Source organism: Uloborus diversus, chromosome 6, assembly GCF_026930045.1.
Source record: "Uloborus diversus isolate 005 chromosome 6, Udiv.v.3.1, whole genome shotgun sequence".
Lineage (NCBI taxonomy): Eukaryota > Metazoa > Arthropoda > Arachnida > Araneae > Uloboridae > Uloborus > Uloborus diversus.
Genome location: NC_072736.1, coordinates 41,642,352 through 41,714,440, shown reverse-complemented (window position 1 = coordinate 41,714,440; position 72,089 = coordinate 41,642,352). Strand labels below are relative to the sequence as shown.

The window sequence follows — 72,089 nt, the reverse complement described above, 5'->3', positions numbered from 1 at the left end:
GTGTCTGGCTGCGCAAGGCCAGCGTGCGAAGTGTCTGGCATTGTAAGGCGTAACTCCAAGTAGCACCCCTTACAAAATATAAAAAAATCACGCTTTATACTATGATGTTTTTGGACACGATTTTTCCCAACTTTGAAGTGTCTGGCTGCGCAAGGCCAGCGTGCGAAGTGTCTGGCATTGTAAGGCGTAACTCCTAGTAGCACCCCTTACAAAATATAAAAAAATCACGCTTTATACTATGATGTTTTTGGACACGATTTTTCCCAACTTTGAAGTGTCTGGCTGCGTAAGGCCAGCGTGCGAAGTGTCTGGCATTGTAAGGCGTAACTCCTAGTAGCACCCCTTACAATATATAAAAAAATCACGCTTTATACTATGATGTTTTTGGACACGATTTTTCCCAACTTTGAAGTGTCTGGCTGCGCAAGGCCAGCAAGCGAAGTGTCTGGCATTGTAAGGCATAACTCCTAGTAGCACCCCTTACAAAATATAAAAAAATCACGCTTTATACTATGATGTTTTTGGACACGATTTTTTCCAACTTTGAAGTGTCTGGCTGCGCAAGGCCAGCGTGCGAAGTGTCTGGCATTGTAAGGCGTAACTCCTAGTAGCACCTCTTACAAAATATAAAAAATTATGCTTTATACTATGATGTTTTTGGACACGATTTTTCCCAACTTTGAAGTGTCTGGCTGCGCAAGGCCAGCGTGCGAAGTGTCTGGCATTGTAAGGCGTAACTCCTAGTAGCACCCCTTACAAAATATAAAAAAATCACGCTTTATACTATGATGTTTTTGGACACGATTTTTCCCAACTTTGAAGTGTCTGGCTGCGGAAGGCCAGCGTGCGAAGTGTCTGGCATTGTAAGGTGTAACTCCTAGTAGCACCCCTTACAAAATATAAAAAAATCACGCTTTATACTATGATGTTTTTGGACACGATTTTGTTGGCCAGCGTGCGAAGTGTGTGGCATTGTAAGGCGTAACTCCCAGTAGCACTCCTTACAAAATATAAAAAAATCACGCTTTATATTATGATGTTTTTAGACACCATTTATTTTGTGTCTGGCTGCGCAAGGCCAGCGTGCGAAGTGTCTGGCATTGTAAGGCGTAACTCCCAGTAGCACCCCTTACAAAATATAAAAAAATCACGCTTTATACTATGATGTTTTTGGACACGATTTTTCCCAACTTTGAAGTGTCTGGCTGCGGAAGGCCAGCGTGCGAAGTGTCTGGCATTGTAAGGCGTAACTCCTAGTAGCACCCCTTACAAAATATAAAAAAAATCACGCTTTATACTATGATGTTTTTGGACACGATTTTTCCCAAATTTGAAGTGTCTGGCTGCGTATGGCCAGAGTGCGAAGTGTCTGGCATTGTAAGGCGTAACTCCTAGTAGCACCCCTTACAATATATAAAATATCACGCTTTATACTATGATGTTTTTGGACACGATTTTTTCCAACTTTGAAGTGTCTGGCTGCGCAAGGCCAGCGTGCGAAGTGTCTGGCATTGTAAGGCGTAACTCCTAGTAGCACCCCTTACAAAATATAAAAAATTATGCTTTATACTATGATGTTTTTGGACACGATTTTTCCCAACTTTGAAGTGTCTGGCTGCGCAAGGCCAGCGTGCGAAGTGTCTGGCATTGTAAGGCGTAACTCCTAGTAGCACCCCTTACAAAATATAAAAAAATCACGCTTTATACTATGATGTTTTTGGACACGATTTTTCCCAACTTTGAAGTGTCTGGCTGCGCAAGGCCAGCGTGCGAAGTGTCTGGCATTGTAAGGCGTAACTCCTAGTAGCACCCCTCACAAAATATTAAAAAATCACGCTTTATACTATGATGTTTTTGGGCACGATTTTCCCCAACTTTGAAGTGTCTGGCTGCGCAAGGCCAGCGTGCGAAGTGTCTGGCATTGTAAGGCGTAACTCCTAGTAGCACCCCTTACAAAATATAAAGAAATCACGCTTTATACTATGATGTTTTTGGACACGATTTTTCCCAACTTTGAAGCGTCTGGCTGCGCAAGGCCAGCGTGCGAAGTGTCTGGCATTGTAAGGCGTAACTCCTAGTAGCACCCCTTACAATATATAAAAAAATCACGCTTTATACTATGATGTTTTTGGACACGATTTTTCCTAACTTTGAAGTGTCTGGCTGCGCAAGGCCAGCGTGCGAAGTGTCTGGCATTGTAAGGCGTAACTCCTAGTAGCACCCCTTACAAAATATAAAAAAATCACGCTTTATACTATGATGTTTTTGGACACGATTTTTCCCAAATTTGAAGTGTCTGGCTGCGGAAGGCCAGCGTGCGAAGTGTCTGGCATTGTAAGGCGTAACTCCTAGTAGCACCCCTTACAAAATATAAAAAAATCACGCTTTATACTATGATGTTTTTGGACACGATTTTTCCCAACTTTGAAGTGTCTGGCTGCGCAAGGCCAGCTTGCGAAGTGTCTGGCATTGTAAGGCGTAACTCCTAGTAGCACCCCTTACAAAATATAAAAAAAATCACGCTTTATACTATGATGTTTTTGGACACGATTTTGTTGGCCAGCGTGCGAAGTGTCTGGCATTGTAAGGCTTAACTCCCAGTAGCACTCCTTACAAAATATAAAAAAATCACGCTTTATATTATGATGTTTTTAGACACCATTTATTTTGTGTCTGGCTGCGTAAGGCCAGCGTGCGAAGTGTCTGGCATTGTAAGGCGTAACTCCCAGTAGCACCCCTTACAAAACATAAAAAAATCACGCTTTATATTATGATGTTTTTGGACACGATTATTCCCAACTTTGAAGTGTCTGGCTGCGCAAGGCCAGCGTGCGAAGTGTCTGGCATTGTAAGGCGTAACTCCTAGTAGCACCCCTTACAAAATATAAAAAAATCACGCTTTATACTATGATGTTTTTGGACACGATTTTTCCCCACTTTGAAGTGTCTGGCTGCGCAAGCCAGCGTGCGAAGTGTCTGGCATTGTAAGGCGTAACTCCTAGTAGCACCCCTTACAAAATATAAAAAAATCACGCTTTATACTATGATGTTTTTGGACACGATTTTTCCCAAATTTGAAGTGTCTGGCTGCGGAAGGCCAGCGTGCGAAGTGTCTGGCATTGTAAGGCGTAACTCCTAGTAGCACCCCTTACAAAATATAAAAAAATCACGCTTTATACTATGATGTTTTTGGACACGATTTTTCCCAACTTTGAAGTGTCTGGCTGCGCAAGGCCAGCTTGCGAAGTGTCTGGCATTGTAAGGCGTAACTCCTAGTAGCACCCCTTACAAAATATAAAAAAATCACGCTTTATACTATGATGTTTTTGGGCACGATTTTCCCCAACTTTGAAGTGTCTGGCTGCGCAAGGCCAGCGTGCGAAGTGTCTGGCATTGTAAGGCGTAACTCCTAGTAGCACCCCTTACAAAATATAAAAAAATCACGCTTTATACTATGATGTTTTTGGACACGATTTTTCCCAACTTTGAAGTGTCTGGCTGCGCAAGGCCAGCGTGCGGAGTGTCTGGCATTGTAAGCCGTAACTCCTAGTAGCACCCCTTACAATATATAAAAAAATCGCGCTTTATACTATAATGTTTTTGTGCACCATTTTTTCCCTGCTTTGAAGTGTCTGGCTGCACAAAGCCAGCGTGCTAAGTGTCTGGCTTTGTAAGGTTTAACTCGTAATAGTACCCCTAATAAAATATTAAAAAGTCACGCGTTATACTATGATGTTTTTGTTCACCATTTTTTCGCGCCTTTGCTACCTCTTGCCCGCCAAAGCCAGCGCGAGTCAGCTTAACTAATAGCGAACCCTTCATACCTGCTCCAGTGCGCTTACGCAGTAAAATTTTGGGCCTTTATACTATGACGTATGTCTGGCACCCATGGGTTCTTACTCTATTTGTTTAATGAGTTTGTTGACTATCCCATGACTGAAAAGTAGCTTTATTTCTTAAAATATGCAAATATGCCTCTGAAACATTTTCTCCCAAAAATTTGAGTTCTCTTAAATTTATCTCCGTTTTTTCACTCTCCTTTCTTTTACATAAATGTTCAGATTTTCGTTCGTAATTACTGCCCCCCAAACTATAATTTTGTTTTAAAAAAGTGAATCTGTTAGCTTGTGCAAATCCCCCCCCCCTTCCAAACTCTGACCGTCTTGAATTAGTTTTCTTGAAGCTTGTTTTAAGGGTTTTTTTAAATATTTTTATTTCAAAAACTATTAATTTATGTGCTAATTCTTTCTCAATCTATTAGTAATAGATTGAGAATAATTTCAAAAAATATTTTTTTATTGAAATTTTCAACGTATAATTAAATGACTATCAATATAAATTAAAATTCATGCAAAAATTACATATATTTACTACATATTTATATTATATTACTCTTATAAATTATACAGCTAATGTATCATTCTCATTAAGTATACAAATTTGTAATATTTGTCAGATCTGTAACATTCGGATCAGATCTGCAGCAGTCAACTACAAATCAATCTAAAATGGGGTTAAATGCAGTGTTGCCAGATTGGGGAAAATTTCCCCATTTTGGGGAAATCTGGTGTTCTCTGGGGAAATTTTGGGGAAATAAGTTTTGAGGGGAATTCTTTGGGGAAAATTTTTTTTCTTGTGGAAAACCTGGGGAAAGAAAAAACCTCGGGGAAAAAAGAATTTTTTTCCTGTTTAGATTCACGAAAAGAAGTAGTAGTTACATTGTTTGTATCAAATAGCGTTGGTTTAGCTTTGCTCAACTTTATGGAATTCGCATTTCGCATTATGTGGAATATTATGCTACGGAATTCGAATTATTGTTCTGTGTGAGTAACTAGTTGATAAGTGAAACAGATAAAAATATGATATGAATAAAGTGATGAAGAACGTTCTTGGATAAATATATACAAAAATCATAGTTTAAATGTACATAACAGAAGCAGAGTAGTAAATGCAAGTAGAAAAAAAAAAACATTAGGCTATTTCTTAACTTTCAGTCAGGCGCTTGTATTTTTGACTAGCGGCACCCGCACGGCTTTGCCCGCAGTAGAAAATTAAAAGGTGTTTTGGTTCCCCTGTATATTTACATACAATTCATGATGAATTTCTCGCCAATTGGCTTGCCCACGTTACGGTTCCACGTTATGATAGCTTGGTAATTTACTCGTCCATCTTATGATAATTTTGCTCGGGAAAATGTTCTTAAAATTGGAGTAGAAAAACAACGAAGTCGAATTTTTGAAAAATCGCTTCGAGGTGCACACCCCTATGCTACAAACTAATTTTGTACCAAATTTCATGAAAATCGGCGGAACGGTCTAGGCACTATGCGCGTCACAGAGATCCTGACAGACAGAGAGATATCCAGACAGAGAGACTTTCAGCTTTATTATTAGTAAAGATAAAGATAAAGACAAAAAAAAAAAAAAAAAAAAAGCGAAAATGGGAGAAAAAAAAAGTTGGGGAATTTTATAAGAAAATTTGGCTATTTGGGGAAAAAAATTTTTTCAAGAGACAAAAGTATTAAAGGAAGTCAATTCATTTTAAGAAAATATTAGTGGAAAAATAATTTTTGAATTTGGGGAATTTTGATAGAAAACATCGCTTTTCGGGGAAAAGTTGGAAGGGAATTGGGGAAATCTGGATTTGACCATCTGGCAACACTGGTTAAATGTCACTTTTACCTTACTCCTAATATTTTTTAATAAAAATCTGTTACTGATGTGTAGTTAAACGACCCTATTAACTTTAATTTCTGAGTATCTTTAAAAATCGAAAATTTCCATTGTCAAATTGGCACTTTTCCTGATATTCACCCATAAACTAATACTTTCCAATTTACTTGCAGATTTACTAGAATAAACGGTATTCCGTTTTAACCTTGCAAGACTTTATTTTCGCAACCGATAGTCCTAGATGCATACTTCCACTTGCAAAAATGTTCAAAATCAGATGCAGAGTTAAGATATTAAAAGTTTGAAGTGATAACAAAAATGAGTCAAAAAATACAAAATTTAACTTTTTATATGGGCCCCATATTCCCTAAGTAGTGTTTAGAGAAATAATCTCCATTGAAAACTATTACTGATAGAGACGTACCGAGTAGCACATTGGCCGGGTAGCCGAGTACCGAGTACTCGGCCTTTCACTACTCGGCCGAGTACCGAGTTGCCCAGTACTCAGCCTTTCACTACTCGGCCGAGTTAGCAAGTACCAATTATGTTTTAAGAAGAACCACCGACACACATGTGATGAATTTTGAACTTATTGGAATTGTAGTATAGACCTCCTTGTCCATATAATAGTTTTTAAAACTAAATTCCTGCTGAAATTTAATTACGCATTACATAAACAATTTTGTTTGTGTCAAAAATTTTGCAAAAAAATTATTTTTAAAATTAAAAATAAATAAGTAAAAGGTATGATTAATCAAGTTGGAATTAAAACAAATTACAACCAATCAATTATAGTTCTAGTCTGCCAAACCTAAATAATTTTTAAAAGCAGATAAAACAAATGTGCAGGAACACTGCAGACACGTGTTTCTGCCCCCCCCCCCCGTTACAAGGAACGTCTTTTTCAGTGCATAACATGTGAGCTAAAGAATGTCAAAACATTCGACAAAAAAATCCGACTTTTGTCGGATGCCTTTAAATCCACAAGCTCCCATTTTGTGCATTGAAAAAGGAATTCCTTGTAACGCCAAAACACGTGTCTGCAGTGTTCCAGCACTGTGCTTTTAACGTTGTTTTATTTCCTTTTATTTTTTAAGCAAAGGTATTTTTATATTTTTTTATTACTAATTTTTGTTTGTAGAAAAAATCCATTTTTAATATAAAAATTCCATATTTTCTATACTTACCTTTTTTTGCATAATTTTTAATAAATAAGTTTTATTAACTTTGGGGACATTAAAATAAAGATTTATTCCATTGAAGCATTACAAACTTCATTATTCTCAAAATTTAAATTTGACTCATAAATTTTAATTGTAAATGATTGCAGATATAATGCTTGCTCTTTTTTTTTTTTTTAAATAAATTTCAGTATCTGTCTTGGACGATATTCAGTTTTTTGCAACTACTCGGTATTGGCCGAGTATCTGATCAGAATTTGGCCGAGTACCGTATACTCGGCAAATTGACCGAGTAGACCGAGTACCGAGTTGTTACCGAGTACTCGGTACGTCTCTAATTACTGACACAAAAAACTTGACATTTTTACAACCAAAATTCAAGGAGATATTCCAGTTTAAAGTTTTAAGGGACCCTACAGAAAATGAGATTGGAACTTATCACTCTTTTAGAAGAATGACAAATCGTCGAAGTAAGAAAAACAAGGTACAGTGCCCGCCGCTTATTAAAATCACATTCGTTCATAGGACATTTGATTTTATAAAGCGGCTGATTTTATAAACCGGCACTCATGCACTGAAAAAATAAAAGGTTTTTAAGTATAAACACTAAAAAAGAAATAAATTACGATTAGTTGTATTTTATTTTAGTCTAGTTGTATTGTATTATTTTAGTTCAGTTGCAAAATGCAGTTGACATTTTAACTTGCATAAGATACATTTTTAAAATGTCTCAAGGGTCTTAAAATATTGACTTATTGTTGTTTGAATAAGAGAATTTGAAAGTAAATATTGAGAAATCCCTAATTTAATTGCAGCATCACACTAACTACATTTTGAAAGCTTGTCATACTAATTCAAAATTTCGAATTAATCTTTCACACTCAAGTCGTCACGACTTAAAAGTTAACAATTTTAACTCAATTGTAAAAATGAACTGTCAACCCCTGTAGATAACTGAATGAGGACGAACTGATTGACTCGCAGTGGTCAGTGAGCAGGGCTGCATGTCGAAACAGTTCTGCGAAGTGGAAACAGGCAGCACCAACTAAATATATGGCTCGGAAACAATTCTCTTGAGACTGCTTCATTCTTCTCCTTTTTTTTCCCTTCAACTCTACCGCCCCTCCCCCCCCAAAAAAACATACACCCTTCACCTTTTTTTTCTTTTTCTTTTTTCGTTTTTGTTTATGTGGAATTTGTTATTTTATTAGTGCTGCAATGTTATAAATCCTTAAAAGAAAAAATAAAATCCTGGTTCTATTCAGAGAAGAATTAACATATGCTCTCCAAAAGTTTGATTTTATAAAACGGCGAGGATGATTTTATTAAAGGATAAACCTAACATGTTTTGATATAGAAATGATTCTGTTCTTCTAGGATTGATTCTATAAAGCGGCTGATTTTATAATCCAGTGATTTTATTAGTGGCGGGCACTGTATTCATATTTTTCATTGCTATTCAAAAACAAATGCTAATGTTATGCCGTGATTCGCAACCAGGGCTGTGGAGTCGGAGTCGAAGAGTCGGAGTCGGACTGATTTTGGCGTAAAGGAGTTGGAGTCGGAGTCGGTAGAAAATATGACGACTCCTGTACTGTCGAAACGTACAGTACGCGAAACACCAAAACACATACCCAAGATCACATTAATTACAATTCTTTAAAGAAAGAAACAGCTTTATTCTTACTAGGTGGCATGGTTAAGATGCAGCATTATAACACAAATACAATTGCAAGAATAGTGCTTTTAAAAGAATTTAAAACTACTCCTTGATCAAATACTAACTCTAAAATTAACCCCCAATAAAAATTAAAATACATTAGTTATTACACGGCCAGAGTTTCCGCCTATACATATTTACAAAAGCACCAAGCCCAAATAACTCTCTGCTTAAAATTAACCAACATGAAATTTGCATTTTTACACACATTAAAATAACATTAGCCTATAACAACATAATACCACAATTTGCACAAATTAAAAAGTTCTCATGTAATACATTAAAACATTACTTCACAGGGGTTGAATTCTACGACGAGGCATCAAACACTAGAAATCTCACACGCTGTACAAAAGGCACCAATTCGACCTTGCTTCAAAGATCTAGCGTAGGCTGAATGATTTGAGGATTCGCCCGCTGCCGGTAGCTCCGAACTCCAATTCCTGCTATTCATTTTCACGGGCCACAAGACTTATGATTTCCAACCATCCGATGCGTTCATTAGCTCCCAGGTCTGGTCCATGGGGCCTCCACTTCCGACACAGCGATGAATTTAGTCTGGCAGAAGACTGATAGATTCTTGGTTCACTTATGTGATGCCGAGACTTCACATCTTAGCGAGGAACATTTATCTGCACTTAACCTTGCAAAGGGCCATCCCCACATTCATCATTTTAACGAAACTCGAGAGGCTGTTTCAGCCACGCACGCAAGGCGAGATGATATGCGTAAAAAAGGAAACTTTAGCTCTTTCGTACTGCCTTATATCCATTGCGTCATTTCCAACTGTTGCCACTACGCTTTTGGGCAGTACACTCCGACTCCGACTCCGGTCTACTTTTTTTTCTTTAATTTTCGCTGACTCTCCTGGCATTTTTTGAAAAACTGACTACCAGTTGATTCGATTACATGTATAAAAGCCTACTAATGAGAAAACAACTGTCATTAATAACCAGCTGGCTTGATTGTTCATCGAATTTTCTGTTATAGCCACCTACGCTGTTCCCTAGTTTGCTTGTTTTTCAACATTCTTGAAATAATAGCAACTGTGAGCACGGTTTTCTTACCTAACATTTTATATATTTTTAATCACTTTAAAACAACAATAATAAAATTTTTTAAAATCACTTTAAAACAACAATAATAACATTTTTTTTACTTCGACCTCAGTTATAAAATTGTAAAAGGAATGTACCCCTTGAGCAAGTTGGAGCCCGTAGTTCGAGAGGTATCTTACGGTGTTCTGTAATTCAACTTAGTGTTGGCGTGCAAAGGCGCAAATCTAAAAGACATGATAAAATATATCTGTCTTTTCAATTTAAGGACAACATCTACAAGCTTGATTCTCAACAAAAGTATGAAATAGAACAAATATCTTGGTTACAACATTCAAATAATTGCAGTTAATCTTAAAATCTTCATTTCAAGATTAATTCTAAAGCAGCCAGTAAAATTAAAATTAAAAATTGAGGGAATAATTATAGGAAAAAGAAAAGCTATTTGTACAAAGCTGTATATTGCCGCATTTTCTGTAAAATTTTCTCCAAGCGTACATGTACCCTATATTTTCCCTCAATACAAGTATAGTGCCTTATTTTCGTTGAAATTTTATAGATGAAATATAATTTCAAATTTATTGGGGATTTTTTTTTTCAGAATTAAAGTATGTGTATTGTTTTTATAAACTCTGAAATATACTTGAGGTGTCACCCACCAGATGGATCTCGGCCGGAGCGGACCGCCCTCGCTCTAGAAAGGTTTTTTGACTTAGCAAAAAAAGCGTTTTTGAAAATCACACGATTTGATCAATATCTTTTTGTTAAACATTAATGGGGAGCAAGTTAAACCTTTTCAATTTTTTTTAACAATAGGATGATTATGTGATTTCAATTTTAAAATCGTAATTATTGGAACAACTTGATTTTCAAATTCAATTTCTGACGTTGTATGCTTCTTAATTTTACAAAAAAAAAATACAGCGCTTAAATTTCATAAGAAACAAATTAATATTTCAATCTCTGTATAGAGGTTTTCCTCCCTTCTCATGAGGGGGATAGGGGTTGAATTGAAAAATAAATAAATAAAAAAAGCCGGAGTCGGAGTTGGAGTCGGAGTCGGGTGTTTCGAAACCCCGGAGTCGGGTCGGAGTCGGCTATTTTCCTTCCGACTCCGCAGCCCTGGCAAAAACACACTACAAAACCTCGAACAATTTGAAAAACCACTCTCTATGCACGCATATCATTTTAAACACTTGTTAACCGCTATATTTTCCCCCAAAAGATGTTATTGACGCGAGTGAAAAGTGGTCTAAATCACAAAACGCTGCGTTTCATATGTCGGTGAATATTGGTCGTACTAATTTCAAACCTTTTGTGTTGGAATCATTTTTCAATGGAGATCATTTCCCTAAACAAAGGGTAGAGTATCTGGGGCCCATATAAAAAGTTAAGTTTTCTATTTTTTGACTCATTTTTATTTTTACTTCAAACTTTTAATATCTTAACTCTGCATCTGATTTTGAACATTTTTGCAATTGGAAGTATACATCTAGGACAAACGGTTGCAAAAATAAATTTCTTGCAGGTTAAAACGGTACACCCTGTATATGTTATATAAGGTCCAAATAGAAGTAAATAACTTACACATACCAAAAAATAATTATTAATAGCTCTTTAAAACTGACTTGTAACTTGCTAAGGTTCAGTTTTTAAATTTAACCGTTCTTTTTTGCTTTCTTTCTTTCTTTTTAGCCTACTTTCCCAGCAAAAGTCAGAAAAAGAAGAAAAAAGCATGAAAGAAGGCTTAATGCATCTTAAAAATATCGCGAAAAACAAAAAAAAGTCAAAAATGAATAAAATAATTAAATAAATATCGAAAAATTAAAAATTGGAAAGTAGGGTATTGAGATGGGGAAAAATGTCTGTCGGTCTGTCTGTCTGTCCCTCCCTAATAACTTTTGAGTGAATAGTCCGATTCGAATATTTTTTTTTTTGTCCGAAAGAATTGTTGCTCCAAATTGATGCAAAATTTAAATTTTTGCAGCTGCAAGCTGCTCCGATTTTGCAAATTTACTGCCCCAGACTGCTCCAAATTCACCGTTTTACTGCTGCAAACTCGCCAGGTCGGCACATCCCTGAGTATACCCTGTGGGAACACCATTGCTTACTTCAAAACATACTTTTTGTCGCTCCAAATACACATGTTCGTGCTCCAAGTATACAAAACAAACTTTTTGGTGAGCCAAAATGCTCCTAGTTCACTATTTTCCTGAGCGAAGCTGCTCCTAAGTCACTATTTTCCTGAGCCAAGCTGCTTCAAAGTCACTATCTTCCTTAGCCAAGCTGCTCCAAAGTCATTATTTTCCTGCGCCTGAGATTGCTCGAAAAGTGGGGTTTCAACTCGCACATGCCTGAAGGTCTTGCAGGTTAAAACGGAACACTCTATATTGCCTGTATATGATCTGGTTTTACTGCATAAAAGCATGGTCTGGATGCTTTATCTTTAAAATTAGCACGCGCTGTTTACAGAATGCTTTATAAAAACTTCTCAATGAAAGCCTACCTAGGAAATTATCTTTAAACGCGTTTTATTCAAAACTTGAAAATGTCCACTTACATGCCTTTGCTTCTCACTGACTCATATGTGATTCAGAGCTAATGAAACTGAATACTGAACTTGAAGCAAAGAGGTTTTATTCTTTACAAAATATATCTAGACCTGCTCATTTTTTGATCGAGATTTTTCGTATAGAAAACATGTCCGGATGCGTACAATTATGGTCACTCTTGCTTAGTATAGTATTTCTTTAATAGCGCAAATTATCATTCACGTGATTGAATAACTCAATTTAATAGAATTATACCCCTCCTTCTCCTTGAGAGTAAGTACCATTTGCAAAGCCATAAAATTGATCAAATAAAAAATTTTTTTTACAGAATAAGGCATTTGTTCCACTAATTTTATTACGGTTTTTATTTCAAAAATCTATTACAAATACACTCCTGTTTGTGAAAATTGCAACACCTCGAAGGACTTATGCAAGTGAGCTGAAAATTGCAAGGAAATGTAAAGTAGGGCATGATATGCAAATGATTAGAACTGTAGACCGGTAGCGCATGCGAATGCTGAACAGCGCCCTTTGAACGGCGGATCGAACCGAATATAAAGAGACGGTTGTAGCGAGGCGTGTATGATTATCGGTGGTTATATGCTAGAGTAAACGTAAACTGAATCTTTACTATGCCTCTTCGACGAAAGAAAGCGAAATTTGAGCAAATTTTGGAGTTTAAAAAGGGCAGAATCGTCGGCTTTCGTGAAGTTGGATTGTCTTATCGTGCAGTAGCCGCTCGTGTGCAGCGTAACAGCAGCACAATCATGCGTGTTTGCAAGCAGTGGACGGACGAGGGTCGGACAGCTTGGAAATCCGGAAGTGGACCCCGAAATGTGACGCCAGCTCGCGATGACAGACACCTGGTGCGTATGGCGCTGGCGGACCGAACAGTGGTCAACAGCTGCAAGTGTTTCATTGTGTGCTTCATCAATTCGGAGACGTCTGCTGCAGCATGGGCTGCGCGCAAGGATTCCTTTATACAGGATTCCTCTCACGCAAAACCATCGCCACTTGCGGCTACAATTGGCCAATGTGCATAGGAGCTGGCGTGCTGAATGGCAGCTGGTCGTCTTTTCTGAGGAATCCCGCTTCAATTTGTGGCACCATGATGGCCGAATTCGTGTCAGGCGCTATGCCGGTGAACGGCACATTCCGGAGTGCATTATCGAACGCCACAGTGGATGAGCACCCGGAGTTATAGTCTGGGGTGCCATAGCATATCATGAACGATCACAATTGCTTCGAATTGCGGGCAATTTGAATAGTACCCGATACATAAACGAAGTTTTACAGCCCCAAGCCATTCCTTTCCTGCAAGGATTGCAAGGGGCTGTATTCCAGCAGGATACTGCCCGTCCACATGACTGTCAAATCCTACCTTGATTCGCAGCAGGTACAGCTTCTTCCTTAGCCTGCATATTCCCCAGATATGTCACCGGGGAGCATATTCCCCAGATATGTCACCGGGGATCCTCGTCCTGTTGCTTCGACAGACGAACTTTGGTAGCGCATACAAACAATATGGAATACTCTTCCGCAGGCAGATATTCAAACTTCGTTTCACTCCATGCCGAGTCGTGCAACAGCTCTTATTGCGGCGCGTGGTAGCCATACAAAATACTAATTTCTATCCCTTTTTATTGTTTGTTTGGTTTGAAAATGTAATCATTTATTTGCACCATTACCACTCAAATGTGTATTAAAATTCTATGATGTTTCTTTTAATGTGTTGCAATTTTCACAAACAGGAGTGTAGATATAAAATATTAAAATATTAAGACATTCTACTTTCAAACTTTCTCCCAAATTTATCAAAACTATATGACAAATTAAAAAACACTAAATTTCAGAAAAATATTAAATAAAATCCCCCCTCCCCCCGTCACAAACACACAGAAGAACTCCAAACAAGGAAACACTCTTTCAATCAATTACTTGACACTATCCAACTTCAGAATTAATTTCATGCTTTGGATAAATCTCTTTCTCTACTTAAAACATGCTGTATTACGTGATGATAGTGTTTTATAGCCCACGATGCTACATTCAGTGAAATATTTCAGCATGAACTCATAGTGATCCCATCTTGAAACTTCTACAGCCCTTTGAGTAACGTATAAACATTTTCCAAAAAAACTGTGAAGAAAATTAAGGTGGCGCATCTTGAGAAATTTAAAATTTAAATTTTAATTTAAATTTAATTAAAATAAATTATTTTGAAATCTATTGATGTTGCATGTTGTTGGACCGGTCATTAAAAAGGTTGTCAAATGGCACTTGTTTCAGCTCTCTGTTTTAATTAAAAAAGATTCTAGATTATTTTGAAAATTATGTCAATCACGTGTTTTGACCTATTTTTTGGTACTTTTACAGCGCTTTATTTTCAAAACCGTTTCGTATTTAAAAAAAAAAAAAAAGCATTTTTCTATGTCTATATAAGCACTACCTCTGTACCAAATTTCATCAAAATCTGAGAGGACGAGGTAAAATGTTACCGAAAATTGTGTTGATTTGACGTGGAATGGACCCACATATGTATTTTTCCTTGAATGTTCACATTGAATAAATATTCAAAAGAAATATAACTTTGATACATTTTGTTCTGTTTTTGATATTTTCTCATAAAATATAGTTTCTCAAAAAATGTAGTTTTGGACAGTTTTAGACACAAGGCTTTTAAACAGAATGGTAGAAACCTTGCTAACCTTGCTTTCATTTGTACGCATGCATAAATATAGGGAAATTTGGTTACAATTAAATAAATAAATAAAGAAGTTTAAAAAGAATAAACTCGGGCTTACAAATTGAAAATTTTAATCAAAGATTCAAATTCTATATGACTAGATTAAAATCAGCTGCATAATTAAGTTGAATGTTTACATCAGGGATGGCCGGATTGGACCCAATTGGGTTGGACCCAATGGGTTTTGTTTGAAAAAACCCACTTAAAAAAAACCCATTATTTTACCCACTTTTGGTTTTTTTTTTAAATTTTCTGAGAATTTTTTAAAAAAATTAATTTAAATACTTTCACAATTTAAACTCCTTTTTTATTTGTTCTTCACCAGACTATGGACATAAAAATGAATTTTGAACTTTAATAACATTTCTTAACTTTTAACGGCATTAAAAAATACTTCAAAGATTTTAAATAAATATATTTAACTTTTTTCTTTAACTGGACAAAAATAACTCAAATTATCTTGACTAAGTTCTGTTACCTCTGATTTTCTCAATATTTGTAGATTGTACCTACTCTAGCTAAAAGGCTTTCATGTGAATTATTATCTGCAAACCAACACATCCCAAATCTCGAATAAACAAGGCTTATTTTTTTAGAAATTAACAGGTTTTACAAACTGTCGGACAGAAAACAGAATAGGATCAACAGCATTTTCATTATCTTACGAAAAACTTTAACATTTCTTACTCTGTACATAGAAATAGAAAAACGGGCAACATAAAATTCAAAGAAATGTCTTGATCTTGGAATTCAGTAAAAAGGGATTTAAACTACTTGAGGTTCTACAGTAGTTTTGCATAATAAAATGAAACACAATAAAGTAAAATGCAAAAAAAAAAAAAAAAAAAAGTGTAGTAATTATAAACGAACAATAGATTTATTACTCGAGAAGTAACTTTGCCCTAACTGTTGGTAATCATGGAAATTAAAAAATCTGAAACTTCACCATATTTGGACTTTGTCGTCTTTTTTACTTTTCTTCAGAAAACGCTGAATTTTCCAGCTTTTTTTTACCTCAAGACATTTTTGTGCTTTGTCCATATACTTACGCTACAATATGCTACAAGTACCCCACATTTTCCCTAAAAAAAGACAAAAAAACCCACATTTCTTTTAAAAACCCAGCTTTAGTTGTTTTTTTTTGGGTTTTATTTTAAAAAACCCGAAAAACCCTGGGTCCAAGGGCTTTGTTAAAAAAACCCGGGGTTTTGCCAACCCTGGTTTACATTGAATAAATGTTCAATACACAACATTACTTTGATACATTTTATTCTGATTTTGATCTTTTCTCACAAAATACAATTTCTCTAAAAATATAGTTTTGGACACAAGGGTTTTGGACTGGATGGTAAATCCCAGAGTTTTTTCCGTGGTTTGTACCGTAGTGTCCAAAACCTTGCCAACCCTGCTTGTAGGTAATCCTATTTTTAAGGTCTTGAATGGTTGGATTATTGAAGTACGCTGCTCAGCTGATCAGTAGCAGAAACTTCAGGCTCATATTCTCAACGAATGATTGTATGAAATGCAACAATATCCAAAAAATAATCTTTCTTCTTCCTCTCTTCACCTTCTTAATGTTCTTCAATGAGTTCAGTTCAGTAAATTTCAGTTTCCACAATTTGAATAATAGGAATTTCCGAGTACCCTGATTGTGAACGTATTCCGCATATAGAGAGGTAATAATCGTACGGGGTTATAAAAAAGCGTTTAAACCCTGTCTACAACGATACTGTTGGGACCTAAAAAAATATCGTAACAGACAGGTTATCGTTATAGACAGTTTGATTATTCATGCTGACATTTTGCTGGGGCCAAAATAATAATATTGTTATAGACAGTATCGTTATACACAGGTTTCACTGTAGTGGAGTGTTCAGAGAGGTCAGTCTATGTTAAGTTTATGGAGCTTCGCCAAGACCATTAAAATGTGTTCAGAATATCGGGGTGTTTACATTAGGGAGTGTTCAGGTAGAGTCTACTGTAGTTAAATCTGTCTTCAGCCATGTTAATTCTATTTCAACAAAGCCGAGAAATCAACTAAATGTAGAGCTGCCATGCGACAAGCATTTATAATCTTGTAAACATCATGAAGGATCTGCTTCTTATTGATTTATGTAAAAATTTGATGTTTTCAAACTAAAGTAAATCACGTAAGTAACATTTAAGGTTTATTTTGTATGACGGTTATTATTACAATTTATACGAAATAGTAGTTAACGTTTTCTATATAAACGCGACTTTAGTGCTAAATATAACGTTGATTTAATACGGAAGGACCCTACAATTCTGCCTTTTTTGGTATGAAGCTAATACTTTTTTCTTCCTTTTTTTTAGGTTCAACTTTTACAATGGACGAATCCAACGTAGAACTTGCCAGAATTATTGAACGCTTAGAAAGAAAAGATTTTGAAGCTGTTTCCGGTGCACTCGAAACTATCAAAGAACTCTTCGTAAAAAATAGCATTTCGGTAGAGCTCTTGCAACAGTTTTCTGTCTTCAAATTAATTATTTCACTTTTAGAAAATCCTGAGTATACAAGCATATGTTTGAGTATTATCTCTGCTGCTTGCATTCAAAAAGCTTTTGCATTAGAAGTTATCAAACACGGTGGAATAGAATGCTTAATTCGCATAATGAAGAGCAACCCAGAGATAAATATCAGAAATCGTGCATGTCACGCTATAAGTACTATAGCAAAAAATGATTTGGATTTAAAAGATATTCCACTAGAAAAACCAGTCGTAGTAATATTAGAATTCCTATCCGAAACAAACGACGTGAATTGTCAGCTAACTGCTATCGAAACTTTGATAAATGTAGGGAAAAATTCGGAAGTTCCAAGTCTTGTTTCAGATGAAGGTGGGTTGCTTTTATTATGTAAACTAATGGAGTCATGTGATGAAACCGTTATGTTTTCCAGTCTTGAAGCTCTTGCCAAACTGACAGAAAATGGCACAAAAAACTGCACTAGCCAGCTTTTAGAAAGGAAATGTTTGAAAAATCTAATCAGTTTGTACTCTCGCTATGAGGAGCCAGCCCAGAAGAATATCATAACTATATTTAGTCATTTGTCTTTCAACGAAGATAACAGTTTGAAAATAAACCTGATAGAAGCTGGTGCTATTGAAGTATGTTGTGATGTGATTCTTAAAAGGGAATGTCAGAAAATGAGGTGTTTAGCTGCTTTGACATTAAGCAACTGTTTAGAAATTTTTGACTTGTGGAACAAAAATCGGTGCAATCTGCAGTACACTGTATTGAAGTCTTTAATTAAAATATTAAACTCGTGCCCATTTAAAAATTTTCGTCATTATATGCTGAAATTAATGGAACCGCTTTTTAAGACTGATAAATACCACACTATAATGTATGAATTAAATTTTTTAAATGTTTTGATAAACCATTTAAAGGAATTCATTGATTATAAAAATGCATCAAATTTGATGAAAATTCCCCTTCAAAATTTATCTAAAGAAATAAAAATGGAAGGAAATGTCCCTAAAGGAAGCATTTCCTACGATTCGGAAAAATGCGGACGAAAAAATACTTCAGACCCATGTAAAAATGAGCTTCATGGGTCTACATGTGATGGTGGAATACCAAGGGCAGTCCCACTTCAAGAGGCTGAACCATTCATTTTTAATGAACTAGAAATGCATACAGTGATGGCCGAAATATCGAAGAAGTTCAATAAGAAACTGTCTGCAGCAAGATATTGCACTAAGTATTTGGGTATTGGTAGTGATATGAATGCATGTCATAGCTCTAGGATTAGCTGCACAAAATTTGATAGGATAGAACTGTGTAAATCATTTAATGGTATTGCTTCTAATTTTGATGACATCGCCCGTGAAAAAGACGTAATGGCTATAGATAGCAAGTCTTACAAGGTTCTAAATGATTACTTTAATATTTGTACTTCCCATAGCGATTATGAAATTACTGGATTTAATGATGCCTGTATTGACAAATTTAGAACCACAGGCAATGTAAAGTCTGACAATTTTCAGCAACACTTAGAAAATAATTTGTTGCAAAATGAAATCGCACCTAATTTTTTCCCTAAATGCTTACAATATGTTGTTCATGATGACATTGATGAATCTATTTTGTTTATGATCTTGCAATTGATTCATTTCGGATCAAAAAATCTGCGATTATCCTTTGCTGACCAAGAACTTTTTTCTACTGTAATGGATTATGTAAAAAGTACAAAAAAGTCATCCCCAAAAGCAACACATGTTTTGCTGTCGATCTTTAATAACCTCCTTTTGTTTGAAAAGATAGTTATAAATGGTTTTATTGATGTTCTTGAAGAGAAGCTCTCTCCTCCTTTTCAAAGTGTTGATATTGAAATCAACCGTCATCTTATTATAAATGCTGCCAGAGACCTAGGAAAAACAATGTTTGCTCAAGCTGTTCTATGCTACATTTTAACCACTTATGATGACTCCATTAAAATTCGCGCAATTTATGCTGCTTCAAAGATGATATCTAGTAAACGTGTACTTTTTAAGATATTATTCCAGAAAGGAGGACTGTCATTGATTATGAAACTCTTAATTGGTAAATCCGAATGCTTAGTAGAAAAATGTATATTTTCTCTTCGTGATATTTGTCGGAGTATTAAACTGCAGTATAACAGGAATGCTGGGAAACTATACCAAAAATCATCGCACGAGAAAAACCAGTCTTCTGAAAAATCAGGAGAATGCTTTAAAAATTATAATTTAGATGTAAATTTTTCGCTGGAGGACGGAACTCAAGTGTTAGGATGCCGTGAAAAATTATGTAATGGGTCAGATTATTTTAAAGCTTTGTTGACAGGAAAGAAAGAACCCATATATCTACCCAATATAGCACCAAATACGTTTCTAATGATTGTGCATTACATTCATGGCTGCCGAAAAGAGAAGTGCTCTTACTTAAATCAAGTATCTCTCTCTGGAATGTTGGAATTATTGGGAAAATGTAATGAATTTAACTTCTTTGAATGGGGAAAGAGTATTGAAGAAGACCTAGTTTTGTATTTGGCTCCAGAAACTGTGGCTAAAATATATCGCTGTTCAAAATTATATAATTGTGAGAAAATTTGTTTGGAAGCTACTAAATATATTCTGGCTAGTTATTTTCATAACGAAAATGTCCTTTTGAATTCCTTTAAAGAAATGCTGTGCAAAGAGTTTTTGGAAGATTTGCATCGCGTTTTGGAAAAAGAGTTCACAAGTCCTAGACGAGGTTTTTGGTAAAGTTTCCCACCCCTACTTTAATTAAAGATCTTTTCGTGGAAAAGTAGAATTGTCAGAGAAGTTTAATTGTTCACAATTATGCTCCAGAAGACCTAACTTTTGATCCATGATGAGCTATAGCTACATTTGCCTTAGTTTGATATGTTTTATTTTGAAACTAAATATTTCATTATGATTCTTTGAAGTTTGTAGTTTACATTGTTGACTAAGTTTCTTTTTCAGTATGTATGTATGAGAAAGGAATTTGCCTTAACGACTACTTTACATTTGCATTATTTGCAAACAAGAAATTGCTGTTGTAAATGCATTAAAAGTTGGAAGTTTTAATAAAAAATTATCTTCATCAAGTTTGATGCTCTTAATTATTGATTAGTAAATACTTAAACATAAAAACTGAATACTGCTTAGCTTAAAGTGGAGATTAGTGGTTCAATGACGTCGTTTTCGAAACATCCTAGTTTTTTTTTTTTTTATAAGTCTATATTTTTTACCATCAATGTTATTTCGATGCCAGTGCCGCCATTGCACCGAATTTAAAACTTAATTTAAGCCTCCAGCCTAAAGATTAGTCGGAATGGATGTGGATTCATTCTAATGTTTTTTAATCTGTTGGTAAACAAAAAAACTGGTAAGCATTTTTTAAATTTATTTTCTCATGTTTTCCTTTTAATGTAATGTATTGTTAAGTAATTTCATATCCCCCCTTTTTTATTTTACAATGATTCCACATCATCCCAATATTTTAAATAACTATTTTAAATCATTTTTAAGGTCAGATATGTTCTTTGACTGAAAATCTTGTTTGAAAATACATTATTATAATTACATGTGAGTGAGAAAGCTTAATGCTACTAAAGAAGTCAACTACAGTTATGAAGTTGGCGATGCTATTTGTGGAAAAATGTTGAAGTTGTCTAAGTAACTAAGTTATTGAGCAGCGGCTCTAAAACTAAATAGAGATTCGCAGATGAGTCGTTTTTTAAATCCCTTTTTTGTCACTGCTTTCTAAAGAGTTGTTTTAATTGCGTTTTTAGAGTTTCTATTTCGAAAAATTGTTGGTCCTCTAAACGTGTCTAAAGATGGCCTACAAAAGCGTTTTCAGAGTTACATTTCAAAAATTCTCGGGATTGGGCCCCTGAATCTCTTAACATTCACTAGACCAAAGATAGGACCAAGCGGTTCCTCAATTGGCCGCCCTTTTGATGGGAAATAGTTAATACATTAAAAGGTCAAAAGTATTTTGATAAGATTTTAATGGAAAAAAAAAGAAACTTATCTTTTTTCCTTTGTATTTTTCTCGCAGAAGAAAAGAAAAAAGGAATTCAGATCCCCACCGAAATGTTCCAAAAGTTAACTCAAAATTCGGAATTTTAAGCAATTTTGAGTAATTCTTTTATAAAAGATATTTGGAGCTCCCTCCAGATTTTTTTAAAATTAAAATCAATTTTGTGCTTTCTTGGGTGACGTTACGGAGTCGGGACTTCTCAAGCAAATTTTCCGAAATTGAAGTGTTAAAAAGGCAATTTTAGGATATTTTTGGATACTGGGGACGGTTCGGGGGCGCTGTGCGGAAAACTTTTCAACTAAACTGAAAAACACGTAACTGTAGGCTTTATCTAGTGGTGTAAGGGCCTCCCCTAACTCCAACAAAGACTGGATTTTCCTCCCGAAATATTTTCAAACTTGAAATCAATTTTAGTCGTATCTTTGATGGCTTTAAAGAGAATAGGGAACGTTCGGGAGCTCTCTGGAATTTTCCGATGCCGAAGTTTCAAAAACGCAATTGTACGCTATCTTTGACGGCATAAGTTCCCAAATGTTTACAAAATTTTTGGGAACTCAAATGGTTTTCCCCGTCTCCCCTTGAAACTTTTTGAAAAGGACGTCCTAAAAACGTGATTTTAGCCGGTTGTTTGGTGAACAACGTTATAAGAGAGTTTGCAGGGGGTTTGCCACCTAAAATCTTTTTCGAAACTTGTTCATTTTAAACTCTTCATCACTGAGGGAAAAAAAGCTTTGTGGTCTCTCCTCAGAAATTTCTAAAAACGAAATTTGGAACCAACTGTGATGACGTTAATTGATTTCGTGCACATTTGGTGTACCTACCTTCAAAAACCTTACTTTAAGCTATTTTTGGAGATATTGAATGAGATGGGAAGGGATGGGGTGGGCGTAATACTTTGGAAATGTTTCGAGACTCAAGGCCTAAAACTGCACTTTTGGGCTGTTTGATGACGTTAAGAGAGAGGAAGGTTCGATTGCTCTTCTCGAAAAATGTAACATTTTTTGAGGGTTTAAGAACGCAATTTTAAGCTGTTTTCGGTGGGTCAAAACTCTCTGGCCTTAAAACACATTTTAAAGCTTTCTTTTGCAACATTAGACAGAGAGAAAGAGGGAGGATTGAAAATGAAGCCCCCAGGGCATAAAACTGGTCAGTTAAAGTCACTATTTTAAAAATTGGTTAGTATAAGTCAGTATTTACCGAATTTAGTCAGTAAAGTCAGTTTTTTTGTGAATTTACGAAATAATTTAATTTTATGATAATATTCACAATCAGTTTTGTTTTAATTTTCTGATAAACTTCAAAAAATGCCAAAAAAGCAATAAGTTGCTAATATAGCAGCCCAACTTCGCTAACCTGGAAGTCTGTTTTACTCGATAAAATTTTTTGCTATTCTTTTATTGGATTGGGATGATTTAGTCTAGTTTAATGAAAAACCTAGTCTCTCCCCCCCCCCTTTGATATTGTATATATTCTTTGAAACCCCTTTTCCTGTTTTTGCCTAAAGTACAAGGTAAGATGAAGATTTTTTTGAGCAATAAGATCTGCATGACAGCTACATTTGTGTAAGTAAAAGAGTATGAATAAAAATGCGTTGTATTTAAATTCTTATTTTAATTTGTTGCTTTTAACTTTCATCATAAGTTCTTGCAGTATAAGTAAACTTACACCTTGTCCCAAAAATTTAGACACAAACATAAAATACAATTCTTAGTAAAAATATGAATGGTAGGATATTTAGTTTCATATGTGTATACTAATTAATAATAAACAGTGTGACAACCCTGTTCGTCACACCTTTCTCCAAAGACGTTTCGACCTCCATGCGAAATACACCTCCAGTTACAAGCCTCGCATTTCGCTTCTCTACGGTTGCAAGTCGCCAACAATAATTTGAAGAACTTAGTTTATGTTTACAAAAAGTTTTTGAAAGTTTAATAAAGTTTAATTTAACACTTGATCCTGCAAAATTACAGCTTTGCAAACAGGAAATAACCTATCTGGGATTCAGTGTTCATAAAAATGGCTTTTCACCATCTTCTGATAACGTGACTAAATTATTGGAATTTCCTATTCTTAAAAATGTAAAGCAGGTCCAAGCTTTTCTTGGAATGATCAACTATTTTCGTCATATGATTTATGACTTTGCTAAAATTGTCCATTCAATTGTAAGATTAACAAAAAAAAAAAAAAAAAATCTACATTCGTATGGGATGATGAGTGTCAAGAAGCTTTTAATACCATTCAGCATGCTCTGCTTATGAAACCCACTTTGAAAAATATTGTTGAATCAGAAACACTTTATCTTGTTACTGATGCTAGTCAGATTGCTCTTTGCGGTATCCTTATGCAAAAGCACGACAACAAATTTTTCCCTGTAGAATTCCATTCTAGACAACTTTTACCCTCAGAATCTAGATATCCTTCAATAATAAGAGAATTGTTGGGTATTTATGATTCAGTTAAGCATTTTCAACAACACCTTCTTGGGGGGAAATATTTTGTAATATTAACTGATGCAAAACCTTTAACATATCATTTGAAATTGGATAAGCAACCTGAGATTGTTGCAAGGTGGTTTATGTATTTACAGCAATTTAACTACAGATTAGAGCTCATAATAGGCATAAAAAATCCCGCAGATTATCTTTTCAGAGTAATTGGATCTAGCGAATGATGAGTTTATTTGCAAATTTTTTTTTATAAATAAAGACAATCTACTTATGATCATTAACCCAAAAAACAGACCACATAGGACTTTGATCAGGATTTTCATGCCAAATACTTTAATCATTGAATACCTTAAACGTGCACATGCCTCACATTTCGCCACTTCTAAAACCTATGATATTCTTAAGAAAAGCTACTCTTGGTATGAGCTGCTAAAAGACACAAAAAACTTTTGTAACAATTGTAGGGCCTGTATGGAAAATAAACCTAAAGCAAAATTGACAACGACAAAATTTATTCAGAAGGGAAATCTCACCTGTGGTGAAATAATTGCAATCGATGTTGTGGGAAAACTACCTAGGTCACACGATCAAAAATTTTATATTTTAACAATCATTGATCATTTTTCCAGGTATTTAGAAGCTGTACCCTTAAACAACATTAAATCTTCCACCATAATTACCACTTTGAATCAGTATTTCTCACGTTTCCAAAGACTCTGCTGTCTGACAATGCTCCTAATTTCAAGTCTTTGGAGTTAGAGCATTTTTTGAAATCACTCAATATTGAGCAAAGAAAGTCATCTATATACTATCCGCAGAGTAACGGAGTTGTTGAAAGGACTCACAGAATAATGAAAGAAAGCCTGTCAGCTATGTCTAACTCTGTTTGTGAGTGATCTGATAGGTTACTTTTCTTTAAGCTTCATTATAATAATTCCAAACATTCTGTCACAAAATTTACAATTGCTGAAATATTCTTTGGTAGGAATCTGAACTTACCTTCTATACTGAATACTCAATCTAATGAGGTAGAAAACCCATCAAAATACTTAAAATCACTCAAAGAGCACATCCTAGAAACTAGGGAAATGGTGAATTTCAATGAAAATGAATATTTCTCAAAACATCAGAAATACATCAAGGGTGGCACCATTCCAAATTTTAAATTAGGGGATAAAGTATTTGTTGTAATACCTTCTAACACTAATACCTTTGGTGCAAAATATGATGGTCTTCATACTGTGACTAAAAAATTGAGAAATGATAATTATCTCATTCAAGTTCAGGATGAGAATAGGGATTTAATAAAGAAATATCATGTGAGCAAACTTTTTTTCTACAAGCACCACGAAATGCAAATCTAAGAAATGCTCAAAGTGAAAGTATCACTGAAATAAGTGTTGAAAATGATGTAAACAATGATGTCACATAAATGACAACTTCCGTAAATTTTTTTTGTTGCTTAGAGAAATTTGCATTTTCTGTTTTGTCAACACGTAGGTGGTAGGTGCAATTTTTTTTTTGTTTGTTTCCTCTTGGGTATATTTTTGAGAATCGTGTTTTCTAATATTTTGAGAGCTCGCAAAATAGATAATTGTTTTTTGTCTGGCTGGTCCGAATATTCGATTGTTTTTGAAAATATTGTTGGTCAAAAATATCCAACATTTTTTTTAATTTCAACTTACGTTCACATTTCCTTAGTCGGAATCTTGCTTTCATAGATCAACAGACTAATTTTTTTTGTGAACCGCATTAATCCATCCAATATGAATATTGACATACATGTGAAAATGTATATTTGTTTTTTCTCTCTTATGCATGGAATTTAGTTACATAATGAACTTTCGAACATCTTGAGTTTTAGTTTATGCGCATAAACAAACTAAAAATAAAAAGACATAAGCAAAAACTAGCTTTAATGTTTCTTAATTATTCCTCTCTGGCATCATTTTTGTGATATGCGGATATTACTTATATTATGCGGATAAAACTTTGGCATTTACCAGAACTCATGATACTTCTTTCCATTTCATTAACATTCCTTAACATCAGTCAAATTCTTTAACAAACAGTATGTAAATAACAAGGTTAGGTTAATTAAAAAAAAAAAAAACATCATCCTTTGCATAGAAATTTTTAGGGGGGGGGGGTGTATTTTTCTCATTTGGGAGAGAAGATCCTTTGCGATATTTAGAGGGTACGGCCTTAGGAGATGGGCTCCCTGCATCATGTGTTGAATTTATTTAGAAAAATAGAAAATAGGGTATCCCATAATTCTGACACTTTTTAGCATAGGCAAGTGGTGCACCAAAAAACTGGAGGGTCAAAGGTAAGGGTTGTAAGGGTGCGGCATCCCTAAAGCTTTCAAAATTACGTTTCAAAATAAAGCTTGTAAAATTAGGCTTCAGTTTTCGATGTTAGTGTTACTTTACTGATTGAAAAAACAGTTGTGCTGAAAAGTTCGTAGGCTAGCATAGTAAAACATATTTTTTTGGTAAAATTCGATGATATTATTTAATATTGTTGCCTCTGAGGGGGATGCAGCGATTACAGCGACTATACAGTTTTTCAATACCAGTTTTATTGTATCATTTCTCTTAAGCCTCAGTTTCGGCTATTCCCTCTGCAGAAGTGCTTAATTCTTTCCAGCGAGCATTCTTTTGGAGATCTACAAAGAGCAGGAAGTCACTGGGGGGGGGGGGGTTAGATCTGGAGAATACAGTGTTTGGGGAAGCAATTCGTAGCCTAATTCATGCAGTTTTTTCTAGTTATTATTGATTTGTGACATGGTGCAATGTCTTGATGAAACATAACTTTTTTCTTCTTCAGATGAGGCCGTTGTTTCGTGATTTCATCGTTCAAACTCTCCAACAACGTTATATAATAAATGCTGTTGATGGTCTAACTATTTTCGAGGTAATATTTACTAATAATAAAGCTGAAAGTCTCTCTGTCCGGAGGATGTCTGTAGGATGTCTGTGACGCGCATAGCGCCTAGACCGTTCGGCCGATTTTCATGAAATTTGGCACAAAGTTAGTTTGTAGCATGGGGGTGTGCACCTCGAAGCGATTTTTCGAAAATTCGATGTGGTTCTTTTTCTGTTCCAATTTTAAGAGCAAAAATATTATAAAATGGACGAGTAATTTACGAAATTATCATAACGTGGAACCGTAACATATGTAAAATATGTAATACATTTGTAAATATACAGGCAATCAAAAAGACCTCTTAATTTTTCTATAACGGGCGAAGCCGTGCGGGTACCACTAGTCTATTAATATAATGCCATGTGCACCCCAGAATACTGATGTCTTAACCTTGCCATCCGACTGTTGCTTCTTTCCACGCTTTAGATTCGATTCATCACGTTCAGCCCATTCGGCTGACAGTCAGTTGGACTCTGGAGTGTAGTGATGGAGCCATGTTTCATCCATAGTGATATATCGATGGAAAAATTAGACTTTATTACGGCTGAATATCGATAAAGACTGTTCCGAATCATCAAAACGTTGTTGCTTTTGCTCGATTGAGAGCACGAGCGGCACCCACTTTGCACACAGCTTTCGCATGTGAAGTTTCGTGATGGTAACATTATTCTATTTCTGAAATACATTACACTAAAAAAATAAATAAACAGAATTTTTTATTTAAATACTAAACACTTTTCATAACGCACTCAAAAGGACAAGATAACTTTTCTGGGTCAGAAAAGACAATTTAAGTATTCCTGTAGTTTTCAAAAATTCCAAGAAAATTCCAATTTTATGGGGCTGTAGAACAGTGAATCTATTTGACCAGTCGTCACATAAAAACGAGTTTTTCTTAAGAAACTATAGAACTCTGCGATTTTTAAGCAATCACGATTGCTTATTTTTTTACTTGATCGTCGTTGATATTTCTTTGCTTTTATTTTTCTAAGTCTATAAAGCCTCCTCTGGTTCACCGCCTCCCGCCCTCACTTGCAAACACTTTTTAAACAAAAACAGTACACAGCGCCTAACATCCATCCCCTATCATTAACTTGAATTTTGACTTCTTGAATGAAAATTGTGTTTTTCCGCAATTATGATTGCGATAAGAGTCTTTTGTAGAAGCAAAAAACCCTAACGAGCAGGGTCCTATCCCAATTCGGGATAGCAAAATTGAAATTAATTCATTTTTATCAATCATACAATATAAGCCGGTTTCCCTCCATTATATGCGTCCATTTGCCATTTTTTTTTAATAAAGCGCTTAATTTGTGGTTATTGCTATGAATCGATCAACATTGTCAACTAATAATTTTAAATAGTGAATTTTGCAGGAGATACAAAAATTATCCTGTAAAAGAAAACAAATGTACACTTTGAATATAATAGTTTTTTAATTAAAAATTTATTCTAGAAAGAAAATGAAAATTGAACAGTCTACGTTAATTTATGTATAATTTATTAAATGAATTAAATTCTAGTCATTACGAATTTTCTGACAAATAATTAATTCATAGAATTATCTTTGTTGAATATATTTCAAAGCCTTTTTTTCATCATAACAAAGCAGTGCAAATTTTATGGGATTTCAAAACATAAAAGATCATAAAAACCAAATGTAAAAAAGGAGACTAATTAAAAAAAACATCATATAAAAGAAAATATGAGTTTCGAGAAGATTTGTTATTTTTTTCCTCAACTGCCTTCGCCACTTGTTTAGTAAGAATAAATTAGCTGGAAGTTCTTTTGTAAATGTGAAAATAAAGGTGGAAATCCCAACTTGAAAAGGATGTGGATTTTTTACTTTTTCTTTCAAACGAAACAAAGGAACTACGAAGACACTCTCTAACAGCGTAGGCGTTTTAAATATTGTTTGCAAGAGAACTGTTTCGATTCATTCTTTCTTTTGTCAATGTTACCACTCTTTCAGACGGATGAAAGATATTGACTATGTTGCGATTTATTAATGCGTTAACTTTTTCCGTACTAATATTGGCGAATTGTTTTGAAGTTCATTTTGGATATGTTTATTATAAAGTAACCGACACTGAAAGGGGTAAGTTTTAATTTATCTGATTTATCATCTTGAAAGTTCTGTAAGAAAACGTTTGAAAAAGAAATAGTACTACATCGTAAGAGAATGCCTAGGGTTTAATTTAATACTAGCGGGGGTTCCAGCTGTTTAAAAAAATGTAGTCGCCCGTAAACGTCTCATACTTGCATTAATTAGTTTGGGAAACTTCAGTTATTGTTGTGGGTTCTTCGTGCGATTTAAAATGTTAACTAAATTTGTGGTAATTATTTTGGGATACCTTGGGTAATGCTTCCCCTCCCTAGGAAAAACGGTCTGTCTCTTTGTTTCGTCAAAGGGATATTGTAGCCAGAGGCGCCGACTTGCAAAAATTATTGAGGGGGTCGGGCATCACCAGGATCTCGGGCATGTTATCCCACGGAGCCCCCCTCCCCCCAAAAAAAGTTTAGATTTTTGTGCCTTGAAAATGCCTACTTAAGTATTTTCTTGTGTGTATAATTTATACAAACAAACAATATGTGACATGACGTTTTCAAAGTAAAACAGTCTAAAAATTGGTACACAAATTTTCTGCTTCAATTAGATCATGTCACTTGTCTTAAGTCAGGGACAATTTTACAGTTCTATTTTGTAGGGAGCCGTGCAGTGCCGTAGCTAGGCTACGGCACTATATAAAGTAGTGCACTTGACTTGCATGGAAAGGCACTCCCAGTGGCACCGTTTTATAAGAAATGTGGGGGCAGATGGCATAACGGGGGCCTTGCCAAGGGAAATTTTTGAAATTTGAGAAAAAAAAATAGTGAGTTTTAAAGTTTTTTTTAAAAAAGCATTTTAGGTTTATATGATCGACATTGGAACCTCGAAAACTCGACTCTCGGTAATCCGACATTCTGAGAAACTCTACAAGTCGACAAATTTTTTGGCTTTGAAGAAAAAAAAAATAACCTGCATGGTGTTTTCGTAAAAAGCTAATTTAATTTACAGTAATAATTATACTTTCAGGCTATTACAGAGCAGTGAATATATAGCTCTGAAAAGATAGAAATGATATTTAAATAAATCTAAATTATCATTAAAAGAATAAAACATAAAAGATTGCTGTTGCACTTTGATTACTATTAGTGAAATAACTAATTTAAGCTTGCTATGAATGAGGCACAGAGTTCATTAAATAAAAATAATATCTCAAAGTTAATGCTTTAATAGAGTTAATAAAGTTAATACAGATTACTTTATTAACTCTTAATAATTGAAGAAAACTATTACGCCTTCCATTTAATATACAAATCAAACCCTGATATATTTTTTCAGATTAGCAACACTTAAATGAGAGCGCCGTCACGGGGCCGCACAGTTGGGTAAAAATGCCAAAAAGTGCTTATAAATGTTTTTTTCCCCCTATATTAAACCAATTGAGGATTAATAAATTTGCACAGGCGCACCTCTAAGGCAATCAAAACTGGAATTTTAGAGTGCTGCTTGCCGGCTACAGACTTGACATGAAGGTTTGCGCCCTGGGACAAATTCTATGAGTGCTCTCAGCACAGTAACACTATCATCATTCATACCACTCATTTTCAATTAACCTGCTTACTACGGTAATAGTTATTTGATTTAATTCATTACTGAATGTATTTTACAAGGTAACTATCTTCAAACAAGGAAAGTAAAAAATACCAACATAATTTTGTGATTTTAGAAACCATAATATGACGAATTATGTTCTTAAATTATTGAGGGGGCTCTGCCCCCAAAACAAATTTTTGAGGGGGCTCTGGCCCCCTCGAGCCCTATGGAGTCGGCGCCACTGATTGTCGCCAAATATTGAGATACTTCTGGTGTCCATAAAATGGCGCTAAATATTTTCATCCGAAATATTTCCAAAATTAGTGAGTGGTACAATATGATTTCTTTTTGAAATTTTGCGAAAAGACAAATTAAAATTGGAGTTTTTGCGCTGTTTAAGGATTTGCCAAATTCAGGTGGTGGATTATTGTACATATTAATAAAAGTTTTAAAGATTCTTTAATGGCAATATTTAGATTATTGTGAAGTAGTCTTGTTTTAACTTCAAAGGTGGCGACACTTGAAAAAATTGCCAAGAATTGAAATTTTTCTGCAAAAAGTTTGGCGAGGCTCGTGGGCGAATGGAAAATAAGTACTTGTCCAATTAGCACAAATAAATAAAAAAGACATTAAATTGTATTAAAGTTCTATTAAAATAGAAAATAATCAGCCAAATCCATTAATTATTTCCCAATCTCCTCAAAAGTGTTTGATGCAATATTCCGTTTCAAGGAGCTTGGAAACGATAGTCGACGTCCAGGACGTGTAAAAAACGTATAGTTCAGAAAGCGAGTTCAATGAAATCCTCCGGTTTCCATGAAAGGGGTCGTTGGTGAAACGGGAATATGTGGCCCATCAGTGCGGCTAAGGGCAAAAACAGAGCTCATACAAACATTTGCAATTTCCAAAAGGTTCAGCTTTTTTCTGAAGGAAACGAAATCGTGCTGCTCCAAAGATGCCAAAAACTTTTAGGCCTTAAGTTAAAGCTGGGTCATTCCATGTCAAATCATCCAGGGGTGGACACCCGAGGTTCACAGATCTCGATGAAACTTCGTGAGGCTGTTCTATACATGGATATAAGTATAACTGGAAATTTTTATCTTAATATGACAGTTACTTTTTGAAAGGCAGCACTTTAAATTTTCCCCAAAAACTTGTCATTTAGCAAAAATCGCAAATCCAGCAACCGTACATACACATACAGTTTTCACTATAAAAGATTTATTTTTCGAGATAGAAAGTTATTATTATTATTTTTTTTTGCATTTGTTTTGGTATTGTACTTGTAAAGTCAAATTTATAATTAGATTTAAGATTTAAATCAGTAAAAATACTAAAAAACCTTTAAACAGCAAAATTGAGTTCAGTTTCGGACAGTGACATGTGCTCAGAAAATGCTAAATAGCATTTTTAGCCCTCCAAAACTTCTAAAGCCCAACATACTCTCGGAAACTAGATTAAAAATGGTACAAACTCAAGTTAGTGATGATCAAAAGTGTACTTTTGAAATGCAGAAAAATCAACCAAAATAGATCAAAGAATAAACTTATAAATAAAATAAGGCATTCAGCACCACCAGGGCATATTAATTAGATAAAATAAATTGAAAAAAATATATTAGTATTAATATATGAGCTTTTTTCTGATAATATTTAGAACGATTGCTGAAGTTGAGAACTCTCAACTTTTGACGTTGGGCTCTTCTATCACTCATCAGGTATACATGGAAATACCAGTTTCTAGGGGGAAGTATATGCATTCATTAGGTCAGTGCTTCCCAACCTTTTTCACGTCGCGACCCCGTTTTCACCAACTAAAAAACCCGCGATCCCCTAAGTGTCCCCCCCAAATATATATATATATATATATATATATATATATATATATATATATATATATATATATATATATATATATATATATATATATATATATATATATATATATATATATATATATATATATATATATATGTATGTATGTTTGTGTTTGTGCACAGATACAGCGAATATTTAATAACTCAAGGTGCTTGTTATATTTTATTCAAGATTAATGTTTTTTTTTTTTTTTGTTTTTACAATGATTGCAAAAATTAAACGAGCTGAAGTGTGAATCACATGACGTCCTTTAACACCAATTTAATGTTATTTCCCCAGTATTGGCAATTTTAATGTGATTCAATAGTTAACTCTCTAATTATCGCCAACAGTGGCCAAATTAAAACCAGATTTTAAAAAAAAAAGAAAAAAAAAGTTGCCAAAATGGCTACAAAACTTGGCGACCAAAAAACTGTCCAAGTGTCACCAAATTATAACACCACTTGAGTTTGCATCGAAATTAACAATGATTTCCAACCTTAAAAACATCCGATTGCAACCAAAAGGGGAGGGACATACCGTTCTTGAGTTATGCGACATACATACGCACATACATACGTACATATAGACGTCACGAGAAAATGTAATCAGATTTTTAAAAAAATCGCCAAATTTGTCGCCAACTCGGCAACAAAACTTGGCGACCAAAAGACTGGTGATATATCGCTAAGTCTGTCTAAGTGTCCGCAAAGTTATGAAACCACTTGAGTTTGGATCGAATTTAACCATGGTTTCCCCAAAAAGGTGCAAAAGGCCCCTTTAGAAACATCCGAATGCAACCAAAAGATGAAGTGCACAACAAGATCCCAGTAGAAGTCTACGTGGGACATTTCAACTTTCTAAGACATACCGTTCTTGAGTTATGCGACATACATACGCTCATACATACGTACACACAGACATCACGAGAAAGCTCGTTGTAATTGACTCGGGAAACGTCAAAATGGATATTTCGGGCGTCTATAGGTTCTTAGGTATATATGCACGTGTTGTCGGGTCGAAAAAAAAAACTGAACATTCATTTGGGGGTGAGCAAAAAGGAAATTAAGGTCGATTTTTGAATGGAAAATTTTTCGCGAATACAATGCTTCCTTTTTACTTCCTTTTACAAAAAAGGAAGTGTTGAATTTGCAAAAGAATTTTTACTCAAAAATCGGTCTTAATTTCCATTTTTCTCACCTCCGAATGAATGATGAGTTTTTTTTTCTACCCGACCACACGTGGATATATGCCTAGGAACCTACAGACTCCCAAAATATCCATTTTGACGACCCCCGAGTTAATTTCAACGAATTTTCTCGTGACGTCCGTATCTACGTATGTATGTGCGTATGTATCTCGCATAACTCAAAAACGGTATATCCTAGAAAGTTGAAATTTGGTACGTAGACTCCTAGTGGGGCCTAGTTGTGCACCTTCCCTTTTGGTTGCATTCGGATGTTCCTAAGTGGTCTTTTGCACCTTTTGGGGGGAAACCATTGTTAATTTCGATGTAAACACAAGTTGTGTTATAGTTTGTCGGACTCTTGGCGATATATCGCCAGTATTTTGGTCACCAAGTTTTTTCGGGAGGAAGAGGTGTCATTACTAGCATATATTAGAAATCAAAATATGAGAATTGCCTTATAGAAGCGGAGAAAGAGAATTAACAATCGTAAATTGTTCGAAATTATAGTTCTAAAATTGCAGTTTACATGATCTCTGGCGATGTTCGAAAGAGGGGAGGTACTTCCAGGAACGGTTCAAGCTCGGAGACTGCCTTTAAAATATCTTGAAGTTAAAGCCCTAAAAGTGAAGTTTTAGACGATTTTTAAGGTTGGAGAAGGAGGAGATGGATCGGAGATGCTCTCCAATTTTGCTAAAATGATAGTCCTAAATAAGCTCAGTTGTAGACTATCTTTATTGAAGTTTAGGGAAGAGAAGGGGGTTTTGGGCGAGCTTTCCCCGAAAATTCTTCATTTTGAGGTTCTAAAACGCAATTATAGGTCATCTTTGTAAACGTTAGGGAAAAGGTTTGGATTCGGAGCCTCTCTCTCTCTCCCTCCCCCCCCCCAAGAGTTTTTTTCGGAATTAAAGTTCCAAAAACGAAATTTTAGACCAGTTTTAATGATGTGGGAAAAGAGAGAGGATTTCGAGTACTCCCAAAAGAATTTTTCGAATTTTAAGTCTAAAAAAACAGAATAGAAAGTTATATTTAATGAAAAGGGGAAATGTTCGGAAACCCGCTCCCGGAAATTAAGGGAAAGAGTGAGTACAGTGAGCCACGAAATTCGAATTGCATTTTTCTCATTAAAAACACAGAAATTATTTTTTTTCAAATGGTACAATATTTGTCACTGAAAACAGGTGTTATAAAATTTGTCTCACTGTTCCCCTGGTCAGTGGGAACACTGACACACATGTTTTTAATTAGCGAATTTCAAAAGACTCTAAATTTACCTAGAAAAATATGAACCACTCTTGCCACTTGGTTTTTGTATGAGCTATCGGCAAGGTAAATTTCATGTCATCTTGACACACAGTAGTGACATCTACCACGTATTTGTTTGGGACTGAGGTTGAAAGATTTAGATTATTCTGTATCAGTAAATTTGCTTAAAGTGCCATTTTGTTGATATAGCATTTAATAAGGAAGGAATGCTTATTTCCAATCTGTATCAGAAAGTCTCCGAAAAATTTTATATGGCTTCCTTTTTTCTAGGCATGTTGAAGTTCTTAATCGTGGATAAATATTATTACATTTAGCATATTCTAATGAGACTTGAAAAAAAATAATTTAAATGGAATAAGTACGTAGTGAAAATATCTATCTGATATTATACAGCAATAAAAACCGTAATTCCATTGAAGAATCCTTATTTTATTGATGCAGGGCTTTCAAATTTATGTAATTATTATTTATATCAGCAGGCTAGTTCCAATTAAATTTAATTAAATACATAATTTCTCCAATTTAATGTAAAAAGGCTATGGGAGCAGTGAGCAACGAATGAATGGTGTCTCACTCTTCCTGTCTGACTGTTCCCTCATTGAAAAATATAAACTCAATGGCTGCCATTCTCAGACAAGAAAACGACATCATTCTACTGCTAAAATGAATGTTAGTTAATAAGTTAATATTAGATTAATAACACCAGTTTGTAAAGTTTATCTAACAGTTGAGAAACAGTGCAACAAACAGTGGAGATATTTGATGGGTACTATGAAAACAGTTATTTTTCTTACATGATACTTGAAATCAATTTTTGTTTCTATAATATTGTTCACTTTTCCTGACTTTTCAAAAAGTTTACCAGGCTGAAAATATTCAAACAGAGAATATATTGCTTTTGTCTCACAGTTCCCACTTTTTCCCTACGCCCTAAAAACGAAATTTTATATCATCCTTAATTATGTAAAGGGGGACAGCATGCACTTCCCTGATTTTTTTTTTTTTTAAATTAAAATCCTAAAAACCCATTTCTTGATTGTTTTTGATGAAATATGGAGGGGGAATAATGGAGGGAGGGGTTTGGGGCTCTTTCCCGGAATATTTGCAAAATTCAGTCTTAAAATCGCAACCACAGGACAGCTTTCAGGATAAGGGTTGGGATTTAGAGAATTTCTCAAAGAAATTATTCGAAATAGATTTTTCCAAAAGCAAAATTTTACACGATTTTGGATGATGTTATTGGGAATAAATTCGGGACTATTTCACGGAAATTTGTAGAGACTGAAGTCCCTAAACAAAAGCTCTTAGAGATGCCAGCTTCATCTTCACAAGTTTTAATAATGTTATAAATTAAATTCTTACAATGTTTTCACAACGGTTTTTGTTAGTCCCAACTACTTCCTTTTTTTTAGAAATTTATTGTCATAAAACTAACTCACTTTCAGAACCATATTTTATCTTATGAACTAAGAACATTTTCTTCCTCTACTACTGGACTCTGTCACTTGTTTTTGTCTTCACTAATTGCTTGCCAATTGTCTACGAGAATGGTGGCCAGACTAAAGCTGTATCTTTATCACTTTTTTCATCGACCCTTGTTTTCTTCTATTATATATATTTTTTGGAAAAAGTTTTCTATAGTTACACCACAAAATGGGACTGGGTGTCAAATTTAAGTTTTTGTTTTTTTAATACACTTGAACCTCCAATGGGAAATTTATTTCATCCATGAAGGTTTACCGAAACTTTATTTTTTAATTTTTTTGCCAAGCACAATATCACTTTAAAGTTAACGTCGTCAGTAAGAAGTCTAATTTTTAAATTGCTAATAAATTGGGAAGCGACTAAAAGTAAAAATAAAGTTATTTTAGTAAGTGATTATTTTGTAACTATGTATTCATGTTTAAGTTGAAAAACAAAACCTGCGGTGGATTGTATCATTAATAAAACTATGAAGGTTAAAGTTTACAAAATTTCGTTTTTTAAATTTTTCTTTGCATTTTCTGACTTGTATGACATTTATTGAATATTTTTTATTGTTACAGGCTTTTAAAGCTTGAGGGGGTATCTGGAATCGGCATGGTCGTCAGTTTTTAGCGTGTGTAGTTTTGTTTTTGTTGGGAATATTGCTTCCTCATCAAGCATGGGGAGTGATTTGAATTATTAGAAAGATATAGAAGAAAGTTTCGTGATAGCCACATCATACTAGTTTCTACGTGGACCGGAATATTCACAAGTCTTAAAAAATAATTTAAAAAGAATAAAGCAAAAAATCCTGCATACAAACAAAAATTACTAGGCTTATTAAGCATTTTCTACGCTACGGCATGCGTTTGTTTCACCTTTTTCATCCGCCATTAGACGGTGGCTGCGGTGCCCCCTATAGTTTGTTGGAGTTGCGAATAAGTATTTTAAAGTGTAATTATTTTCTGTAATCCCTACTTATTATTTCCTGTGACTCTTTCAATTTTATATCCGTCTAATCATAAATTGTACAAAAATGTCCATTAAATTAAATTTTCTTTCCATTAATTTAAACTATCTAATCGCAATTTAACATCAACTGTTTATTAACAGTTATATTTTAGCTAATAAAACCCAATTTCATGAAGTAAAAGTGAATTTGCTCTAGGTTAGCAAAATTTACACAAAAAAGAATTCGTGGATAGAAAAAAAGGTGGTGAACCTCTTGGTTAAGCTAATAACTAAATTGAGTCACTGTTTTACTGATGTAAAAACAGTTTCACCAAAACAATAGCTTTTACCTGCATTGTTAAAACTGGGTGAAATAACATATCTATAAAAAAAAAACTACAAAATTTTAGTATTTATAATGCATTCCTTTGTTTCCAGGATTTTGTGAAGGACCTGGATTCGGTAGAATACTAGTAGGAGCTACTGGATATGACGACATTAAGTGCGAAGTCCTTGATTGTAGAGAAGGAGTGCTGTCGGCTGCTGGGTAATTAATTCTACATCTGTTACTGAAACTGCTTTTTGTGTGTATATACCCCCCATATTTTTATACATTGAGGTGACAAAAGTAATGGGAGAGCGAGATGTAAATGTACAGATGGTAATATTGTCACAGGTGGTATAATTAGGCAGTGAATAGATATGACTTCCATTTGTATTTGAATGATTTGTGTAAAAAAAAGTTTCTATCGTGTTTGTGGCACCACGACGTGAATTAACAGACTTCGGACGCGAAATGGTAGAATGAGATACACGCGTCGAATATTTCATTTTGTAAATCATTAGATTAGAGAATTCAAAATTCTGAGATCCTCAGTGTCAAAAGTGTGCAGAAAATATCTCATTTCAGTCATTACCTCATACCATGGACAACGCGATGGCTGACCGCCTGAACTTAATGACTGAGATTAGTAATGTGTGCGTAGAGGTGTCAGTTTTAACAGGCAATCAACACGGATTGTACCACACTGTAAAAAAATCCGGAAACGTTTCTGAGTATATCGTGCAGCTGTGGTTCATGAAAGTTTCAAAAACGTTTCTGAGTATTTCGGAATCCTCTTTCTGTAATGTCCAGAAACGTGTCTGAGTATTTCGGAATCCTCTTTCTGTAATGTCCAGAAATGTTTCTGAGTATTTCGGAATCCTCTTTCTGTAATTTTCAGAAATGTTTCTGAGTATTTCGGAATCCTCTTTCCGTAATTTCCAGAAATGTTTCTGAGTATTCTGTGCAGCTGTGGTTCATGAAAGTTTCGAAAACGTTTCCGAGTATTTTGGAATTCTCCAAACAATTTTCAAAAACGTTTCCGAGAATTTCGGAATCATTTTTCCGTGATTTTTTCTAAAATATAATTCTTTATTATAGTATTACATACCATATCAATTTCAATTCTTTCATATCTAAGAGCAATAATACAAGCAATTTTAGAATCATTCGTGGATTTTTTTTTTTTTTTTGAATTTCTAATGACAAATAGCATGGTTAACAGCATAACATATGCAAAGTTAAAAATTATGAAATAATCTAGTAGTTTCATTCCTAATCACAAAATCGTCGGGGAATTGGAGGGGGGGGGGTACCTTCTGAAAAGTGGGGATTGTTTGTTAAACAATCTTAAACTTCAGTTTTTCTCTCAATATTTTCAAGACAAAACTATCAACATATTGTGTTTTTAATGCAGAACTTAAAAACATATCTTGTATCAAACTTGATAGCTTTTATCTTCGGATAAAATTTGACAGGACTTACCTACCCTTCGCGTTCCGGAATTCGTTCACCTCAAGTCAATTTCTCTGACGAACAAAGTGTACCGAAAAGTACCAACATAGAAATTGATGAATTTAAATATGACACCAAGTCCCCCTGCTGGAACCATTCGGGTTGATTCTTCTGTTCTTCCCCTTTTCCAGCTCATCACAAATATAAACACTTATTCAAAATAGGTTACTGATTTTATTTTTACAGTGTGTGCAGAATGCAATACATATTTTATTTATTAAAATATTGAACTCTATTACATTATTATTCCATTTCATATATACGAGAATCCCCCCCCACCATAAGAGTGATGGTGCACCCATAAAATGCTATGAAGCGCCCACCCCCCCTTGAAAAAGCAACCCCCTGAAAATGTCAATGGCACAGTCTGCGTGGTGAACGCCCCTCGTCTTCTCCCTATAATGTACATTGTATATTAATAACATAGTTTTTTAAAAATGATCACTTTTAAAACAATGACATGAAATAATATTACTTTTTATTTTGGCATGTAAATGCAGCTGTTCCATTTTTGCCACTGACTCATTCCTCCTGACTGTCCTACATTAAACTAGTATGCATGCAGTACACTGTAAAAAAAATCCGGAAACGTTTCTGAGTATATCGTGCAGCTGTGGTTCATAAAAGTTTCAAAAACGTTTCTGAATATTTCGGAATCCTCTTTCTGTAATGTCCAGAAACGTGTTTGAGTATTTCGGAATCCTCTTTCTGTAATTTTCAGAAACGTTTCTGAGTATTTCGGAATCCTCTTTCTGTAATGTCCAGAAACGTGTCTGAGTATTTCGGAATCCTCTTTCTGTAATTTTCAGAAACGTTTCTGAGTATTTCGGAATCCTCTTTCCGTAATTTCCAGAAATGTTTCTGAGTATTCTGTGCAGCTGTGGTTCATGAAAGTTTCGAAAACGTTTCCGAGTATTTCGGAATTCTCCAAACAATTTTCAAAAACGTTTCCGAGAATTTCGGAATCCTTTTTCCGTGATTTTTTCTAAAATATAATTCCTTATTATAGCATTGCATACTATATCAGTTTCAATTCTTTCATATCTAAGAGCAATAACACAAGCAATTTTAGAATTATTCGTGGATTTTTTTTTTTTTTTTGGAATTTCTATGACAAATAGCATGGTTAACAGCATAACATATGCACAGTTATAAATTCTTGAAAAATTATGAAATAATCTAGTAGTTTCATTCCTAATCACAAAATCGTCGGGGAATTGGAGTGGGGGTACCTTCTGAAAAGTGGGGATTGTTTGTTAAACAATCTTAAACTTCAGTTTTTCTCTCAATATTTTCAAGACAAAACTATCAACATATTGTATTTTTAATGCAGAACTTAAAAACATATCTTGTATCAAACTTGATAGCTTTTATCTTCGGATAAAATTTGACAGGACTTGCCTACCCTTCGCGTTCCGGAATTCGTTCACCTCAAGTCAATTTCTCTGACGAACAAAGTGTACCGGAAAGTACCAACAGAGAAATTGATGAATTTAAATATGACACCAAGTCCCCCTGCTGGAACCATTCGGGTTGATTCTTCTGTTCTTGCCCTTTTCCAACTCATCACAAATATAAATACTTATTCAAAATAGGTTACTGATTTTATTTTTACAGTGTGCGCAAAATGCATTATATATTTTATTTATTAAAACATTGAACTCTATTACATGATTATTCCATTTCATATATACGAGAATAACTACCCCCCCCCCCCCGCCACCATAAGAGTGATGGTGCACCCATAAAATGCTATGAAGCGCCCACCCCCCCTTGAAAAAGCAACATCATATACATTATAAATCAAAGTATCATATGCATTATAAATCAAAGTATCATATAAATTATAAGTCAAATACTTGAATATGGTGTAAAAATACAAAACTATTTTATTAAGTCTTTTTTTTTCTTTTTTTCTTTTTTTTTTGCTTTTGGTAAAATTGAGGCTCGTAAAACGAAAAAAATGAAGACACTTTTAAATACATATATGTATCTATTTGTTAAATAAATTAATACACATTTAACTAATTTAAAGCGTTTCGCTAATGCAAATATTTAAAGAGATATCGTCATTTAGATAATACTGAAGCACTATGTTCCTAATTACAAGAGATAGTTTTTTTTTTTTACTTCATACAATCTAGCTACACTGTTTACAAGAGAATGAAAACATGCAACCTTAAAGACGAACTATCAAACCTGACAATTTGCATATTATAACATTTAATTCATAATGCTTGATACATAAATGTTCAGCCAAATATTAACTGAGATTGACACATAAAAACAAAGTACACAATAACACATATTTAAATTTTTTTATAATCTTCAATTCATAAATTTTACAGAATAAAACTAGACACACTTGCACTTTAAATATGTGTTCTATGTAATGTAAAATATTTTCAAATTGCAATAGTTCACAACGAAAAAATGATACTGAAGAAAATAGTTTTTTTTTTTTAACGAGATTTATATGAACTAAATCTCTTTAAAGTAATAGAGTTGCAAAGCGACTTACCTATTCGTCGGTGGTGGTCTTTTGCAGGCTTTGGTCACCAAAAAGGTGATTTTTATGACAGAATAAAATTCTGCCAACAAAAATTACCCATTTGGTAGAAAGAAGAAAAGTATCCAAGAAAAAAGTAAATTACCAACACAAGTTATGCGACGCAATGAATTTACATGGCGTCCTCTCGGTAGTTATTTGGTTTTTAATTTCAGTTTGTATTCCTTCCGCGAGCATGCGTCGAGAATTTGCACTTCGTACTTAAAAATAAGTGACATAGCTTCAAATTCAATCTCATGACGATACATATGCAAGAAAATATAAGACTTTAAAATTATCTAAAATCTTTATTATTTAATTATCTTATCTTTTAAAATTATCAGTGAATTCATGCGAGGAACAAAACTTCTACTAATCCCCTTGATGAGTGTTACTTCGCATACATGAGTCAGCACTTGTTTTCATTGCGTGCTTTCGAAAGTTTCAGTTTAGATTTGCTGCTGGACTATGAAATTGCCGTGTGAGCTGCGCATGCGTCGACTCTTACTTTCTTGCTAAACGGGAAACGTTTTTGATTATAGCAGAAAACTGCGGAGGGCGTACGAATCTGTGTATTACGGAAAACTTTTTTGTATATTCAGAGAGTTTTCTGAGATTTTTTACAGTGCACACTTAAAGCCCTAAATCGTATATTAAGTAGCGGCACGTCTGCCATCTTGGGGCTAAACGCCGCTCTGTTCGTATGGCTACTAGGATGAAGTAATGTGCTTTGCTGCTTGTGGTTTCTTATTAACTCCATGCTAATCCACAATCAAGAGGCAAAATAGGCTAGTTCATCAAAGCAAACATAGTAGCACTTTGCCGGCCAAAAGGAGGTCTGACACGACATTTATGGGTATCCCATGGCTTTTGTCACCTCAGTTCAATTCAGATAAGAATCGTCTTAACTGACAGCTTAGCAATTTTCCGTGGGAATGACGGATCTAACTTTGTAGGGGGTTATTATTAAATAACTAGAGTGCAGCGTAAAATAGGTATGTAGCATACGTGTAATATTCAGCCACATAAGGTATCTGGATTTTCTTCGGTAATTTCCTGAAGTTCAAGTTATTTAAACGCAGTTGTAGGCCATCTTAATCGCACGATCCATGGCCACACTTAATTCTCATAGGCCGTGACAATCGCTGAAACTCATCACAACAAAGAAGACGCTACAGGCAATCTCTATTTTCCATCAGCGTTGCCATTGATTGGTGGATACACAGGATTGGCTTCAGGGCCTCTTGCGGTCAAAATGGGTGACGTCCAATCAAAAATAAACTTTGTAACGTTATCATTGGTTGGTGCACACACAGGATTGGGTTCAGCGCCTTTTGCTGCCAAAACGGGCTACATATGAAGTTATATATAATTTTAAAAAATCTACCTTTTTTTAAAAATAATGAGCAAATAATGTTTGAAATTCGTTAAAAATCCGTTTAAAAAAAAAACTTGCTGGCAGTGCTTTAAAATGTTATAACTCAAGTTCTATAAGAGCTATGGAGGAGAATAGTATCTCATTTTTAAGACAATTACCTGCACTATAATTTAATATGTGAATAATTTTTCAAAAAATATTTTTTTCTCAAAATTAGAAGAGAAAAAAAGATTGTGTCCTTTGAACATTTTGAAAGAAAAAAAAACCATTCTTAACGTATTTTCATGAATACGTCCAAAAATGGTTAGAGTAGGACCATGAGTGGATCAGCAGTTACAGTGAATAATCTGGAAAAAAATATTGCATTGAGATGGTCAGCTGAGAACTATTTATTGATTTATTATTATTTTGGTTGGTTCGACATGGAATAAAAGCTCTGATAAAAAGGCGCTGAAAAAGGTACCAGCTCATTTATACTTTGAGTGATAATAGTTATCGGGAACGCAAACCGACTTTTTTCACCCTTATTTCAACAATTGGAATCGTTTAAGCCTCACGCCATCGGAAGTCAACTTATCTGACCCGAACAACATTGTAGTTTCACTATTAATATTTTTTTTTTTTTTTGCAGTCAAATTTTGTATATTTATTATTTTACAGATGTGGCTCAGTGGCCGCTCCTCCCCCGTCTTCCAACTGCACGCTAGAACGTGGCGAAGGACATTATCCAGCTTGCTGCCGTCACATAAAGTGTAACCGCTTTGATAATGCGTGATTATGGTGTTACTAAATATTTAATCTATATGTTGTAATTGCTATTGACGTTTTGAAAATGAAGAAAAAATCCTGCTTTGTTATCTTAACATAAATGAATAAGTTATAGTTTTGTATATTTGCTTCTATAGAATAAATGACTTTAAAACAATATCATAAGAATTGTTATAGTTAAGGTATAATACAAAGTGTGTGGAACAAGCTGTATTACATATTTTCAACAAGTTACCGCCCTACAGTCAGGGCTAAGGCAGAAATACATGAAATACATCGCCAGCTCAGTCAATTCCAGCCGAAGGACTGCAGTTTCGTGCTTATTAGCACTCATCAGCCCGGCATAGGAAAGTAACTGAGCTGGAGGTGGAAAACCTCTTAAGGAAGCCAAGAGTGCCAATGGTTCGGTTCAACTCGAAGATTGAAGGCAAGGCAGGTATATTCAGTAAGTTAGCGCCCTAAGGCAGGTATATTATACCTGCCTTGCCTCCATTCTTCGAGCTGCACCGAATCATTGCTTCGGTCACTCGTCTGGTCAGTGCTAATTCTGTACTAGCTACCAGTTCGTTTGGCACTCTTGGCTTCTTTAAGAGGTTTTCCACCTCCAGTTCAGTCACTTTCTATGCCGGGCTGATGAGTGCTAATAAGCACGAAACTGCAGTCCTCGGCTGGAATTCACTGAGCTGGCGGTGTATTTCATGTATTACATATTACTTGTTTGTTGTATAACAAAAAGCTCACACGTTGTGTTTGTAACTGAATAAAAATTTGGTATATTTTTCTTTAAGTTCGTGTATTAATATATTTCAATTGATTTGTTTCATTAGCTCAATATATCTGTGACATAATTAAGATAAAATGCGTGAAGCTAGTAAGATTTTTGGAATGAATTTCATTACTAGTGTATCAAATGATGAAATTTTTTCAGTCTCTACATTAATTTGGCTACCCACTGTATTGTATATATTAGGGGTTCTCAAACTAGGTGCCGCGGCCCCCTGGGATGCAGTAGGAGGAGACGAGGGGTGCCGCGAAGTGTCCATGGTAACAATATATGTTTAAGGTGGGTGTGCAAAATAAGGTGATGTACAACAAGAAGGTCATCTCCTCATTAATGTAGCATAGTAAAAATTTGCTAGAACGTGACTTCGTCGGCATCAGAAACTTAAACTGATGATAAAGTGTTATCAACAAGCAGTTTCTAATTACCAGGCAAAAGAAACAAACAGAAACCAGGTAACAAAAATTATTACGGAAGAATGATGACAAAACTACCTGACCTTATTTCAACAGTTTCGTTTCGACATGGAACTTGGGTCTCAATGAAACTGTAGGTTACTAGTACTAGTATGAAAAAAGTGATTTGTTGTTCTTGAAGAGTAATTCATGCTCCTAATCAGGCTAAACCGTCTCTCTTTGTTTAAACTACCGAAAAATATAAATTAAACTTTCACTTGTTTATTATTTTTTAAAAAGTTTTTATGAGTCATCTGATGAGTATGCAAAAGCTGGAGTCAACTCAATCATAATTGAAAGATATACGAGGTTAAGGAGCACTGGATGGTCTTATTTGGTGTACATATCTTATATAATAGAGGGGAGGGGGGGGGCCGTGAGAAAGTTCTGATTCTTCAAAAGGTGCCACGAGTAGAAAAAGTTTGAGAACCCCTGGTACATACAGTAAAACCCCGATTTTACGTCCCCTGAATCGACGTTTTTCTCGTATTTCAAGTTTTTTTCATTAGATCCCAGTTTTTCCGTATTCTAATAATGTTAATTCAACCTGGATGGAAAGTTTTTTAAAAAATTTTCCACATTTACTTTTTTTTTGCTCCCGTCATATTTCCCATCATTCGACGGGTTATTTTCTAGTATTCTCATATAGGTAATTCATTGATCGAGTAACGCTCATGACTTCACCAACAATGAAACTCGCGACGTAGGAGCGTCACGGAATTATTTCATTGTTGAATAACTACTGCTCTTGGCAGGCCCAATAAACTATGCACCCTGCCTGGTCTCTTATTTTAATTTAAACTAGCTACGTTGACCGACTTTGCACGGTCCAGCTCAAAAATAAAAGTTTTGTCAAGTCACGCGTGTTCAACAATCACGCTTGTACAAAAAAAAAAAAAAAAAAAAAAAAAAAAAAAACCACAAATCAGTAAAATTTTGTGGCAGATTGTGGAAAAATAACCGAAAAGGAAACATTTCAAAAATCACCCATTAGAGGGAAAACCTCAAACTTTTAACAAAGCGTTTGATTTAGGGTTATTGCTATAAATCGATTTTTAATAGTGAGTTTTGTTGGAGATACAAAAATGATCGTGAAAAAGAAAATGAATGTTTACACAAAAAAATAAGTTTTTAATTCAAAATTTATTCGAGAAAGAAAATGAAAATTGAATAGTCTACGTTAATTTATGTATCATTTATTAAATAAATTAAACTCCATTCAGTATGAGTTTTCTGAACAAGTAATTAATTCATAGAATTATCTTTGTTTAAAGCATTTCAAAGCCTTTTTTCAGCACACCAAAACAATATAAATTTTATGGGACTTCAAAATATAAAAGTTCACAAAAATCAAATGTAAAAAAAAAAAAATAAAATGAATTTTTGGCATTTTAAAGTCAAATTATTTGTATGTTTTTCGCAATCATGAGCGTGGATGTGTATATACGCTTGCATTTGTGTGTGTGTGTATGTGCGCGCGTGTGTGTAGGCATTCATGTGTGTATGTATGCGTGTGTGTGTGTGGATACGGGTGCAGCCTGGAGACGGTTTTTGCTAGAGGAGCAGCATCGGGACGCGGGAGGTGCCGGTCGACGATGGTGCTGCAGAGGAAAACGGGGAGGGGGGGATAAAATCATAGGAAGGTCATTCAAAGGTCAAGTGAGAACAATAAGCAATCGTGATTGCTCAAAAATCATAAAAGAAAATATGAGTTTTCAGAGGATTTGCTATTTTTTTCCTCAACTGCCTTCGCCACTTGTTTAGTGAGAGTAAATTAGCTGGACGTTCTTTTGTAAAAGTGAAAATAAAGGTTGAAATCCCAACTTGAAAAGGAGGTGAATTTTTTACTTTTTCTTTCTAGTGCAACAAAGGAACTTCGAAGACGCTCTCTAAACGGCGGCGTAGGCGTTTTAAACATAGTGTGCAAGAGAAGTGTTTCGGGCTCTATTCTTTCTTTTGTCAATGTTACTATTCTTTCCGACAGATGAAAGATATCGACTATGTTGCGTTTTATTAATGCGTTGACACTTTCCATACTTGTTTTGGCAAATTGTTTTGAAATTCATTTCGGATATGTTTATTATAAAGTAATTGACACTGAAAGGGCTAAGTTCAAATTTATCTGATTTATCATCTTGAAATTGCTGTAAAAAAATGTTTGAAAAAGAATAGCACTACATCGGAGTGGAATACCTAGGGTTGTATTTAATACTAGCTGGGGTACTAACTGTTTAAAAAATGTAGTCACCGGTAAACCTCCTATACTTGCGCTAGCTTTTTCAGGAAACTTCAATTATTGTTGCGGGTTCTTGGTGCGATTTAAAATGTTACCAAATGTGTGGTAATTGTTTTGGGATACCTCATGTTCCCCCTCCCTACATTGAAAAACGGTTCGTCACTAATTTTCTTCAAAGAGTATTGTTGCCAAACACTGAGATACTTTTGGTGACCATAAAATGGCACTAATTATTTTCATTCGAAATGTTTCTAAAATAATGAGTTAAATTTAGTGTTTGTTTGAAATTTTGCAAATGACAAATTAATTTTGCACTGTTTAAGGCCTAGTTCATTTGGCGGATTATTTTATATATTAACAAAAGTTAAAATTTTTTTTTTTATTGGCGATATTTCGATCTTACCATGAAAGCCGAGAAACATGACAATGTAGTCTTTAACTTCGAAAACACAATTCGACAACTTTGACAGTTGAAAAATTTCCAAAGGCCTCAGTTACTGAAAATTTTCTGCAAACATTTTGGCGAGTCTCGTGGTCAATTGGATAATAAGTGGATAATAATGTCTAGTCAGCACAAATGAATAAAAAAGTCATTAAATTGCACTCAAGTTCCATTAAAATTAAAAATAATCAGCCAAATTCAATCTTTCCCGATCTCGTTAAGCGACTACGTTACCGTAATAATATAAAAATAATATTACAAAGAGTAAAGCTTGCTCGTTGCACAAAAAATAAGATCAAACTATTACTGTCTGATCACGGATTGTATGGAAAGGCAAACCTCCGGTGTGAAGGCGGAAATGGACGACTCTAATTATTTTAGCCTCTAATTAAACAGAACAGTCTAATTAAGCTCTCTAATTAGCCTCTAAATTAAACAGAGTCATATTAAAACTGACAGAGCATGCTCATCAAATTTTTATTTTTCTTCATCATTCAGATAAACTCGTCTTAACTGGACGTTTGCCAATTCCATACAATTCATTGGTGAACAGTATAAGTTTTTAACATAAAACATGTTAAAAGCCTGAATACTTATGAAGTGGGAAAAACGTTAAAGATTTTACTTGAGAAAAGTTAAATGAAATCATATCCACCATATTCGACCCCATTTCCCAAGAGGGTCCTCTGCCTGAGAATATGATGAGTGGGTGCCTGTCCATAAATGACGTCACCCTTTTTATCAACATTTTTGATCCTCCCCCCCCTGGTCACAAAGTGTCAGTGTCACACCTAACCTCACTCCACCCCTTCTCCTTGTCAGATGTCACGTTACTTTTTATAACCACATTCTTAAAAAAACATGCGTGGTGTCATACTTCTTGTTGCCCTCTCCCTTTCCTTGTCACAATTTAACGAACTCGCCTCATTACGGTGGTTCAAAAATACATATATAAAAAAAGTTTCTCCTAGGTACAAGACACCCCTCAAAATTTTTAGACTTGTGGATAGTAATGTTTTTTTTTTTTTATATTTTTTATTTCCAATGGCTGGCAGCAAGAAAAGGTTACAAAGAACAAAATAGCAAAAACAAACACAATACACAGAACAAGGAACAATAGAGAGTGGTCTTCATTAACAGGCAAGCAACAGTGATTGGACCACACAGGAATCAATGTAGAACGTAGGTGTTCGTTAGAACAGTGCGTATAAATTAGGCTTAGAGGGGTTATGATAGCAGCAGACCGACTTTACTGTCTTTAATAACAGACCGGCATTCCATTCAGCGCCTCTCCTTATCTCTTGATAATATCGGTTGGAGCCCCCCCCCCCCCAGACGACTGGAAAACCGTGGCTTGGTAGTTGAATCACAATATTTCAGCTAAAAAGACATGATGCAGTAAGGTTCGAATGACGTGTAAGGTCCAAAGAAGCCATTAACCTAGATTGTCCATAAGACACTCGCTGGATGGTTTTCGGAATCAAAATCTTAAAAACCTTTGCGTTTGTAGCTTTGATGATGACATTAGATTGCTTAGAATGTATGAATTATTCTCGTTTTTTTTTTTTTTTAATTTTTATTTATTATTATTTTTTTATTTTTAAATACTGATGAAGTTCTAGAGACTCAATTGAAAGTTATATATTGAGAGGATTGTAAAGAGTGGGGAGGAGGGAGAGATTCTCTTTACAAATTTCAAAATAAGAAATATTCCTTTCTTTGGTGACATTTCGTGCTATTTTTGGTGATACTAGGAAAGTAGGTAGGGGATTCTGAGTTTCCTTAAAGTTGAACTGTAATTTGAATAACGTTACACAAAGAAAGCAGATGAGGTGTTCCGACCCAGGCAATTACAGTCTCAAAAAGCGTCATTTATAAAATATGACTTGTGTAGCTTTATCGGTGGTTCCAAAAATCAACACTAATATGAAAACTAACTTTTATTTAAAACTTAAAAGAGAATGAAGATAACGAGGCAGTGCTCGTTCTTGCCAGTATTATGAGGGCTGGCGGCTCCCTTCAACTAATGTAACATAACATCACACAACATAAGCATAACGAAACATAACATAAACCAAAAGATACAAGACAACTTGCTTAAATAGGTGAGGAACACGCCCTCTTACGGCAAATCGCAACACTCCCCACCTAAACTCTACTTAGAGTTTACAAACTTACCAGATAGGACATCTAATGTTTTCATCTACATAAATGACAAACATAACATTTCTTCTATGACTACCTTGTCAAAATATAAACAATTATTAACACAATACAGTTTTAAATACATTTAAACAAAAAATTTTAATATGCTTACTAAAATTTTCAAATTTTGTGCACAAACTTAAGTCTATTTGCTCAAGTGAGCTCTAAGTTGTAAATTAGTTGAACAGGTCTTCTGATAATCCCTGTCTTAGTTTTGATCGAACAACAGCGCACTTTGTTATCCCTGCCATGAAAAATTTCAGTAATTTTCCCTAAAGACCACATATTTCTTGGGTAACGATCATCTTCGATTAAAACAACATCATTAGGCTTAAATTCCTTACTTTTTGAAGTTTGCTGACACACATGAGCAGATCTTAACATTAATAGATAATTTTTTCGCCAGCGATTCCAAAAATGATTTAACACATTTTGCTGATGTTTAAATTTTTTAACTGTGGATTTTCTAGATCCTAATAAATCATCCTTTGAAATTCTCGTTGGAGGGAGGGATAACAATCGCTTACCTACTAAAAAATGTGCAGGAGTGAGGGGAGAGGGTTCTGAGGGATCATCATATACGTAAGTAATGGGTCGAGAATTAATTATTGCTTCAATCTCAATAAACACCGTTTCAAGTTCATTGAGAGAGAGCGATCAGCGCCCAACAATTTTTCTTAAGCTTGTTTTAATTGTTCTTACCATTCTCTCCCAGAATCCTCCCCACCATGCACCTCTTTCTACAATATATTTCCATTTTATATTGTAATGTGAAAATAAATCTTTAACAGAAGGATGACCAAAGCATTTAAATACTTTTTTCAACTCAATATCTGCTCGTTTAAATGACTTTGCATTGTCAGAATAAATTGTATTACACAGTTCTCGTCGAGATATAAACCGCCGGAAGGCCAGTAAAAATGATTCAGTGTTCATGGAAGGTACCAGTTCTAAGTGGATTGCGCGCGTAACTGCACACGTAAATAAAAGCAAATAATGTTTTTCATTATTTTCTCTGCAATAAAAGGGTCCTGCGTAATCGAGTCCAGTTACTGCAAAAGGTGGTGACTCAATTATTCTGTCTGCAGGGAGTGGAGCTACAACCTGAGCTCCTGGACGCGCGTTGAATCTTTTACAAATCAAACACTTGTGAAGAACCGTTTTAACTCTTTGTCGTGCTTTAATGATCCAGAACTTTTCACGGAGATGTGTTAGTGTGGCATCTACTCCAGAATGAAATACTCTTTCGTGTGCATCCATTATTAAAAGTTCCACGTATCTGCACTTTGATGGCAATATTAATGGGTGCTTTGCTGATTCTTGACAATCTGCAAACTGTATTCGCCCCTTTAAACGCAGAAGACCATTCTCATCAATTTCAGGATGCAACAAATATAGGCTGGAATTTTTGTCGATATTCTTTCCATCGGATAGGGTTTCAATTTCCTTTTTGAAGTGTTCCATTTGCGTGGTTTTACTCCAAAATATTTCGGCAGTCATAATTTCTTCTGCTGCAATTGGTCCACACAACTTCTTAGATTTTGGTTTGCAGTTATTGATGAATCTCATTATCCATGCGGTAATACGATACACTTTCTTCAAAGTGCCGAATTCATCTAAATCAAATGGTGAACTATCAGATTGCTTGGGTTCACTATTAGCGGAAATTTGTAGGACGTTTCGCGATTTTCTGCTTTCAATGGACATTTCTCCCTCGTTGAACTTTGCTATTTTCTTTGGCCATAACTCTTTGGATTCGGTAAGCCAACTAGGTCCATTTCGCCACAGTGGACTAGAAGCCATTGTTTCAGCTTGTTCTCCTCTTGTTAACATATCTGCTGGATTATTTCTTGAATCGCAGTAGAAAAACTGATTTGGACTGCAAATTGCCTGAATTTCTGCTACGCGATTGCTAACAAAGGGCTACCACTCATTTGGAGATCTTCTTAGCCAGTGTAGTACAATTGTTGAATCGCTCCAACAATACAGATTTTCGGTTAAGTTCGGAAAAATGCCTTTTAAATATTTCGCTAATCAAGCACCTATAAGAGCTCCCATTAGCTCACATCTTGGCAAAGATAAAGTTTTCAAAGGTGCAACTCTACCCTTGGCCATTATGAAGGAAGTTTTAATCTCCCCGTAACTATTCGAGTATCTAAAATAAGCAACCGCTTCAAACGCTCTAGGAGAGACGTCGCAAAAAATGTGAATGCTCAGTTCCGTGTAATCAGCCTCACTGAAGAATTTCCTTGGGAAAGTCAGATTTTGTAAGAACTCAAGTTCTGAGCACCAATTATTCCACCTTCCTTTTAAAGCACTAGGAAGACTTTCATCCCAGCTTAGACCTAACAGCCAAAGATCTTGTAACAATATCTTCATCCGCACAGTAAAAGGTTGAAGAAATCCCACTGGATCGAATATTTTAGCTACAGTTCTTAAAACTGTCCTTTTTATGTCGTCTAGTTTGCTTTTCACAGATTCAATTACAGCAGTTAGCTCTAAATTGATAGAATCATTAATGGGATTCCAATTCATGCCTAAAAATTTTGATTTTTTACTCAAATTTTCGTCCTGTTTAATATTATCCCTGAGCCACAAAGCATTAAGTTCATTTGAATTCGATTTCAATTTTTTCAAATTCATTCCCGCGTCACGGAAAATATTTACTGCATCTACAGACAATTTGTATGCATCTTCCACCGTTTTAGCACCATAAAACAAATCATCTACATAAATTGATGAATTAAGCATTTCAAATACATCAGGGTTTTTAATTTTATTTTTTTTAATATGATATTTAATAGTAGCGGCTAGTATAAATGGGCTAATACTGGTACCGAACGGCGTGCGGCACATACGCAAAATTTTGAACTGTTCGTTTGATTCCCCAAACCAGAGAAATCTCAAAAAATCCCGATCTTGTTTAGCTATCCCAATCATCAAAAACGCCTTTTCTAGGTCTCCACTAAATACTATTTCATGCTCCCGAAACCTAAGAATAATATCAAGAACGGACGGATTCAAGTTAGGACCAATTTCTAAACATTCATTTAAGGATTTACAATTTTCAGATTTAGAAGATGCATCAAATACGATACGAACATTCGTCGTTTCGCTATTACGAAGGGGCATATAATAATCTTTATCTTTGATTTCATTAGCGCATTTCTCAACTATATTTTCGTTTAACTGCTGTTCTATTATTTCCTTATACTTCGCTAATATTTCTGGAGTTTTATCCAGTTTTTGGTTTTAAAGTTTCAAAACGTCTTTTAGTTACCTCAAAATTGTTTTCGAGACCGTCAGTTGTGGTTTTCCAAAGTAATTTACATTCGTATCTCCCGTCTACAAATCGCAAATCTGTTTCGAAGCAATGAATTAAATCTTCGTCTTTTTTCGAATATTTACTAGAATCTTCAATTATATCCATAGAATCCAATTCCCAAAATATTCTTAAATCATTTAAAACAATTGCATTTCCTACCGATACATTTGAATGCTTTGAAAAGTTGGCTTGTTTAAACGTATTTCTGTCTAAACCCACTAAAAACCACCCAAATATAGAGTTAACGGCCTGAAGATCTCTATTTATGCGTTTTCTCGCTGTCAACACTACATCCCAAAATTTGTCCGCCCCAATTAATACCCCCAAATGTCGTAAATCGGAGACATTATCTACAATATCGGCCGGCTTTAGTCCCAAGCACTGCATTTTTTCGAGTGAGCGTAAACTTGGACCCTTCACAGGACATGAGAAAATTGTGTCGGTTACCAAACATTCTAATCTTATTTTGTTTTTCAACTCCATGTCGCAAAGTTCAATTACTACCACAGGATAATTTTTAACAATGGGTTTTTTCCGCTCCGAATGCGAAAACTGATAGTTTCTCAGTGCGTATGGGTTTTAAATTCAAAGATTTAACCAAAGTGTCTTTTATGAAAGAACGTTCACTACCTTGGTCCAAAATTGCACGCGTAGTTTTCGAGTCTGATTCTGTACAAATTACTACAGTACACGTTTGTAGCAATACATTTTTCGCGCTCAAAGCATTACTAGAGTTCTGAGAAACAAAAGCGTTTGCATTTACATTAGGAACTACAGATTCATTATTTGAATTAGAAGCGACTAAAGTATTTTCCGAAGTTTTAAGTTGCTCTAAAGATTTACTTGAGTTAGAACGTTCGTCACTGTTTCTGAAACAAATCGATTCATGATGATTTTTCCCATTACATTTGAAACAAACACTTTTATCATTACAAACCCTACTCAAATGAAATTTCTTAAAACATTTAAAACATCTGTTATTCGTTTTAAGCTGTTTTATTTTTTCCGTTGCACGAATGTTACACTTGTAGGAACTATGCGCATTTTGGCAGAAGATGCATACTTGATTTACGGAAGTATTCAATGCACTGGCTGTAGCAATTTCTCTATCGTACCTTTTACTAACATTCTTTTGATTACTATAACCATTAGAAATTGTCGAAGCTTTATTTTCATTACATGCTGCTAAAGTAATTTCCCGACATTCCACTTCTTTCTTTAAAAATGAAATGAATTCAGAAATTTCAATATCACCGTCCTCTCTCTGCTTATTAAATTGCAGTATTAAATCATGAGGTAGCTTTTTTTGCAAAATAGGCATTAATAAGAGTCCGAAGGACTTAGATTCTACATTCATTGCCTCTAAATTTCTAAAAGCGATTTCAATTTCGTCATGAATTCTCGGTAGCGCTTGAACATTGGAAGAGCTCTTAACCTCTTCTAAGTTAATTATTTTGTTCATAAAAGAGTTAATTATGATATCTCTTTTGCCAAATCTATTTTTTAGCATTTCTTTACAATTATCATAGTTTTCGCTTGAAAGATCGAATCCAGACACAACATTAGCTGCCTGACCGATTAAAAGGGCTTTTAAATACGCGAATTTTTCGACTTCTGAAATTGTTTCATTTTTGTCTATTGTGCTTTCAAAGCTGTTCCAAAAACTTTGCCAATGCTTTGGATCTCCTGAGAACTTTTCTATAACTAGCTTAGGTAATTTAACTGACCCTTGTCTAGAGTTTTCATTAATTCTAGCATTTGTACTTTGGTTGCTTGAAGAACTTAAATTTCGACTGCCTTTATTTTTATCTTCTAAATAACGCAATATTCTTTTAGAAAACTTTAGGCATTTAGCTTCGTATTCATCATTTAAAGTTACTTCTTTCTCTATTTGTTCGAGTTCAATAAATTCTAACATTTCGCTATCAAGCGCTGTCAATCCGTTAGACCTTGCAATTAAAAGTTCATAATCGTCGCGTAATTCTGCTTCATCAATTTCACCTACATGTTTTAACTTTTTCTCAATTTGATTGACTAATTGAGTAGTTAACCTTCGCAAAACAGTTCTCTTTGCTGTAAGTTTTTGAAACTTATCGCTTTCCAATTCTTGGATTGAAGTCATTTTTTTAAACTTATTTTCGTACAATTGAAACTTGAGATAAACTGAATAATGAAGTTTATGAGCCTACCTTAGTTTCTGTAGAAGCTTTAATTCACTGTACATTCTCTTTTACTCAAATTCATAGCAGCTCCATTCGTGGCCGTAATGCACCATATAAAATATGACTTGTGTAGCTTTATCGGTGGTTCCAAAAATCAACACTAATATAAAAACTAACTTTTATTTAAAACTTAAAAGAGAATGAAGATAACGAGGCAGTGCTCGTTCTTGCCAGTATTATGAGGGCTGGCGGCTCCCTTCAACTAATGTAACATAACATCACACAACATAAGCATAACGAAACATAACATAAACCAAAAGATACAAGACAACTTGCTTAAATAGGTGAGGAACACGCCCTCTTACGGCAAATCGCAACACCATTTTAGGCTATTTTTCCTCAGGGGGAAGGGGGGAATGCAGTTAAGCGACTCTGCAGAAATTTTTCGAAAGTGAAGCCTTAAAATGCAGTTTATAATTCTTTTTGTTGACATTAAGGCCGAGCGGCGAAACAGAGGTTCTTCTCTAGGGTCCTCCTTCGAGTTGCCCCTCCTTCTGGTTATGCCCATGACAACGGGCTACAATCGTCCCAGCAAATTGATTTGGCTACCTTAATCACCCAACATGAATTCCATTGATCATTTATGGAACATAATTCAGCGGTCAGTTTCTGCACAGAAACTGCACTGGCAACACTTTTGCAATTACTTACGCCTATAGTGGCAACATGGCTGAACATTTCTTCATCTTTCTAGCTACTTTTGGGTACATGCCTTGTTGCACTTTACCGAGCAAAAGCAAGTTCGACACGATGTTTGTCGATATCCCATGAATTTTGTCCTCTCTGTTTGATTCAGATAGGAATCATCTAAAAACTAGCCGCTTGCCAATTTCTCATGGGAAACGTGGTCGGACAGTTCGTGGTAATAAGGACAGATCCAGCATCTGGCTTTGGAGGACCTTTGTTAAAATACGAAAGCACAATTTGAAAGAGGTGTTTAGCATACGTGTAATATTCGGCCACAAATAGCGTATCTGGGGTTCATTTATTGAGAAGAGATAAAATGGAGGGAGTGAAGACTTTCATTCCTGAAGCAAAGACCCCAAGACACGTGACAGATTTTTAAACGAAGCATTAGAAGAAATAAAGTTTCTTTCGCCAGTCCAGCGTTTCTTAAATTATGTTTCGCGGAACCCCAGGGTTCCACGAAGCTCTCTCAGGGGTTCCATGAGACTTGCATGCTTTCATTCCACATCCTTCAAATTTGTCACTTAAAAATCTATAAAAATGCTTTCCCAAAATTAAAAATAAATTTAATTTTACTTTCGTATACTAATCTGAGCTTTATTACCCATCAGGGTTAACTACTATAGGAATAATTTTATTTGTCGCCTGAAACTGTGCTTTAAGATTCAACTTCGAAATTTTTCCAAGATCAGTCAAAAAGCACATCTTTCTCATTTTTAAATACTTCAATTTCGAAAAAATTCCGGAAGGAGCTACTAACCCCCTAATATCACCAAAGATAGTTTAAAAGTGACTTTAATGTGGAAAAACTTATAGAAAGACACCCCAAATTCTCTTTCCAGCATCATTACCAAATATTGCCTTAAATTACGATTTTTGACATAAATTCAAAATTTCTACTATTTATACTAGCCACTCTGCCAATACCTATGGCAGCAGTTGAAAGCACAATTTTAACATTTAACAAGTAAGGACCAATTTAAGTCAATATAACATACAGTGACATCAAAAATTTTGATTTATAAATAAGTTTAAAAATTGTTGTAAAATTAGAGACATTTTAGTTTTAAAGTTTTAAAAACTTTTTCTTTGTAAATTTTAGTGAATTATTAACATTATTGTAGGTAAAATACATCACTATTTCTTTCCCAAACTAAGCAAATATTTTAAACATATATCTCATGCATAAATTCTAAAATTATTTATCCCTTTTAAAAATATTCAAAATCAAATAGGCATAGGCGGCTCGTACGAGGGGGCAAGGGTGGCAATTGCCCTCTCACTTTCAACATGGACTTTGCCCCTCCACTTTTTTAAGTTCAAAACTAAGGGTAGAATGAATAATGATAGTGATGATCGATTCACGTGTTTAAGGAAAGAAATGATTTAATAAAAGCTTATTTTATGCTTTTTTCATTACTTCGTAAAAATTAAAATGGAACTTTGATTTTGGTAGGAGGGAATCTTCTGTGGTCGTCTGGTCCCGCTTTTCGAGTCCGTTTCTCGAATTTTTAGGAGAAGGTCAATTCATTAATAAGGACGTAAAAATTCAATTGCCCAATTTTCGAGGAAAACATTTAAGCTTTAAGAGTGTGGTCGCCCCAAACCTGCTCCTCCCCCGCACCTCCTTTGACCCCCACCTTTTTGGGGCACCAGCCGCCTATGCAAATAGGAATGTTTTGGTGTTTTTATAATAATAAATAATAATAAGCAGTTAGCAATAACTACCATAGTCTATAATAAAGTCTATTCTATTATCGATTTAACGACAAATAGTTAATGTGATAGTTTCTTTGAGATAAGAGCCTGGGCTTCCTCTCAAACAGAACCTTGGCTAGGCTCTGCAAACTATTGACAGAAAACTAAGAGTTCCACAAAAAAAGTGAGCATTTAAAAGGGTTCCACTGATCAAAGAAATTAAGAAACGCTGCAAAACGTGTCAGCCATTCGTCGTTGTTGAGTCACGGCTTTGTTTTTCAAAGAAAAATAAATTAGTCATTATAAAATCGTTTTTGCATTTGCTTACAGAATAAGAGTTTATAACAATTTCATAGGACTTGTCCCCTAGTAATACTCCGTCCCTAATGAAAATTTACAAACTTTATTCATTTTGAGATAATAATTTTTCTTTTTTTCTTTTTTCAGTTTTCTTACTAAACTATATTTATCATGCATCATAAAGATTTAAACATGTCAAAGAATTTTTATTTAAATACCAGGGATTTATATTTCCTGTAAAGTTGAGTTTCACTTTACTATTATATAAAGCGTACTATAGTTAAAAAGAATTACGGTGAAAGATTTTACTAGGATCTGACTCTAAGCTTATTAATTCCATGTCAAATTAACAAGGCACCCAACCTGACCACATTAGATTTTCATGAAACTTTCATAAATTTTACACTTTAACATCTTAAATTAAAACAAAATTAAAAAAATCTATCATTCATAAATGATGAGCAAATAGTTTTTGAAATTCGTTAAAAATCACTTTTTTTTAACTTGCCGGCAGTGCTATAAAATGTTATAACTCAAGTTGTATGAGAGCTATGGAGTTGAACAATAGCTCATTTTAAAGACGCTTACATGGACTTTAACTTGATATGTATTTTGTATAATTTTCAAATTTTTTTCTCAAAATTTAAAACAAAAGAAAAAAAGATTGTGTCCTTTGAACATTTTGAAAAAAAAAAAAAAAAAAAAAAAGATTTTCATCCAAAAATTTTCAACATTTTGAAAAAAAAAAAAAAAAAAAGATTTTCATCCAAAAATTTTCAGGGTGGACATAAGGGGATCAGCAGTTACAGCGAATAATGTGAGAAATTTTTGCATTGAGATGGTCAGTCGAGAATTATTTATTTAATTATTTATTTTAGTGTGTGTGTGGGGGGGGGGACGTGGAATGACGCTTGACATGGGATCAGCTCATTTATGCTTGGGTTGAAAGAGGAGACATTTTTTTAATTGGAATAGGGTCAAAAGTTATCGGTGACGCAAACTGACTTCTTTCACCCGAATTTCAACAATCGAAATCTTTAAAGCCTCACCCCATGGGAAGACAACTTATCATAGCCGAAATATATTAGATTCACTATTTTACCTTATTATTTGTTTGTTTTTTCTTTTCTTTCTTTCTTTTTTTTCAGTTAGGTTTTGTATATTTATTATTTCACAGATGTGGCGCAGTAGCCCCTCCTCCCCCCAATTGCACGCTGGGACGCGGTGATGGACATTATCCAGCTTACTGCCTTCAAGTAATGTGTAAACGCTTTGGTAGTGAGTGAGTATGGTGTTATTAAATTTTTGATCTGAATATTGTAATTGCTATTGATGTTTTGAAAAAAAAATCTGTTAAGAAAAGAATCTTCCTTTGTTATCCAAACAGAAATGAATAAGTTATTGTATTTTGTATATTGCATCCATAGAATAAATAACTTCAAAACAATATTAGTATAACAATTTTTATATTTAAGGAATTTTCTACCCAACGAAAAGTCACAAGTGTGCAGTGACGTAGGACCTTTGTGAAAATAGGGGGAGTCTGGCATACCACAGGAGGCTATTGGTGAGGATCCAAGGGGCACAATCATATGGACAAGGATTTTATGGAGCATCTCCCTAAATAAGATCCAAGAGGAGGAATTCCTCGGTAAGTCTCTAAAAAAAAGACAAAAAACCTTCGGAATACCGCTGCTAATGATAAGTTAAAATTCTAAACAAAACTTTGAAAATCAATACTAAAATTAAAATTAAGTTTTGATCCCGATTAATTATTGTTTAAGCCAGGGTTTTTTAAGAAGAGCTGCGCCCTGCTACTTTTAAATTAAAGTATGATGCGCCCTAATTGCCAAGTTTTAACAAAACTTCATCACAAAAACAATTTTTTTTTTTGTTCAAAATTTTAAATGTTCACACAAGCATGGCCCTGTCTGAAGTTAAGTCTAAATACTGATTTTTTTTGGTTATCTTCAGTACTTCACTAACATGAGTACACGTTAACACACTAGAAAAAAAATCCGAAACGTTACTGGTTATTTCCGTGAAACGTTTCGGGATTTCACAAGTTTTCACCTATTATTTCCCTGTAAAATGAAGTATCCTCGCAAAAACGTTACCTGAATTGCCAGAAGTTGCACAAATGCAGACTTTTAATTAGTTTGAAAAATATATTTAGCTACCAGTTTAAGGATTGAATTAGCGTGTTTATTAAGTGAATCGGCTTAGGTTCGATTACAGGCTGTCCAGTTAGACTACTGTCCAACCACGGATTGCATGGAATTTTCAAACGTCCCGATAAGACGAATATATGTGAATAAAGGGGAAAAGTTAAAATTTGATGCGCATGTTCCGTTCATTTGAACGAGACTGCTTCTGCAAAAGCTGACATCGCTAAAATAAAATAGATTTGTCCATTTCCGGCTGTAAAACGGATGTTTCTCTTTCCATACTATAAATCAGGAAGGTTCTAATCAATTACATTAAACCTACTTAATTTTCTAGAAGGTTTCCGAGACACGACTGACTTTAACAGGGGAGATTTCCCAATTCTTAAGGAAGTTTCAAGAATAATTTCAGAAAAGTTACTGACCTTTAGCGGAAAACGTTCCCGGTTTTTGCAAGATATGTTACTGGCAGAAATGTGGCACATGAGCTACCTATTTTATTCCAGGAACTTTTCTGAATCGGTTTTACAATGTAGTAGGGAAACTACCCCAGTAATTGGCAGGTCACCAGTGATTGGCACTTCCACCAAAAATGTCCTAAAATAAGATTCGTGTCCAGTCTTTTAAAAGTAGAAGGCTATATATCAACTGAATGTACATTTACTTTAAAGATTATAACTTCAATTCATGTTATTAAATGGTAGCAGTGCATAGGAAAGAGAAACAATTGTGGCTTGTGTCAAATCAACCATTTTTATTGCAAAAGCTTCTTCTCTGGCTTAAGAAAAGCATGAGTATCCATCCATCCACTATAATATTAAAATCTTTTCGCGTCCGTCTATCTGCCTGAAGATCGATCTTCTCGAGAACCGCTGTGAATCGGGAGTCAAACCAGATACCGATCAATTCAAAAACTTCCAAAGAAAACAATAGGTCCAATCTCGTAATTGTGCGACTTGAATTAGGGGATATATTAATTAAAACGTTAATTAACATAACGTTATTCAGGATTTTTTTTTCTTTCCTGTTGCCATTTTGCATATGGGTGAGCAAGTACAATTCTAATAATTGTTTTAAAGAGATTTTTTTTGGCTGCTGTCCAAAAATGAGTTTAAAATTGGTTGCTCTATTCGGACATAGTCTTAATTTTATCGTCTGTCCTTTTTTTTATTTTTTACATTCAACGTTCTTAACTCTTTTCAGCACATGAAAGTTGTTTCTATGGTTATTGATTGTAGTGTAAGTTTATCATTCACCGGCCTCATATTTTGGTACATTTAGGATGTGCGACTAATTATGTTTATTTTGTTGGACTTTTTCCCGTCACATGGGTGAGTTTTCGAATTGTAATAACTCTCTTTTTCCTTCCAGTTTCTATTTTTGAAATACAGTTTGTATCGTTAAAAGAACATATTAAATTAAGATTGTTTGGAATTCTTTAAGTGAAACAGAGTTGAACAAAAAAGATTGTTTTTAAGGGTTTTGACTAAATCTAAATTGGAATCTGATGACTTGGTATTAAATTAATACTTATTGGTATTTATTTATTCTTGGTGCTTTAGTTTCACGTATTCAACCAAAAACCATTTTATGTAAAAAGCTGATTGTAATTGTACATAAATATTTCAGATATAGTCTATGAGATGTAATTCATTTTAGCGTGAGCACAGATTATAGTTGATAATGCATGTATGTATATTTTCATCTTTTGTGCTAATTAAAAATACTCATAACTCGTATCATTGATAACTATGATTAACGTTAAAGAGATTTTTGCCCAAAATATGATCTACGGGTGATTTGCAAACCTTGCATTACGCGTATTTATTTACTCTTTAGCGCTTTAGAAACTGATGTCAAAGAGTAACACAAAAACATCAATTGGACATCTGTTTCATTTTTTTAGTAGCCCGTGCAACGCCGGGCACGCAGCTAGTCAATCCATTAAACTCTGACTTAAAATATATTTTAAATTTTCGTTGTCAAAAGTTTTGTTTAGTTAAAAGGTGTTACTTTGAATGGGTAGAAATATATTTTTGTCCCTTTTTGCATTTTTGAAATAATGATGGATGCCATTTAGTGGTGCTTCAGTTTTGCTAGTCTCCAGTAATTGGCACATGTGCCTATAAACACTAATGCGTTGTGCAATATGTCACTAGTTTGATTTTTGATATTTCTGCAGCAACTATATTATATTATATGGATTCTACTATTGATTTGAATCCTTACAGAATATACTATTAATTTTTTAAGAGAAACAATAAAAAAACAAATATGTTTGGCCATCAGTCAGATATTGCGACTATAGAGAATCGGTTAATTTTTTATGGCCCCTTAGAATAATCGGGTCAATGTTCCTTTTTCTGTGGAAATAGCTATAATCCGTAAAATCGAAATTGCATACCAACTAATGAAACAGCAATATTCTCGATATTTTTTCCGTGCAACAATCCAAATTTATTTTTATTTCTTTAAAATACTTTTTCAACGTCAAAATCTGTGATTTAACATTAATTTATGTAAAATTACCTACTTTAAATTAACATTAATTATGTTTCTTATGATGATAAAATTCGTATGTAATCTAAAAGTGAAAAAATAAAGTGATTTTCCAGTTCTATTAACATGTGCCAATTACTAGATCACAAGGTGTCATACATTGGGGTATCTGGTGCCAATTACTTTTGATTTTGGTAACATTTTATATACTTATTTTTATAAAAATATCAATTCAAATATTTTCGATTTAAGTGAACTAAATAGATGCACAGATGTGCATTCTTTAATACAAAAATATTTGCAAGTGAATATTTGTTTTCTAAGTAATGAAGACAGAGGTAAGTTTAAGGACAAACTCTTAAAGTGCTCATTACTGGGGTCGTTACATGCTAAATATTGCAAAACCTTTGACTGCTCCTAATTATTCAAAATTTAATTTAAATAAAGTATTTTAAAACTCCCCCTTTCCCGATATCAAACTAACCTATGTAATAAAATTTTACTTTTCAAAAAATCAAAAGTGTTTACACGCGTTTTATATAGAAATTAAAGAGGAACATAAAAAGCAAATCACATAAAAAATCTTTGGAGATAATGAAAGCGTTCAAGCTTCAAGCTTCAAAAATAATCATAGAAAAAATTGTGATGAGTATTAAGTTTTTCTTTTTCTTTTTTGCAGTACTGTGCTTGTTAGGAGGCATATTTTAGCGTAAAATTATTTGTAGAGAAAAGAAAGTCGCTTAACCCGATTAATCGAAAAATGAAAACCTCAGGCAATTTTCGGAAAACAAAGAAATGAAAGGAAAATTTTGAAAAAAGAATTTTTTTTTTCACCAAAGCGAAAAAAATCAGGAGAGTTGAGGCAGCATTTAGGGGAAAGAAATGTTAATAAGTATTTAAAAAAAACTGTTGGCCTTTTTAAAATCATTAATTCTGCGCGTTCTAACATAAATGAAAGTTCAATAAATGCAATTTAGTTATTTGGCAGATAGAAAATGAAACTAAGTACACTTTTTTGAATTATTACTTTGAAAATTTGCAGTATTTTCTCCCTGTACTTCGATTTATAGATGTGAATAATAATTTCAATTCCAGACTAATCCTGTACACAGTATTTTCTTAAAAAGCGATACCAGAATACCAGTTCTAAAAGGAAGAAAAGCTTACTGGGAGGGGGGAAGAAGGGGGAGGGTTTATAAATGATGTCACATTTTTGGCATTGTGAACATTTTGACCCCCCTCCCTCCTCTTCCTTTTGAAACCAAGTGTCAAACATTACCTTTCTACATTCCATCCTTTTTTCACACCCCACGCAATATAACATATTTGCAAACATGGTTTTAATCAGGGCCGCGACGTCCCTATGTGCAAGGTCGTGTGTCGCACGAGGGCGGCAGAGTCAAAAAGGCGCCGAGCTCAGTTGGGGTATGGGATAAAACTTTAATTTATTAAAAAAAAAATCTTTGAATAAAATTTTTCCAACAGTTACAGCTAATTGATCTGATGCCCCCCCCTCTCCGTCCTATTTCTTTTCCTTTTTTTTCAAATTTTTCTTTTTTCTAGTTCGTCTGAAATTAAGAAAATCTTCAAAATGCTACTCCTCCGAATCTATCCCCCCTCCCCTCCCCCGCCAAAAGCATTACGGAGCATCTCAAATTTCGTTTCCAGATCTTCAATTTCACAAAATCATAAGGGAAAGCCCCCGAATACCTAAAAACATCGCTTGAAACTGCGTTCGAAAATTACCTAAAGTTTCGGTTTTAGAGCTTCAATTTCGAAAGATCGCCTGCCTTAATGTTACCAAATGTAGTCTTACAATATCGTTTTTTAAACGTCAATTTCAGAAAATATTCGGGCAATTTCCTTCGAATCGCTTTCCTCTGACAGGCATAAAAGTTTTATCAATTATTCATCACTTAGAGATTACATAGATATTCAAAGTGGCGTTTTTTAACTTGATATTTAAAATATTTTCTTTTTCCGAAACGTATTATTAACACATCAGAGGAGCTGCTGAACTCGAAATAATTTCGAGGTACGAAGTAAAAACGTACACGATATTACAAATTTAAACATTCACACAGTATTTTTTGAATAAATCAAATACCAAACGTATTCTTTTCCATTTTATATTTGTCTACAAAACCTCACTCCAGGTGTTTGCTATAATTTTCTCGAACGTCACTACATAAGGTCGCTCAAAAGACATTTGCACGACGGCGCCGATCAATCTTGGCGCGGGCCTGGTTTCAATTCAAACGAAGCGCTTGATGACACAATGGGGTCGTTTGCGAAATTTTAAAAGTATTTTTGTCTGAAAGAGCATGCTTTAAAACATAGGATCTGACCATTTTTAAAATTATTTGACAAAGTTTAATATTTAAAAAAAAATATTTTAATCGGTACGCTTTCATTGTTTACGCTTCTGCCGATGGCATCACAAATGATGAACTGCAATTGACTGATGCCATTTACAGAGCGCAATATTCAATTCGCTTCTTTACTCACATGTGTGGGCAAAGATATGGTTGATACTATCAACCATAATTTTCAGATATTTACAGTTATAATTGTAAAGAATTTTGAAAAGAAACAAAAACAATTAAAATACACTAACAAGATCAAATTTAGTTAAGTTCATTGTAAATTTCAAGTGTAAGGGCTAATAAAGCAAACACAAGACCATCCTGATTAAGAGAAAATCGTTGAAGATGATGTTAATATCGGAAAAGTACCGTCCCTCGAAGAAAAATTACAACAAGCTATAAATTCAAAAAAAAAAAAAAAAATAATAATAAAAAAAATAAATAAATAAAATAAAATGAAATAAAATCCCAACAAAACATAAATGTGAAAAAAAAGCCAAGTTCGGTCGAAATGAGGTTCGGGGTAGACGGTGTCACCGACAAAAAATAGTTCAGATCTAAACGGTTACCAAGTTCCATTGCAGTTCCACATAGATGTTGGATTTTCCCATGTTCTTCAATTCATTTATAAAACAATTTTTTACTTTCTTTGATAATGGATTTTAAACTTGCGGCAAGTTCTAGTCATCGCTATTTTTTTTTCCAAACTTGCCAAGCTTTTAATCCAATATCAAAGAAAATAAAAAATTGTTTTCTTAATGAATTGAAGAATATGGGAAAAATCCAACATCTATGTGGAACTGCAATGGAACTTGGTAACCGTTTAGATCTGAACTATTTTTTGTCGGTGACACCGTCTACCCCGAACCTCATTTCGACCGAACTTGGCTTCTTTTTCACATTTATGTTTTGTTGGGATATCATTACTTTTTGAAAAGCTAAATCAAATGTTATGTTCTAATTCAGACGATTATAAATGCAAAAGCGTATAGAACTATATGACTTCCTTTTCCCCCCCTGCTTTTACGGTTCACTGGTTCGCGGTTTCTCTTTATTAGAAGTTTTGAAGATAGGTGGGGACTTGGCGCGATCGCCAATTTTAGGCAGTAATCGTCTGTTTTTCCCATTTATCAGCAAGGCCAACGTACATTAGTTCTTGGTCTTTGACGTCCTCAAATTTGTCGACAATTAGGAAAATTGCTGACTCATCTCAAAATCTGTCTGGAATTTATTGTTCAGGGGGATAATCATAACGTAGATCGTAAAATATGCAGAATTGGCGAAAATATTTCTCATTTGTTAAATTATTGCTGCCATTTTTGCTCCTCCTGTAAAATTTTGCATTTAATTGAGATCTGAAGATTATAAATTTTAAAGCTGGTTATTTTTGATTTTAAAGGCTTAGCTCTAAAATTTGTAATTTTAATTATTTGATTGATCATTTTTCATTCTAGCGGAATTTAAAGTATCGTTTAAAGCCCCATTTTGGTTAGAAATTTAATTGTTAATTTAAAACATCAACAACCTTGTTTTGGCAACGTTTGACAAGCCCTTTTGTTTTGATTTATTTGGCGAAATATTTTGCAATCGCGCGGTAAAGTGATTACGCCGTGATACTTATAAAAAATAGCGTAATTTTTTGCCATTTTAATGTAGTTTTTTCGACTTTTTAGATTTTTCCCTTTACATATGCATGAAAATCTATCTTTATGCCAAATTTCAAGTATGTGAGACGCTTGGAAGTTCGTAAACATTTTGATGGTGATTGAGTCAGTGTTAAAAATGACACTTTTCAGATCTTAATAATTCCATAACTATTAGAGGTACACTCATGAAATTTAGGATTATAGGTCTACTATGCAGCTCTACTAGACATACAAAATTTCAAGCACGTAGATTTAATAGTTTATGAGAAATGAGGGCTTGAAAAAGTAGCTTGAAATGGTTCGTGTAAGATACACACTGGCAGATGTGTCGCCTGATTTCCGAACTTGGCTGACACACTGCCGTGTGTCTAAATAAAATAAAATAAAATAAATAAATATAATAAAAAAATAAATAACTAACATGAAATAAAAAGGAAATAAATAAAACAATAACAAAAAATAAATAAATAAAAAAGTAAAATAAAAATGAAATGAAATAAAATAAAATGAAATTAAATTAAATTAAAAAAAAAAATAAATAAAAAATTTAAAAAAAATGCACAAATAAATAAATAAATAAAAATAAATAAATAAATAAATAGATAGATAGATAGATGGATGGATAGCTAAATAAATAACAATAATGTAATTAAAAATGCATACAATGCAAAAGAAACACACACACACACCCGCATACAAAAGGATTTATGCAAAAATAACACTCACGAGACTAAATTATTTGAAGATGAAGGAGGCAATCAAAGGAGGTGTACCGCTCATTAAACGGTACCAGCGGAACTGTGCTGGAAAGTTGTGAACTAAAATAAGTTCCAGGCTTAGAGACATTTGTACCGTCAATTTATATTTGTACAAAATATGTTTTATAAATAATACAATTTTCACCCAAATTTGTGAAATGTGGCACCAAAACAATATGTTTTTGGTCATTTTTTGAGAAATTTCTAATACCGGTGTTCCGGTATCGCGTTTTAAAAATACCGGATACCGGTATTGAATTTTTTGTCCGGTATTGCAATCCCTAGTTGATAGCAAGCGTAGAGCGCAATATTTAATTCGCTTTTCGATTATCATAACGTGTAAACGCGGAAGGCAAATGCGCCAAAGTTCATCATTTGTGACGTCATAAAGATCACACCTTATTTTTAAAATCGCACATTTTAAAAAGTTAATTAAAAACTAAGCATTGGGAAAATGAACGTTTTTCTCGCTCCTAGTTATTTTTCTTTTCTCATTCTATCAACTTCAGTGACTAAAAGTAGTACTTTTGACGGAAGGAAACAACCCCATTCTTGATATCCCCTCTTTCCTCCATGTCACAAACTGTCAAACTTTCACGGACCCCACCTCCCTCAATCCGTGACATCATTTGTAAATGACACCTTATTTTACTGCCATATTGCATAACTTCTTTTTAAAAAATTCAATAAATAAATTAAAAAAAAAAGAAAAGAAAAATGCAATACAATAGAACCCCGTTTATCTGGATTTCCAGTTTAATCGGATCAAACTTGTTGCTTTGTTTAAAAGGTGCTGCTACTTTACTCGTTCGTTTATTTATTTTTAAAGCATCTATTTCTTTAGATACACTGTTAAAACTACAGGTTTCATTCGGCACCTTTCAGGGGTGAAACGCTTGTTCACCAGCGGCACCCCATACGGAGCCGAAATTGCACCTCTAACTAGGGTGAAAAACAGGCACCTTTCAAAAAGTAGGCAGCCGGGGTGAAAAGAATGAACCTACGGAGAGAGAAATGGCACCCCTTACTGTAGATCCTCCTCCCCCCCTCCCCCGTATTGTGTGCTTTTTTTGAATATAATTGTGTTTTTTTTTTTAATAGTTTTGTTTTGATTCATGTTAGTCTACGTTTTGCACACTTTTCACATTGCATGAATTCAGTACTGGAAATGATTAAAACTTGTAATTACAGCATTTGATCATATTTCAGAGTTTTCAACATAGTTAAGGAGTGCTCATTGCTTTAATTCATCTGATCGTTCTCTACATCAGTGTTTCTCAACCTCTTTTGACCCACGGGTCGGTAAAAGCAAATGAAAAACATTGCGGACCTGTGAAATTTTTATCCTTTTCTAAAAAATAAATAATAATAATTATAATAGCTCTCGGGGCGGTAAAAAAACTTGTGAAAAAACTCTGCGTACTGATAAGTTTTTTTTTTTTTTTTGCAAAGTAATATTAAAAATGAATAAAACTATAAATATCTACAGACTTTATTTGGTATCCAAGAATTGTCACAAATATATTTAAAGTTAAAGACGAGTAATTATTTCAATAATCATAGTTAAGTTAATGATTATTTGTGAGAAATAACCGCACCGAAAGTAAAGTGTAGATGTACTTATGGAATTATTTACATGAAGAGCCAAAAATATTCTGGGATATTAAAGTCACGGAAAAACAAAATCCTTTCTCGAACGTTAAAAATTTCAATCAAGAGTAACAATAAAATAAAATGCATATGAAATTTTTCGACAGTTGAAAAACCTAAAGAAATAAGAAATTCCTAACGCTAACGAAACATTATACGCTAACAGGAAATGATTCAAACACTTGAACGAAAAAGAAAAAAAAAGCTAGACGGAGAGAGATTTCCTTTTTATTTTTTGCACTCGCTGTTGTGTAGTAATCTACGAAGCACAAGAATCATTTTATTTAGGTTCTCACTTGTTGATTAGTGATAAATTGCGGTTATTATTTTGGTGATTAAATGTTGCTTATCGAGTACTCAAGAAAATAATGATAGATATATTTAGTAGCGTTTTTAATGATGGAAATTTCACGACAGTAACGGTCAACTGAAAATCAACAACTAACGGTACTACGATATCGTAACGGACTAACGGTAACTAAAAAGCATTAAACGTACTTTTAACTATGTTTGAAAGCCCTAAAAGCTACGAAGTGATCAAAAGCTGTACTTACTTGTTATTTTAAAGAATTATCCTAGAAAAGTTGAGATTTAATCCAATAGTGTACTTCATTCAATGTGAAAGACATAGAAGCCACGCTTAGATGCAACCTATCATTCGTCCGCCATATTGAAGTGGTTGAATGGTGAATATATGCCGGAAGCGCATGCGCTAGCAAGTCATTTTGTGATTGCTTGCTGTTTTGGCACCCCTGTCTACGATTTTCTGCTGTTTTCGCACCCCTGCTCTACTTCCTGGCTAGTATTGCACCCTTGGGCCTCATGCTTTCACCTTAGGGGGAATATATTCACTCGTCTGGAACCTCTGGTTATAACAGTGTAGACAAGACAAATTTTATTTCAAGAAATCAGCTTAAAATGTTAAGAAGTAATGTTCGAAATAATTTGAAAGTTTAGCTAATTTTGGGAATATTGATCAGATACTAGAAATCAACGCCACATTTAATTATTTAATGAAAGAATCAGTAAAACTCCGAATTTTATTTATTTCTTAACCAGTAAATTGTTATAAAAATGCATTAAAATACCCAACCAGCTTTGTTAGTAAATTTATTTCCATTCTTTAAAAATCTCCTGTTTTGTTGAAAAAGTGGAATTGTTTGACTAATTTAATAAATGTATCCTTAAACAAATGCCTTTTAAAAAATATTTGTATTGGAATCGGTTTTAAACCAACTCAAAAAAGAGAGAGAGATTTTTCTCTTCATTTTCCTCGCTTTGGTTGAAGTTTGTTTTTTTTTAATGCTCATATCGTTGGAAATTCAGTTTAAGTTTCATTTCACGAAACAAACAATTTAAATCCATTCTCTTTATTCAGAAATCTCCCGGGAATACCTAGCTAGCAATTTTTTCCGTTTATATCATTTTCTTTAGAAAACAATTCTTCAATTCCATCAAGGTTATCTTACTTAGGGATGAAAAAAATCTCAATTTGTCATAGAGAGTTACACTCTAGATTTCATGTGTCTTCTTCAAAGAATTGGTTTTCTTTATTTTTAACTTTTTTCTTAAACTTGTTGTACCCGCACAGTTTTGCCTGTAGCAGAAAACTAAAAGGTCATTTGGTTCGCCTGTATGTTTGCAAATTATGGATGATGAATTTCTCGCTAATTTGCTATGTTAATTTGCTCGCTCATGATATGGTAATTTGCTCGTCTACGTTATGATAATTTACGCATTCATGTTATGATAACTTACTCTTCCATGTTATGACAATTTGCCCGATAAAATGTTCTTACAATTGGAATAGAAAAAAGAGCAAAACCGAATTTTCGAAAAATCGCTTCGAGGTGCTCACCCATATGTTACGAATTGTGCCAAATTTCATGAAAATCGGTCAAACACTCTAGGCGCTATGCGCGTAACAAGACATCCAGAGTTCCAGACATCAAGAGATCTAGACATACAGACTTTCAGCTTTATTATTACTAAGATAGATAAAGAAGATAAACCTTGAAGCATTTACTAGGTAAATCTGAAGTAGTTAGACAATGTCTCACATTGAGCTCTGGCGTGTAGCCAAAATGTTTTCCTTCAGTGGATGTAGTTACGAGTACAATTGGGGCCACCGCGAAAAGTAACGGCCCCGGTACAATAGACCTTTCATGTATATGTTGCAGCTAAAGTGCATTATTAACCCTTTCAGACGTGGCGTCCGGTACATCGGACATGAACTTTAAACAGCTGTTAATCATTTATTAATTGAATAAATTACTCGATTTTTTTCGTAGTTGACTCTTTATAGTCTGCTTATTATTATCTGTACAAGAATTTTTCATTTTGGTATTGACAACATAAAGAAATGGGGGTTGGGATAATGGAACTGGCTCATTTTCCCAACCATGGGTTCTGGTCGCAAAAGCGATTTTTTTTCTGATTGTTTTTAAAAATATATATTCTTATATTAATCATTTCAAATGCTTATATTATGTTTTATTATTGTTTAGAGAATATTTTGCAGAGAAGTTTGTTTGATGTTTCATCGCTTTATTATCTGAAATATGTATTTCAATAACATATGTCTGGATTATTGGACGTGTCATAACTCTTTAATTTCTCACTTATAAACTTAAAATTTTGTCTATAATATACTCTTTACCATATGTCACTGTCTAACAAATAAAAACACTTTTGGTTAAGTATTTCAAAATTCCTTCTGAAAGGGTTAAGTGATTTCATTGAATAATTAGGTTTTTATGAAATGATTGAAGTGTATAATAGAAGAAAAATGTCATACACTTTACCTAGTTAGTCTATAAAAAGCATTTTCCATCTCCTCCGCATAATGTAAAGCTTAAGAACTGAAAGTAACTTTGGGTTTTTAAGAGAAGCTTTAATATGAAGAGCGTTTAGTTTAACGGA

At 34.3% G+C, this 72,089-nt stretch overlaps 1 protein-coding gene across 1 annotated transcript; it reads left to right on the top strand.

Annotated features, from left to right (window-relative positions):
* Nucleotides 1-28,747: 28,747 nt before the first annotated feature.
* Nucleotides 28,748-44,014, top strand: LOC129225181 (toxin-like protein 14). The gene is made up of 3 exons (XM_054859747.1): nucleotides 28,748-28,936; nucleotides 37,640-37,748; nucleotides 43,625-44,014. The coding sequence occupies exons 1-3, from the start codon at nucleotides 28,831-28,833 to the stop codon at nucleotides 43,737-43,739; spliced, it is 330 nt and encodes a 109-aa protein (XP_054715722.1). The 5' UTR covers nucleotides 28,748-28,830; the 3' UTR covers nucleotides 43,740-44,014.
* The last annotated feature ends 28,075 nt before the right edge of the window (nucleotides 44,015-72,089 follow it).

Bases quoted from the DNA above. Each gene is read 5' to 3' on its own strand.
- LOC129225181 (XM_054859747.1), top strand. From the start codon at position 28,831: ATGTTGCGATTTATTAATGCGTTAACTTTTTCCGTACTAATATTGGCG. The intron at 28,937-37,639 runs GTAAGTTTTAAT...CTTTGTTTCCAG, and splicing joins AGTAACCGACACTGAAAGGG to GATTTTGTGAAGGACCTGGA. The intron at 37,749-43,624 runs GTAATTAATTCT...ATTATTTTACAG, and splicing joins GGAGTGCTGTCGGCTGCTGG to ATGTGGCTCAGTGGCCGCTC.